This window comes from Hyalella azteca, unplaced genomic scaffold (genome assembly GCF_000764305.2).
Source record: "Hyalella azteca isolate HAZT.00-mixed unplaced genomic scaffold, Hazt_2.0.2 contig12910, whole genome shotgun sequence".
NCBI lineage: Eukaryota > Metazoa > Arthropoda > Malacostraca > Amphipoda > Hyalellidae > Hyalella > Hyalella azteca.
Genome location: NW_025942851.1, coordinates 25,206 through 97,294, shown reverse-complemented (window position 1 = coordinate 97,294; position 72,089 = coordinate 25,206). Strand labels below are relative to the sequence as shown.

At 37.3% G+C, this 72,089-nt stretch overlaps 2 protein-coding genes across 2 annotated transcripts; one reads left to right on the top strand and one right to left on the bottom strand.

The window, feature by feature from the left end:
- Positions 1-2,091: 2,091 nt before the first annotated feature.
- On the bottom strand, positions 2,092-7,744 carry LOC108682919 (CD63 antigen). The gene is made up of 6 exons (XM_018172175.2): positions 7,523-7,744; positions 5,827-6,015; positions 4,760-4,942; positions 3,891-4,046; positions 2,732-2,827; positions 2,092-2,307 (listed from the first exon to the last, which is right to left on the bottom strand). Exons 1-6 carry the CDS (start codon positions 7,571-7,573, stop codon positions 2,194-2,196), a joined length of 789 nt encoding a protein of 262 aa, XP_018027664.1. The 5' UTR covers positions 7,574-7,744; the 3' UTR covers positions 2,092-2,193.
- A 37,400-nt stretch (positions 7,745-45,144) lies between these two features.
- On the top strand, positions 45,145-63,003 carry LOC108682911 (synaptotagmin-10). The gene is made up of 9 exons (XM_018172167.1): positions 45,145-45,154; positions 45,486-45,818; positions 47,557-47,663; positions 49,270-49,424; positions 50,452-50,476; positions 52,174-52,254; positions 60,228-60,351; positions 61,350-61,521; positions 62,805-63,003. The coding sequence occupies exons 1-9, from the start codon at positions 45,145-45,147 to the stop codon at positions 63,001-63,003; spliced, it is 1,206 nt and encodes a 401-aa protein (XP_018027656.1).
- The last annotated feature ends 9,086 nt before the right edge of the window (positions 63,004-72,089 follow it).

The window sequence follows — 72,089 nt, the reverse complement described above, 5'->3', positions numbered from 1 at the left end:
TAGATTTAATTAATATATGCCAATACTCCAGATAATGTAAGTCCCAGCGTATTTTTACTTAGACATCAATAATCAAAGGAACAAATGTTGTCTACAAGACCAGATAGGAGGCTTTGGATAAAAAGCCGGCAATAAATAATTAGCGTTACTGAATAACAAAATAATATTATTAAAAATTTTATACTGACAAAAATTACACTAAGCATTTAGAAACACAATCAGTCGACGTAAATCTGAAAGACGTAACTTTGATACGATGACAATTATTTAACTGAACTAAATTCACAGACAACACTTAATCGCACGATTCGCAAGCAACAATATTTTGAGAATTTAGCTGCATTATTCTAATTAAAAAAGTCCAACAATCAGATCATTCAAACAGGCTCTGAAAAAGGCACCAGTGGCGTTATGAGAACATCATCTGAGAATTGAAGACGTCTAGGTTACACCATGGAACTTCGACAAAATACAAACAGGGTAAAATAGCAACGAAAGCTCGAGATTCCAAGCTCCGGATATTTTGAAAACAATATGTGAAACTGACCTAAAAAGGTTGATCCCTTTTGTATGCAACTTCTTTCGATTCGCACGTAGGTAGTAATGTAGATTACACTCAGTAATGCAAGAAATTTTCAACTTCAATAAGAAATATATTCAATTAAAAAAATATTCTCTTTACATTGGTTTGTAATCTGGGCAGAAGAAGCCAAATTCAGTGTGCAAGAAAAGCCATTTCTTGGGTGGAAAAATAGTACCTATCATATGGACATCACAGACGTCAATATTTAACAAGATAACATTCAAGTTCTTGAAGGCACTTTAGAACGGTCGCTTTTACACCTGCTGTAACCACGCTAAGCGAGGATAAATTTCATTTAATTACAAAGCAAAATAATGACATTGGTGATCCCCACCAAATTACCGGACTAAATCTTCTCACCCAAATTTTCTACATGAATGGTTTATTCTGGTACACAAAAAGGTTTTGATCTTAATCAGTAAAACTATCATTCAAGTATACAGTTAACTATAATTAACAGGTTCACAACTACCGTGGAAAAAGGAGCAGCGACATCCTGGAAGACGAAACTCAAATAATTTCGAACCTTTGATGCGAGTTGACATAATCTCCATCCGTCAACCACGAACCCAAATGAGATCATCTCTAGAAAATTCATTACTTGTCAATTACTACTTCTCAATCGTAATCTCAGAGACTATATAGTAGCACCGAATATGAAGCTCGCAGATAATTGCAACGCAATCATGGGAAAGTTTTATTTTTTTTATTATTTTTTTTTGTCTCGACCAGAAGCGAGCATGCGAGCTAATTATTGAGTTCTTTACTGGCTAATTCGGACTGAGTTGACATTAGACGGCAAGTTGTTTGCACGGATTATCACCTTGATGCAGTATTTATTGGAGGCGTAATTTATGGCTCCTCATTTTCCGGTTGTGCTGACTTCAAACGAAAATGTATAAAGGTTTAAACAGCGTGGTGCATGACGTGCAAGGGTTAAATCGGTTGAAACTTGGGCAGGTTTAGAATCAACAAACTAAGGGATTGTAACACGAAAAGAACACAGACAAAAGCAGTTACTCCTAGCATAATTCAATACCAGCTGAGATTTGATCGTACTTTATTAGGTGTGAACTACAGATTGTATTAACTTAACATTGATGAGATTCGCCAATAGAACAACACACCCCAACAAAAAAAGAGTTGACATCAGATGATAAGATAAGCTGCAATCATTATAGATTATATATGGAAATTCGATAATATATGCTATTTATTTGCCAAGCTCAGATCAGTCGACGTTCCATAAAAAGCTCACTTCAATAATATAAATGAGAAAATTATTCAAACACATTTTTATGCTTTTGATTATATGGAAGCAAGCGAGATTTCACAAGAGAAGCCCTTAAAATGTTTGCATATAGGCAAGTATTGCCAAAAATCTAGCGGATAAATGAATTCTGAGCATAAGATTAAACTTGTCCCATAGTGATTAAACTGGTGCTGAACTGTTTGATTACGATTAAGCTCCTTACATAGCATGGTGCGGCCTTAAATCAAGATCACACCAACCCCTCAGGCCAAGATGACCCCACACCAACCCCTCAGGCCACGATGACCCCACACCAACCCCTGAAGCCAGGAAGGCCTGACCCTAATGCCCAGCAGCCTCATGTCATGAGGCTGTAGTGCTGGGGCTTGCTGGCCGTGGGGTTGCGGATGAGGACAGGCAGATGACCAGCCAGTCTGCCCATGCTGCGTAGCGTCAACACGATCACCGTCACCTGACACAACCGAGAATGAGTTAATTAATTTTCCCAGTTATATCTTTACAACTAATAATAAATCAGTAGCTTATAAAGTTAATTTGGAACATCACGATAATGTTCATTGTTGTGATTGTAAATACAATACTCATTTGCAGAGAAGAAGATGGATGAATATGATGGAGGTTACCCTCGTTTTTGACTGAATAATAGTTAAACATAACCGAGATTGATAAATAATGGATTGAAATGAGTGAAAACAATAGTTTCATGATTTAAAAAAACTTGCATGGAGAATTATTAACAAGCTGACTATTTTGTGTCTGGAATAATAGGAAATTATAACTGTCGACACTTTGTATATATTGTACATTTATTACAGAGATGTCCACAAGAATCATTCCCAATATGTTTTTTGAGACCATCCCTTTGCAGTGCTCACCATGATCACTTGTATGACACAGATGGGCAGGAAGGCTTGGCGGCTGATCATGCGATAAGACTTCGACCAGCCTGATGACAGCACTGGCAGGCAGCCCTGGGAGTGCAAGATATTTACTTGCTTACCCACTGTATTTACATTCAATTATGAACAAGCTTGGTTCGTAAATTTTATGTTATTATAAATCTTTTCAGTAAAAGAAGTATACAAACAAAGGCTTCTGAAAAGCAATAAATTACTAATCCAGCCCTAAGTTATCCACAACCGTATGATGATATCAAGAAATTTTGGGCCAAACTGAACATGTAATGCAAAAATGGTAATGGTAATAATAGAACATTGTTAATAAAAATATAACTCAGTACTCACTGCAATGAGTGATAGAGAGCGCATTTTCTCGTGGACGAAAACGTTAAGTCACGGACGGACGGACCGACGGACGTACGGACAGACGGACATGGCGAGCACAATGGTGCATTTTTTCTACAAATGAGAAAATGCGCTAAAAATGAGACGATTCCAAACCATGATCAGATTGGTCATACATATTTACACTACAGGATAATTCACGGAAACTTCCTGCTTTGTATTTCGTGCCAAGCAGCAAAATATTGTAGAAAAAGGCAGGGAGTATTTTATATGAAAAACGAGGTCATGAAGTTTTGTGTCCGCCTGGTCAGTTGCCACTTGCCACTATGCATTGGACAAGTGAGCAGCTGGCGTTTGCTTTCGAGGCCTACTCTTTATAATGGCCCTCCCATTGTCACCAAATCTCCTTGAGAGGTGACCTTCTTTGGCCAGCCCGATCACCCAATTTGGTTGTCATTTTTTATGGGGCCATCATGCATCAGTTGTTTACAATGACTGTCCAAGGGCCCTACCTCATTAAAGAACAACATACATCAAGCCATTGCCAATATACCCGTCAATATGCTTCAGCAAGTTGAATGGAACTTCAAAAGTCGATCAACTGAATGCATTGACAATGGTGGCTATCATTTTTCCGAAGTCATCTTTAAAACTAGGTGATACAAAAATTCAGGTAATTTCTTTTTCAATAAAATTTATACTGTAATAATATCTTACTAGTTATTTTTTTATTGAGCTTTCAAATCAAGAAGTTTCCGTGAATCACTCTGTAGGAGAGTGAGTACCAAACCTGAGTGCTGATGTAGTCGTCTATGTCACTGTGGCTTCTTATTCCCGCACCACAGCCAGTTGAGGGCAAGAGGCAGCATGAGTCTGGCACACTCATGCCGTCACCAAAGCCACTTGTAAACCAGTCATTGTAGTCCACCACCCCACAGCACTCTACCTGTTGCACGGTAGCATAACATTACTTGACAAACAAATAGGCAGCAGAAATGTAGAACATGGATATAAAAGTACAATATCATTCAATGTTTTATCTAGCCTTTCAGGTTTGCCTAAATTATCCCATGTTTCAATAATACGCCTGATTTAGTTGACCTGTAACTTAAAATCATTAACTTGATAAATATTGACAATATGCATGCATAAAGCTTACAGATATGGTGAAAAACTCCAGTCGTCTCTTAAAAATACTCAGAAGCCTCACTAGAATATGAAAATCCAAAATGTTATGAATAGATAGATACAGTCACCAGAATTTACAATACATGCTTAGGATTTAAGTTAAGAATATGAAAGTGACCAGGGAGGAAGTTGAATTACGAATGGCATACCGGTATGTGACATAATAAAAATGGCACTTTATTTTCAGGCATTGTTTTCTTTTCTACATGTTGGGTTGAGGCTGAGTGGACTGTACCTTCTTCTATTATAAGAAGCTTTTCATGTGGCAACAGCTCAGGTCAAACTGGTATTTGTGAAAGCAGAATTTCATCCCAAATACTAAAGGTACAATATTCTACGCCTACAACAATCCAAAATAAACAATATTTCAACAGAAAATACCCTTGAACATCAGTGTATATCAGAACATTTAAAACATCAATCAAGTTTTTGATGAAAGTTTTTTACATTTTCATCATAACAACTTGGTACCTCATTTTGTATTTCATCCCACATTGCTGCAGCAGAGCTGTTAGTTGAGTACACGTCAAGAGACTCTTGCATGTTCTTTTGAACGCTGTGGTAAAGGTTCAGTGACCACGCAGGCTGCCGTACAGCACTCATGGCTGACGACATAATCTCCAGGGCCAGGAACACAAGCAGTAAAACCAGGCACTGAGAAAAAAGATGCACTCAAAATTTGAATTCAGAATCTCAATACATATCATAAAAAGCACAAGCATTTGCATATAAAGCTTTTTTTCAATTCAGTGAGATTGCATAGTAAATATACCGTACATGGTCATGAGTGTCATCACAGCAATTAATGATGGCTGGAAAATTTTGTAAACAAATACTGTGACTGTTGGCAAGAAGAATATGTTTATCTCAAATACACTTGTCTAAGTTTGTGTGTTTGAAGCCTGGCACTATTTTGGCATGTGTTGATGACACCTATCCTGTTGTGATATTATCTGTACCTGAAATTCTAAGTAATATATGAATTTAGTTCAATATACCATACACAAAATAGTTTTTCTACATACTTTGAAGCAAAACTAAAATGGAAGTCAAATCTTATATGTAAATGTAAGTTTGAATAGATCATTAATTATAATATCATAAGCTTGATTAGTATGAACAGGATTGGATAATGGGAATGACAGTATTTGGGATAACAGGTTTCCAAAAATTGTGGGAATTAGCAAGCCTGGGTAATTCTGGGCTAATTAATCATTTTTTGTGCAGAAAGGTATAATGGACAAATTATATTCCATCATATTATGTATACTGACATCAGTTCTTGAGATTTTTTCTAACCTTTGGCAAACAAAGGCAAGTTACAGAAGATACTAAATAGAATAAAATATTGAGTAGCTAATAGAATTGAATTTGACTATTGTTGGATAATCTATTGTTGAATAACTGAAACTAAAACATAGGATGGATAAGTTAACCCAGAAGACAAAATTTTTTTTGAGAAATTGATTTCAAATCCCAGGAGAAGAAAATTGATTTCAAATTGTACAAATTAAACATCTCTTGTATGATGTGGTTACCTTGTGAGCAGCTTGAGGCTTGGGAGCAACAGTAGCAATGGCACAAGCAGCACTGGAGGCAGCAATAGCAACACCCAAGCCAGTGAAGCCAGCAAGAGTCATCCAAACCCAGGATGGCAGCCAGGGAGAGAGGTAAGCTGCCCAAGACAGTAGACAGGAACCCACTACCATCAACGCCAAGCCTGTTCCCTGTAAGACAAATTAATTAAGTAGTTTTAAAGGGTAACAGAAACAGAAAAAGGCCTTTCTATCAAATAACAGGTTTATATTGTCTAAAAGTAGAGCACACAATAAAGGCAGACAAGATCAGTACTTTCTTCCCTTGAAGGAGACATACAATTATATATACAATGCATCTTCAACATGAAAATAAATTTAGAAAAAAATTGACTGCTAATCAAAGAAATTTACTGCTTCTATAAAAACACAAGCTTAGATTTTTCAAAGATATTATTTATAGGTACCAATACAAGTGTCATATGCACAGCAAGTTAAGAGCAGAGCATGACACACTGGCACACAACCACTGGCAGACCACAAGAGTGACAAGACCACAATTCAGCATTTAGGCCTATATACTTACATGTTTCATTTTAATCATGAAAACTATGATATATGAAAAAAGCATTATTCCTCAGAATAACTTTTGAAATGTAACTTAGCACCAATTTCCAGTTTCCACCAAATATTGAAGCCATCGAGTCAAACTCTGAGCCTCTGAGGCACTCCTGTCAAGCCCTCAAAAATAAATGTAAACTTCTGTCTTCTGTTGCTACTTGCTAGATGTTCGATCTTTGTGATTTCCCAGCTAGAAATAATTCAAAAGTGACCCCTGAATCTGAATGGGACAAAAATAATGATTTTTTTGCAAGTTCACTTGTTTCCTTGGCCCTTGCTCTATTTCATAACTAGAAAATTACAAAAACAGCGTTTTTTAGTTTTTAGCTAGTAATTTGTGAAAAATGCCAGTGAAGTGATAATTTTTACCTAAAATTAATGAAAAAGTAAGCCATTATTCCAGATTGGGGTGATTTGTCCAACACTTTTTCTCTTAGTAGTTAAGTTACTTCAGTACAATAAGATGTTAGATTAGCTACAATCATATTAATGATAAATTAATCTAGGTTGGGCCATTAGATTCAGAGCATAACTTTTCTGTGTACTATCCTGCAGATTGCAGATGAATCCTCCTTTATCTTTGCATATTTTGATATCTTTCATCACAAAAATTCTATAAAAAGACTGCCAGAGCAGCCAGACTAGGCTAGCATACAATTGGACTTAGAGCAACATCCTGTGATAAGTGATTCCTGTCTATGTTTTTGAATTAGCCTACCCAAAACATAATGCATTAGACGTTGGAACCCCTAAATTTCAAACAGACCCAAAAATTGCAAAACCATGTACCTATCATCAATTCATCATCAATCATCATGCATGTTTGTAAAACAAATGCATTATGTTTACTACTCTCTCAAATGACTCAATCAACTTGACAGATATTTTCTATGATTTTTTCTGAACTATGAAATAAAGGGTTATTCAAAATAAACCATACATTATTTCCATTGTTTAAATATAAGTACAAACTCACTGAAACTGCAAAAAATCTGAGTGTATGTAGTAGGTATATTGACGCCTTTCAGTTTTTGACGTAAAAGTTAGGCTACATAAAGTTTTATACTTAAAACCTTACCGTAATAAACATCAGAGCTCCAAACGCCACAAAATCTCCACGTATTTCCATTTTTAATTGATATTGAACTGGAATTAAGACAATAGAATTTTATTTGTCTTGCTACTTGAATGACAATATGACATTGACGGAAGTCGTACGTTGAGCGTCACCTCCCACTCAGCGACATGAACGATGGTGCGGAAGCGAAACTGGCGATGTTGTGACGGTTCGCAATTTCGCATCAATATTATGAGATACGGTAGCTAGTTTCTAGTGATGCGTAATGCGGATAAAATTCATCTAGTACATTTACTTGAAAGTCAGAGCAATGAATTAACTAATAAAAATTATTGAAATCAAAGAGCTGTTTTTCAAAGTTCAACGAAGTGAAATCCTTTTTTTCTTTGTTGTTTTTCATCATTGACAATCCATCATTTACATCCTCATTGCGGAAAAAGCGCTTATTGTGGGTTCGTCGTACTATATCAAATACTATTACATCAGCGTCTTATCTATTCACTGGTATTATTCAAAGAAATAATTCTTCATTTCTGAATTGGTCATGAAATTTGTTACAAAATTACGAGCATTGCCCGCCTGATGTCAATAAAATTCATCCCAATATTTAAATTATTATTGGAAGATCTAAGTTTTATTTTTGTCGGTGAAAAATCTCGATTAGTTTACGATGCGAAATTAATTTGTTTTATAAAATACCAAAACACAAAATATCAAAATTGTTAAATTTTGTTTTCATTTATTTGCTTCTTGGAGAAGTATGATAAAATTTTTCGCGTATAACAATACATTATTCATTAGTCCTCCAGTGATACGATGATCTATTGATAAGAAGATGTGAACAGTGCGTTATTGTGTGGAGAGTTGACATTATAATGTATTTGTGCTACTTTAGAAGCATGGAAATGTTAGATGTTATCTAATTGCAATTTTGTAACTATTTATTCGGATAATTGTTAATATATTTTGCTTTCGGAGTGACAAATGTAGTCGCAGCCTGCGGCCCAACGGCAATTCTTTCCAGTAATTGAAAACTGCAATGGCTGACCTGCTTTGCATTGCACATAATCAAGCGATATAAACAGAAAAAAAATCTTCTGAATCTTCAAAGATTAATTCGTATAACGCGGCTGACTACCGACGACTAGCGGCTGATGAAAGAAATTTAACTGCGATTAGTCATGAATAACGCGTTGTGCGAGTCGGCTTCCGAATTTTAGTCGACTTATAAGTCATGATTTGGCTTTAGTTATGCGGCTTTTTCTGATTATGTTGAAATCCGCCCATACAGTCGACTTGCAGAGGTCAATTATACAAATAAACTTGCAATACTGACAATCATATAAAAAAATTTCGACAAGGTTACTCGGTGTAATGTTCCCGAAGATTTGATAAAAATGACATATGACTCATAAGAAACAAAATGGTTTCGTACTTTTGAACATTCGGATGACTCTGTTTCGCGTCTGATTGAAGATGCGCTCTCTTAACAGCGGTGCGCACTTATAGTAATTGAAACCTCTTACTGACGACAATCTAGAGGGGAAAAAGAGAGAATTTGAGAGAGGAAGGCGAGAGAGAGTGCGGCGACCTCTCGCTCCGGAATATCGACCTGCGGGAAGTCGGTCCACCTTTCAAGGTCTTTGCCAACTGATTGCGAGGCGGGATTCAGCGACTCTCACCCCCCAACGACAGGCCGCGGAGGCCTTTAAAATACATATTTCCTGATTTAAGACAAAGCTTTCGCTACTTATTAGACGATAAAACAAAGCTATTTAATTATGGTGGCTGCAGCTCTATCTTGATCTTAAAGAAATGTGAATCAAATTGGCCAAATAATAATTCAAAAATTGTTAATTTTTTAAGACAAAGTTCTGCGCAACATGCAATTTCTCCGCTGCCTGGCCACATCTCTCGCCTAAGATTTCCAATGAAACTAGTCTTGGATGAAATATTTGAACTAATTCGTAAATAAAATTAATTTATCATTAGCAATTGAGCAGAAACAACGATCGGGATTCTTGGACTGTTACTCGAACGCGCATCGTTTTCCGATAATCGATCTTAACCACTGATTAGAACTTTTACACAGCGGTGGATGAATGCGTGCATCCAATTTTTCTCTCATTATAGATCAACACACAGAATCTAAAACCAAATCAAATAACAACAATATTCATGGTGATGAAAATAAACCTGAGGGCGCTACAGTTGAACAAAAACTAAATGTGAAGAAGAACAGATAGTCACGAGCAACAGATGGGCATCTACCGTTTCCCTGGCACGGACAATTTATTTGCAGGGCGGAGCTCGACAGGTCTCCGTCTGCTGACCCCGAGCTGCTCGCACCTGCCACTGTAGCTCCAGCGACCGTCGTGGTAGGATATGTCGAAGTGTAGCTCTAGAAGCCTGTTGCTTTTGAGCTCGCAGCCTCGCACTGTTGTTCGTATGTGTTGAATGTATTACATAAGGATGCACTCAACTCCGTGTGTTTCTTAGCTGTGAGTCCGAAAAGAAGAGAACTTAGGCACTGCACCGAAAAATTTGACCAGATATTTTGTTACATTTCGCAAAGATCCATCTCATCTGTAAAGTATTCAATCGCGTGAACTGTTAGCCGTTTTTTGAATCTTTAGATAAACTCCCGATATCTATAATGAACTAAAATTTCAATTTGAAAAGGTTTTCTAATTTATAAGTGGCAACTTCGGATCATCAAGTAGTAACTGAATGGGAAATTGTACCTTTAATGCTCAACGATGGCTACTCAATAATAATTTAATAGTCGTTTATTAAGTTCACGATAATAATTTTCTCCTGATGGCCTGCAATGACGTTTAAAGAAAATTTGCTTAAAGAATGTCTTTCAACTAATTTCTTTTAATGCCTCAATCTTAAAGTTTATTCTGCAAGAATTTATCGAAATTTCGTCACTTGCTGCGTCACGTTTTGAAGAAAATATAGGGTAAGATCGTTATTCTTTACCTCAATGCAGTTGGGATGCTGATTGGACAAGGAAGAACAGTTCATTATGCAAATATCCCGCTGGAGACCAGAAGTATTCAATGTTTCTTTTAACAAATCAACAACGAAAAGATTAGCTTGATAGTCTTGTGCTGCCGTCAAACTCTTATTATTTGTGAACTCCGTCTATTCTGACCGCGAAATTAGTAGGTACAACTTAGCCCCTGTTTTCATACATACGTACACGTGCCATTGATGCATACTTTTTTAGATAGATATCATGTTTTTCTCTAGCCTTTTAATCAATTTTTTCACTGTTTATTTAAATTTCTGAACCACGAATTTTTCCAGCAGTTTTTTTTTTGTTTCTATTTTGGTACGCAGTTGCTAATCGCTTTAGTTATTTATCCGTTAGCTTTTCATTCTCACATCGCCTCGAATTTTTCTATCAGTGAAAATAACCGGGAAGTGTTCCCACCGCGAGTTTTCTTTAGCTAAACTCCCTACAAATGTTTTCCTTGCGAGGCTTCCCCGCTACTTATGCCTGGAGCCGGTGATCCTCGGTGGGGTTATGAGGGTCGGTGGGGTTATGAGGGTCGGTGGGGTTATGAGGGTCGGTGGTGACCCGAGCAGCTTTCCCACATCACTCATAAAAATGAATAAGTCATTTTGTTCAAATAGTGACACACTTTCTTTGACCCACATCACGGACAGAGAGCGGCCGTAGCACTGATACTCCTTTTTGCCAGTCTCTCTCGTTTTTTTTTTTTTTTTGAGTGGCAGCTAGATATTGCCTTTTCGGTTACATTAATTTTGATTACTGAGATATAATGTATAACTGGTTGATGACTTAAGCCTGGTTCGTTTTAATTATCATGTGAATTTTTATGTTACAATGAGCGCATATATGCAATATTTTTAGCGAGGCTCATCTATTTTTATATGGCCATTCAAATGATCTGCAATCCATGACCTATGAATTCTTTTCCGTGTCGGTATTGATTTGTCAATTGTAATAAATTATTTGTTATAAAATTCGCTCCCTTTGAAAAAATTATAAATAAATAATATCTTTTTTTAAATAAATTTGTGTAGAACTTTATGGCTACTTTTGGACCTCTGCTATCATACAAATAACCGTAATTGTTTAGAGCGAAAATTCGTCAATGATTTACCTTCAATCGACAGTGTATGTGGCATGAAACTGTTAATTTATTACTGTCGCATTAAATTTTCAAAAGCTGATTGTTGCTAAAAAGTTCGTAAAAAAATTGAAAACAAGTATCGACATAAATTTAAAAACCGATATACAGCTGGACAGTGCAATTAAGAATTCGGGACGACAAGTGCAAAAGAAGCAACAAACAATGCAGAGTTTTTCACCAGTGAAATAATTTCAGCACTAATCTCATGAAAACTAAAAAAATCTCGCCATAGATATTATAAATCATTGTGATAACAGTTTGTGAAAGGAAGATCGTTTGGAATTCACCGTAAAATCTGATGCCATCGTTCGAAGAAACTGTTGCACCAGGCAACAGCAGCCTCAGGAGCAGCCCTCCTGTGGTGCACATGGAGCAGAGAACTGTGATGACATCACACGCACAGCCCTACATCAACCCCAGTGATGGCGGTGAGTGCGTGTTACAGTGTGGCGGTGATGGCGGTGAGTGCGTGTTACAGTGTGGCGGTGATGGCGGTGAGTGCGTGTTACAGTGTGGCGGTGATGGCGGTGAGTGCGTGTTACAGTGTGGCGGTGATGGCGGTGAGTGCGTGTTACAGTGTGGCGGTGATGGCGGTGAGTGCGTGTTACAGTGTGGCGGTGATGGCGGTGAGTGCGTGTTACAGTGTGGCGGTGATGGCGGTGAGTGCGTGTTACAGTGTGGCGGTGATGGCGGTGAGTGCGTGTTACAGTGTGGCGGTGATGGCGGTGAGTGCGTGTTACAGTGTGGCGGTGATGGCGGTGAGTGCGTGTTACAGTGTGGCGGTGATGGCGGTGAGTGCGTGTTACAGTGTGGCGGTGATGGCGGTGAGTGCGTGTTACAGTGTGGCGGTGATGGCGGTGAGTGCGTGTTACAGTGTGGCGGTGATGGCGGTGAGTGCGTGTTACAGTGTGGCGGTGATGGCGGTGAGTGCGTGTTACAGTGTGGCGGTGATGGCGGTGAGTGCGTGTTACAGTGTGGCGGTGATGGCGGTGAGTGCGTGTTACAGTGTGGCGGTGATGGCGGTGNGGCCCAAATGAGGGCAAATAGACGGAACACGTCCAACGTTACATCCGACGACGACTCGGAGGCGGAGGACGACGAAGGCGGCGCATCAGCGTGACCTTGGACTACGACGTCCTAAACTCATCATAAGGTCATAAGGTCATAAGGTGCGTGTTACAGTGTGGTGGTGATGGCGGTGAGTGCGTGGCCACTGCAGGGGCTACAGTGTGGCGGCGATGGCGGTGAGTGGGATGTAAAATTGGGTTTACAGGATGTATGCATTCACCTTACGTTGTTTGATAGTGTGCTATTAACTTGTTCTCCGAGGGCTCAGTTTAACTATTTACAAATTCGTATTTTTCGAAAAATTATTTAGCTTGTTCACTAATTTGGCACAGGACGATTACCAACGCATCATGTACTGTAGGAATGACAAAATTTAATGCAGAAGTGAGTTGTTACTTAATTCGAGTTTACTTAAACTCGTTGCTCGAAGGCTTTCTTAAACTCAATTCAAAATTTGGAATCCAATGCTGCATTTTACTAAATTTATAAACGACTTCTCTGCAAAGATCGCAAATTGTAACTCGGTGCCAAACTTGTCACTCTGCAGCGTTTCGACAGCAGCGCGTTATGACATCATTGCGTTAGACGCACGCTACGTCATCATCTCTTCTAAAATAACTCGGTTCTTTTTTGTTACGAACGCTGGACGGGAATGCTTTAGCTAACCCACGTGTTGCACCTTGGAACTTTAAACAGAATTTATCTGTGGCCAGATATCATCCTGTGTTTATGATCGGAATTATCTACGATGTGCTACAGAACAACACCGAAAATCAAATATATTATTTTTGATTTTTAGCTTTTATTTCTATTAGGCCTGCGTTTCGATTAAGTTTATTACTGACTGCCGAATATCCGAGGTTTTCTTTGATAAGGGTTCTTTCGTAATTAGTTTAGATGAATTACCATTAATTTAATTCAGAATTATTACAGTTCAACGGTTCTCTTAATTAGCCGTCACCCTGAATCCTTCATCGTATATATTCCACAAATAGCATTATACCCAATGCAAGCTATTAAGGTCTGGGATTAAATAGTGAAATTGATGGAAGCTTGCATGAAATTTCGAGAGGACGTAATAAAATCATTAGGACTTGCATTCTAAACAATCTTGCACAAATTTTGAATAGTATTTTAGGCTTTGTAAAATTTAGAAGTGTTTCCTACTTGAAATGAGAGAAATACGAAAAAGTATTACTCAATTTCTTTGACAACTTGGAAACTGTTTTGTTGAAGCGAAAACATCTTCCTGAAACTGAGTTATTAAACTTTCATCTCTATAAAACTCTTAGATGCTTTTCAGGATGTTGTGTTTTTTTTATGTATCAGATATTTTGTGGACTAAAAAATGTCTCTATGTTTCGCTCTCGAGTCTCTTTGTTTTGCTACATTCAGCAGTCGAATTCAAAGGCACGTCGCATTAGCGAGATGAGCGAGTATGGTTATGATCCAAGTCTTTATGATCAATAACTTCTGTGTGACGCAATTCAATATTCAGTGTGCGATAACCCGCCCGCTGTGAGACGCACGTCTTAGTGCGATTACAATTTCTCATTAAATCAGATTACAATTGCTAATCGTTGCGAAAGCTCTGCAGGCCGCCGAATGGTTGTCTTGGGGCGTCATTTGATGTATTCTGCAGATTCTGGATACTTGGCGACCATGCAAACAAAAAAATTTATGCGTGATTATCTTGGAACTCCGGAAGACGTTGGTTATGAAAGATCCGATGGTAACATTAGTCTACTATTTTGATTTAGATCTTACAGACAATATCTTGAGTTAAAATTTCTCATGATATAAAAGACATAAAGGTTCTTGTTTTAGCAAAATTTTGAAGTTATCATCGACGAAAATAACAAATGTTTTTGTAGGAAGCTTTTCGTGGGTATGGAATTTCTATGCTCTTTCCTGAAAGTAAAATCATAGAATCGTTTTTCGTCAACCTTGAAATACTTACTTCTAAGTTCGCATCATATGGTCCACTCGCTGCAAGAATTGAATGTATTTCTTATTGCGATTTGCTTGCCTTGCGTTTTGATTCCTAATATTTAATTAGAGAAATTCTAGTCCATCGTAGGTCCATTACCAATACTAATTAATATTCTTTCACAGAATTAATTTACAACGGAGTAACAGCAATTACCGAGCTTACAGTTCATGTTCAAGTTGTCCACTATACATAGCATGAACTGTATTTAAAGAGAACATGTTCAAGATGATTATGTCTCAAACGCAATTGATCGAAACTTAATTACGTGTTCATCAATCATATTTTTGAGGTTCAACCTCTCCTCCAAAGGCGCGTTAATAGCGTATATAATGTACGAAATAACGCTGGGACAAAAGCTCATCAGCTTCTTCTAGAATTTTGTCCCATTTTTCACCCTGGCAGGCTGGCGCCCACTCCGCAAGATGAGTTTGTGGCCATAAGAGCGGCGCGAATTTTGGTCGAGTGCTTCCCATGCTAGAGAATCAAAAATGCGACGAGATCTTCGTCTTGGCGATCTGTTTACGTTCAACAGGAGAATAGCAGGATACAGTTCCAGTTAATAACATTAGAATAATGTGGATATTTTGCAGCGCTATGACTGTAAAATCTATCTTCATCCTTATCACGAATATCACGACGCTATGAAGCTAACTTAACGCTCTCACACATCATTCATTCAATATTACATATAAGGAGATAAGACTTCGCTCCGAGTAGCTGAATTTGTACGAGTTTGAACGAAAATCAAATACGTGCATGAGCTTAATTTATGAAGACCACAATCTTCGGTTTATAGGTTTTAAATATAATATTTATTTACGCTGAATTTTCCGATTATTTATAGGTGCTTTGTACTGTACAAATTACCCATGCTAATCTGCTACTAATTGTTCATTTAAAACGACTGAGAATTGTTTTCTCATTTCCACACAGCTGAGTGAGACTTTCAGTCCTATATTATTTTCCGTTTGTATATTTACGTTAATTAAAGAAAATACATATGTTTAAATTAATGATCGTTGTCACTGTATTAGATGATTTTCTAGGCATTTATTTATTTATTTTTAGTTATCGATGCATTTATTTTATCTTGTAATTCATTCATCAAAAAAGGTGTGCGGATTGTAGATATCAGCTATGCATTTTAATAATTGGTCATATTTTTATGCATTTCCAACAGCAAGGTCAGTTTTACATTTAATTTTCTTGTCCTGTATTCACTTCAGGTCATTGCCCCGAAATTTCAAAATATGTCCGATAAATCTCGCCCAACTCGTTTGGAAATTATTATGAGAAAAATGTGCGAGAAAGTTGAGCGAGCAAGAAACTTTTCGACTAAGTAAAATATACTTCAGGGCGCGCACGTGGTAGGAAGAATTAAATATTTTTCTAAATATTGTGATTTTGTTAATTTGAATAAATCAGTCGGCTACTACAAACTCTGCATGGTGACGGGGTCAAAATTTGAAATTGAGGCCAAGAATTTATATTTAATCAACCGATTGAGGTAGTTGATTACAAAGTTGATTACAAAAAATTGATTACAGCTTACGTTCGAGTTCACAAGAGTTTGCAGTTCAACCTCCGATGTTCTATAGGTGCGTAAATAGTACGAACTTTAAACGGCGACGAACCTTGTAGAAAATAAGACAAAAGCTCATCAGTTTCTCATCACATTTTGCTACGTTTTTCATGCAGATAAAAATGATATAATTAGAGTAGAGATATTTGATAGAGATATTAGATTAGAGATATTAAAATGCTGTAGTACTTGAGAATTGAGAACCAATAAACTGTTGTACAGAATTTTTTTGTACGAAGATTATTAAAAGTGTAATATGATGAGGATATTCTTTGAAGGGGAAAAATCATTCATTAAATAGTTCCTGTTAGGCGACTAGTATTAAGACTGTTCACAAAATTGTCCAACATTTCATTGACATAATAAGTTACTCTAATCATATGTTTAAATCTTATGGTTCATAAGAAAAATTAACCTCCTAACCTGTAGGAATCTTTTCCATCCATCATCATTAATTTGTGTTGATGTATTTAATGCTTTAATTATTATCAAATTAGGTAAAACAAAGTGTTCTCTTCGCTGAGCTATGTGCTTGTTCACTAACATTTCTCAAAAATTTACCGGCCGTATTAAATTTCATCTGTGAATACATATTTGCACACAAAAAGTCTCAGAACGCACTCGTTGCAATCCCTACCTAAGAGGCTGATATTTTTTGTGTCAAGTGTATCCCGGAAGGCGAGAAACTTGTCCAAGAATTACAGGGAGTGTAAACTCATACCTTACATACATGTATCGAGTTTCTGAGGCTCGCTGCGGATCTTGACGTAAACTTATTTCAGTAGGAAAAGTTAGGGTTGCTTCTCGCAAGCTCGAGGCTTCGGCGGCCAAAATCCTGCGGCCAGAGCACAAAGAAGAAAATTCCTGTCAATAACCGTGAAAAATCGATGAGGCGGGAATTCGGTGCGAAATACTTCCTGTTGACGATAAATTGTGACGGCTTTTAAAAGTAAAACATGGATTTGGTTTCTTACAGCCTCTCTGGTCGACACGTTTGATATGCTTGCCCTAGCTAAAGAGGCTCCTGGTATGAGCCTGAAAAAGGTATTAAATTAAGAATAATTAAAAGACACGGATGTGCTGTAGCCTGTCGAAAAACATATACTCAATATATTTTGTCCATATTTAGGAGCTGACAGTCTTGAGTCAATGTTGGAGTCAACTTACATATGGTGAGACATTTTTATATAACTATTTTCGGACTTATATGATCCTTGATTATGAAAAAAATGAAGTTTGTTTTGTTTGCGATAATTAAGATAAATGTCGATTTACGCTCCTTTTTAGTTCCATAGAAGGAATTTTGAAAGCATCTTATAACCATCCACGCAGATACGTATATTTTCATTAAGTAACATCAAATACGTAAATCGTGTTATATTTTAATCTTACGAGAAACTTCCCTTGCTTTTCTAAAAACATTCATTTAATTTTATTATTATAAAGAATGTAAAAATTCGTGTTAATGGATGTTCTCAAATGATTTCATGTTAAAGCGAAGGCAAATAATGTGTAGAATGTTCAGTTATTATTCTATTTATGATTGTACAGGGCCCATACTATCAAAAAAATTTAGAAGATCGTAAGTTCAACAGCCAATCATTGACGACCTTTCAAGCAAAATTCACCAATCATAGACAAGAAAATAGAGCGTAAGTACTTACGTTCACTTGGCGAATTTTGAAAGTATGGCCCCAGCTGTGTAGGATAGCACGCAATTAGGTTGCGTCTTGAAGTCTTAAGAGGAGGCGTTATACAGCTGTGGCCGACTTCTCGGCTCGCCTTGCTGAGCAATTCAGAACATTTCCTTGTTTTTCTTGCTCTTGTGGCTGTAACTGAAGACTTGCTGACCCAGAAAACATAGCGGAAAAACAAGTCATGAAAAAGCCCACCGCTTACCGCAGCCTTCAATTCTAGCACTATTTTGATCGGCTTACTTTATAATAATTTTGTGCGAGAATTTTTTCTGCTACATAAATTGGCATGTATACAAACGGGAAATTTTATTTTTCAACTCAGTCTAAACATTTGATCGTATCTAATAAATTCTACCTTGCCTGAGGCTAGAATGATTAAAAATGTTTTTTTTTTATCATTTGCAAATTGGCTCATTAGAAGACGATTTGTCTATAGCTCGAATGTTATAAATATGGTCTAACTATTTCTATATTTTATCAGCAAATGTTAACAAAACTTGTGTAAACAGTATTTTAAATCACATTTGTCTCTGAATATTTTTCATTTCGTAAATAACGTCTCTGAAAAAGCTCGTTCAATGACAAATTTGGTAAACACTGCCATGCATTCAATATAATGAACCCAATCTCTGGGCGTTTGAAGTTTAAACATGGGAAGAGCACATGGGTTTGTTGGGAAATTTCATTCGAATATTATTCGTATTCTAATTATTTACCTGAAATAAATGGCGAAAGTTTTTAATTAGCTATCACTACAAAATAATGTTACACACTGCCCAACATTATTTGCCCAACTGCACCGTAATTATCTTTCTATTAACGTTTGTTTCGACGCCTGGTTTCCCCGAATTTAACTAGAAACGGAGGCTATTTTAGAGGCACTTACGCGGCAAAGAGGGCACTCTGAAGTGTCATAATTAATGCACGCACTAAAACATTCCACGCTGCAGCATTTATTCCAAAGCTCGCATTACTCGGCGTAGCGAAAGCATAATAGCTTTGCATTTTTCTTTCGTTTCTGCATAATGAAGAGAAGAAAGAATGTTAACGAAGCCTCATTTTTTCATTCCAGTTTCGAGAATTCATTATCTAGTGCCTATTCAAATCTGCAGAGATTTATTAAGTTTGCGGAAAAGATGCTGAAAAGTGCAAGTTCATGTTGTTCTTAACACAGAAATCTACAAATTACGTATAGTTTGCGGCACACCAGACAAAGTTTCCAGGTTTTTCACATTTGAGTTATGAATTGCAAACGAGGAAGTCGAGGCAAACTCTTGACACGAGGCATGTGAAAGAGTCTTAGAAAAACTGATAACTTATGATTAAAATTTGTGCCCTTAAATTGTTAGTAAAATGAATGTGAAGTACGCAAATCCTTAGGAAGATTCTCTTCTGTTATATGTATAACTTATTGATTAATCACCTATTCTAAATCAGAGATGAAAAATGTACTGCTTTCTCTTCATGAAAAATAGGAAATTTACAGTGCAAAAATATTTAGGCCTGATTATCATTACACAAAAGGCAATCATCATAATATTTTTCAATCTTCGAGCAATTTCTTCTATCTTCTTACTCATGAACTTACGTGTTCATCATAATTTACTTTTAACCTATATGTCCTTAATCAGCCATTCACTTGGCTTACCTAACGTTTAACGGGGCGTTCTCGTCACAGTCATCTTCAATGTTTAAATCAATAATTATGCCAATGATTAGCCTGACGATCTTTACAAAATATCAACATTTATTGTTATTGGATATACATCTGATGCAAGTGACTGACATGTCTCTGGCATATGGCTCTGCTAGTCACATCTCTGGCATCATGGCACTGCCAGCCACATCTCTGGCATCATGGCACTGCTAGTCACATCTCTGGCACCATGGCACTTCCATCCTCGTCTCTGGCACCACGATGCTGTCTGCCTCGTCTCTGACATCACGGCAAATGCCAGCCGAGTCCCTGGCATCATGACACTGCCAGTCACGTCTCTGGCATCATGGCACTGCCAGCCACGTCTCTGGCATCATGGCACTGCCAGCCACGTCTCTGGCATCATGATATTACCATCCTCGTCTCTGGCATCATGGCACTGCCAGCCACGTCTCTGGCATCATGGCACTGCCAGCCACGTCTCTGGCATCATGATATCACCAGCCTCGTCTCTGGCATCATGGCACTGCCAGCCACGTCTCTGGCATCATGGCAGAGGTTCACAATGCGTCTCAGACGTGAGACGCTCAGAGATGTGTTGATACATTCATGCTCTGATGTCAGAGCAAATGGAGCCGTGCTGCTGAGATTGCCTGATCTCCATTTTGGTTGTCATGCTTGGCATAGCATATTTGTTTGGCTAGTGCATGATTATAGGGGTGTCCTATCTTGATCTTATCATTATGATTGTGTATGATTGCAGGAGTATCATATTTTATCGTATCATCATGATTATGCATGACCATATGAGTATTATACTTATATTGTTCCTTTTGTTTCATATTAAGTTAGTACATTTGACATAAAGTTGTTATAAGATTTTTAATGTTCATTTACTTATGGCTTTGCGTGAATTTTTATGACTTTCCATTAAATCTTGTTGAAACTGAAACTAAATTGATAAATAAAGTTTATAATAAAATTAAGTACAATGAGTACAAATGGAGTTTTTTCTCTGAAAAAAAAATCTCTCAATAATCAGACTTGAATGTATTGAGACATTTTGATGAGTAATCATTGTTATTATTCTAATTTTATTGCACTATTTCATCTAAATTTTGCACACAATTGCGTGTCTTACTACCAGGCACTATTTCTTTGTCTTCATATTGAAATGACGAGGACAATGAGATCGTGTAGCAGGGAGCGCCTGGGAAATGCAGAAGCGATGCGTCTAACTTCACATTATTGACTCAATGCTTCCAATGATGTGTCTAACTTCACATTATTGACTCAATGCTTCCAATGAATGCAAAGTAGATGCCTAGATTCCGGCCTTTGAAGATTTGAATTTTTCTACATATACTTATGGCTGGGCAAGTTGCGCCACGTGAAGGAACTTTGATGGGAATTTTATGAGCAATCCGCGAAACAGGCTAACTAGTGCAGTTAATTTGAAGTTAAAATATGTTAAAAAAATATGTTATCTATTGCATCATTGAATTAATTAATTCATTAATTCAGAGTTTGCTCGAGATTCATTTAGAAATTAGACTGTATCTTAAAACCTCTAATAATAATGAATCGTATTTTATGTCTCTTACAACAGACGGTTTTTAATATCAATAATAATGTATATATATATATCACGTAAAGTCTTATGCTAAGATAATGCATGTTCCATGAATTTCCCATGCCCATCATGAGATATCTCATGATGGGCCAGCCAATCTCAGGTTCTGGTCTTTGAGAAGCGACTAAACAGAACGACTGCCGAAATTGATGTACATATATAGAGCATAATTCGAAGTAATGGTGAAAGACTCTTCGCAAGATAAGGGTTTGCTTAATAAAAACGACTGATGATCTATAATCACCAGAGGTAATTAACTGCTTTTTTATCATATGAAAATTTAAATAAGAAATGTCGCTCATCTGGCATGTCGCATTTTCTGAGCAGGCACCAACGGTGCATGCAAGAATCTTTTGAGGCTTCGTCAAACTTGCTACGGACTTCTGCAATATGCCCGCTCCTCTTGTGGAGGATTGCAGAGCAGCATTGTCCGGAATCTTGGCGGTTTAGGAAACCTAGAGGGAATATGGAAATGGTTAGAGGGATTGCCGCTAGATGACCGTGCGGTGCATCTCAAGTGGCTTGCGATCGAGATAGATGAATAGTTTGCCACCTCTTTTGCTTCTTGCAAAAATCTCTTGCAAGATAGACTTATCGCTGCTTCCGGTGTTTGACTCGTTTGCAGCTTCAGAGAATTGAGCGTTATCGTAATATTTACGACTGTCATTTCATAGTGATAATGGGTGTTTACGAAGAGAAATAATTTTGCATGTTTTATTTAAACTATCATTTCATCAGTCGGGTATTAAATCAGAAATTGTGAATAGTGACATAGGTTTTTCACGCTACATTGGAAGTATAGCGACTCAACTAAACATTAATAGATAATTATTTTACTGAAAATTCTTTCCTAACTCCTAGGTATTACTAATTATTATCGGCTACTGAATAAATGCCCCGATAACAGCTTCCAGGAGCTTGTAGAGACCCCGACGTGATACCAATGAGTTCACCAGAAAGCGAACAAATCAACGAACCTTCCAAATTAACAATCTATTCTAACGGATTACAGTGACATTATTGTTTTCTACAATTTGTGCAAGACTGAGTGTATATTTCATTTACAAAACAATTTTGATCAGGAATAATTCTTATTAATTTTTGTTTATTACAAACAATTCTTTATTTTCTATCAATAGAAGCAATGAAACTTTTTTAGTTATTCAGAAGTTATTTTCTCTATAATTATGGTACTCATAGGATGATACTGCATAGCTGTTTGGACAATGATATTGATGAACAGATCTTATGATGTATATAAAATGACCCCTAGTGAAATATGAGAGAATTTCATAGAATCCTATTCGAATAATAATTTTTTTGATATTGATGAACAGATACTCTATCTTATGATGTGTATAAAATAACCGTTAGTTAAATATGGGTGAATTTCATAGAATCCTATTCGAATAATAATTTTTTTGATATTGATGAACAGATACNCTGTCTCTTATACACATCTAGATGTGTATAAGAGACAGGTCCGTCTGTCCGTCCGTCCGTGACTTCACGTTTTCGTCGACGAGAAAATGCGCTCTCTGTCACTCACTGCAGTGAGTACTGAGTTATATTTTTCTCTCTCTCTACAGGTACACGCGTCGCTGGGGGCGTGAGCGAGGTGACCAAGGGCGGGGGCTGGGCGCTGTATGGCGGCGTCGTGCTGCTGGGCACGGTGCTGCTGCTGGCCTTGCTCGCCTTCCTCAAGAGGGCTAAGGCTTCACCGCCGAGTCTTCGCCGGGTCAGTGCCGTACAGGATCCTTTATTTACTGACATTTAATTGTGTAAGTATTTTTTTAATATTGTGTAAAGGAAAGGTATAAAGATTTTCGGACAGATAAAATGTTATTACATGACAATCAAACTGACAATCTCTAAATTCTTCATCGGTTATGTTTACGCGTTTCTTCACGGGTACAAAAATTATTCATTTTTATTAAATCTACCGCACCATGTGCTGATTTTATTGATTTTTTAATTATATGACCTGGGAAAATATCTCGTATTGATCTAATAAGCTTTTCTTGGTGCAAGTTTGTCTCCGAAAAGAATACCAAACATCGCATCGCGCCAGTGAACTTACATGTAACGGTAGGAACATAGTTAAATCTCAGTTTCACAGTCCGTAGACTTTGTCTCTTTCAAGTTCAAGATTCCCCAAAATTGTATTTTTGGCACGATTCATGGAAGGATTACCTAATATAGATAATCTAGATTGTTTGAAAATTATGCAACATACCTGTCTGATACCGGCTTACAAAATTTTGGTTTTATTAATCTATTATTATGCATTCCGATTCTCTGAAATCCGATTCTAACTTCATTTGTAGATTTATTGAATCCAGTCCAATAAATTTATTTGGAGTTTTGTCGGATCACTAGGCTCAATCTTGATAACTTTTAGTTCTAATTTTAGTAGATAACTTGAAGCTGAATTTCATAGATAATATCCTGTACCGGGAACTGCCCAGCAAAAAGAGCGAAAAAGTAAAGTCTGGAAAGTTCGCCTGAGATTCAATCAGATTTTAAAAAATGTGCAATTATTTCTGTGGCTTGGACGCTATTCAGGCCTCAGAATCAAGTTAATTGTACTTAGTCAGCAACTGAATTAACATTTTCTTGAATTATTTATATCGCCTAGCCATGTGGACGGATTACACATATTTCTCGATCATATTCTTAAAATAAAATTTTTAACAAAAATTTCCGACAGTCAACTCCCAAGTGACATCGTAAACTCATAAGTTCAGTATTCTTGACAAACACCACTTATTTCATCATAAAGATAAATTTGAAGCCTCAAATTTGTATTCAAGTTTCGGTTCTCTCTACCAACTGGTAATGAAGTTCCGAAGACACGGAACTCTCGATCGCGTATCAGGTGACGGTATAACGCAGGGAACCAATCAGTTTCAAGTTCGCTCGAGGCCTTGAAGTTTGCACTGTAACAAATTTCTGAACTCAAATGTAACAAATTTCAAGAATTGTCTGTTATAAATTTTAGGACTTGCCTGTAGCAAATTTCAGGACCTGTCTGTAATAAATTGAAGGACTTGCCTGTAATAAATTTCAGGACTTGCCTGTAACGAATTTCAGGACTTGCCTGTAGTAAATTGAAGGACTCGCCTGTAACAAATTTCAGGATTTGCCTTTAATAAATTTCAGGACTTGCCTGTAACAAATTTTAGGACTTGCCTGTAATAAATTTCAGGACTTGCCTGTAACAAATTTCAGGACTTGCCTGTAATAAATTTCAGGACTTACCTGTAACAAATTTCAGGATTTGCCTGTAATAAATTTCAGGACTTGCCTGTAACAAATTTCAGGATTTGCCTGTAATAAATTTCAGGACTTGCCTGTAATTTGCCTGTAATAAATTTCAGGACTTGCCTGTAACAAATTTCAGAACTTGCCTGTAACAAATTTCAGGACTTGCCTGTAACAAATTTTAGGACTTGCCTGTAATAAATTGAAGGACTTGCCTGTAACAAATTTCAGGACTCGCCTGTAACAAATTTCAGGACTTGCCTGTAATAAATTTCAGGACTTGCCTGTAGCAAATTTCAGGACTTGCCTGTAACAAACTTCAGGACTTGCCTGTAATAAATTGAAGGACTTGCCTGTAACAAATTTCAGGACTTGCCTGTAATAAATTGAAGGATTTGCTTGACATGACAAGTCTGGGGAATTTATGGCCTTGCATAGCAGCCTTGACACACGATGGCGCGGCAATTAAGGCTACTGCGTCCAATTTAGGTTTGCGCCTCCAAAACAAGCTTTACGTCGCGTAAATATTGGCTTTTACGCATTATTACGAACTTTGGACAACTTTTAGTTTATAAACTTGACCCGGAAGCAAAGCACGCAAAGAAACGAATTTTAACTTTTGATTTATCTTATTATGAAGATCCTGCTCCGTGCGTAACAATAATTAAAGAGTTGAAAATATGTAATTTTTACGTATAAATATTTCGATAATTAAAGAGTTGAACTCTAGGTAGAGTTAAATTTCTAATACAATAATAATAAAATAATTAAAAAATAGAAAATTCCTGAAAATTCATATTATCAACAATGGAATATGCGATGGAATATCTTGTCCATTGAATCGAGAATTACCCATTTTGCGTGCGTAAGCTACCAGTCCATAGAGCGAGATCACAAGCGACATCNGTCCAACACTTCATAGTAACGATGACTCGGAGTCGAGTGCAGGTACGGTAAATAGAGCGGAGAAATCGTCCAACACTTCATAGTAACGATGACTCGGAGTCGAGTACAGGTACGGTAGGTCATTAAGTCTTTACGAGTGAAGGATGGGTAGTCATTAAATGAGTTCAGCGGCCTGCCCTCGAGATGCGTCCTAAGCTCAGACGTCAAGCTCACGCTTTTAAAAGATCATTGCATGAGCCTCGCTCCTACTTTGGGCTCTTGGAACTCTTGAAATTTGCTTGCGGTTCTCTGTTATGGCTTTTACATGGACTTTAGTTTAGTTTTTCCGCTTAAAATGCCTGTATATGAGCTCTAACCTAGGCCGGAACTGTTAAAAGGCCCTAAATTAAATCTATGTTTTCTTTAGAGGAGTTCAAAATAAATAGAAAATAATTTTACGTATTTGCAATCACTCTAGAATGCACTTTTGTTTAAGTTGAGGTAGCAACTGGAATCTTTTTGAGGTAACTGATACTTGAATTAATCTCACGATTTTTGTCCAATCTTCTACTGCATTCGAGTGAAGAAATTTTCGAAACAAAAATTAATGCTATATTATATTCATATAATATAATTGAACAGTCAGATAAACTAAAATGATCCATTATTCAAAGTTCCGCACTATTTCATTGGTATGTTCATTGCTTATTATTGAGTTATAAATTATTGATCATAAAGTTCCACCATTCAAGTTCAATATCTGAAGTTCCATCATTCAAGTTTGATTGAAGGCAAGTCATCGTTCAATCAAAACGTTCAAGTCGTCGAAAAAAGTGAACAATAAAATTCTTGAAAAAAAACCTTCTCAGGTCTTTAATCAAACTTTCGTCAAGAAGAAATATAAGCACAACTACACTATTATGATTTGAAATTTTAAATGAACTTAAATAAATAATTTTGATGTTTTTACCTTCAGGGCGACGCGGAGGGCGGAGGGCTGCTGCCGTGGCGCCGGAAGCGGACACGTTCATCTCAGGACACCGGCACCCCTGGCCTCATGATCTCCCACTCCCTGCCCGACCTGTCGCGCTCTGTGTCCAAGGAGCACCTGCTGCAGGTGCAGGAGAGCAGGAAGGTCAGTACCTGCACTGTTGGTCCCTGTCGCGCTCTGTGTCCAAGGAGCACCTGCTGCAGGTGCAGGAGAACAGTTGCAGGTGCAGGAAAAGTTTAACTTTGGTTGTAAACCGATGCACACAGATACTCTAATAGATGAAGAGATTTGTGTCCAAAACCGATTGATCTGATCTTCGTTACATTGTGTTACTTTTCATTCGCAACATCTATTTGCACACGTAATCACCACCACCACCACCACTGTAAAGAAACATCATCATTATCCTTATCATCAACCTCAACTCCGAGATAAGATACTAAGTAAAGAATGGAAAACTTCCTGTTCTAAGATAACCACTTCATCTTCTTGCCGCAAAGTTTACCACTTCACGCCACGCGTCAGGCAAGTAAACATCTTGTGCCTATTGCGCTCTCGGCAGCCACGGGAAGAACCAAAGTCTTTCTCTAAGACTTGAATCCGCGTCTGGCTCTTTGATCTCGGCTGAGGCTTATTTCTTATACCTCGAGCCGGTAAAGCACGTATTTTGCTCAGACGTATTTTTCTTTACGTTGTATTTTTAATCTAAGGACCTATTTTCTCATAAGGAAACCTTTTTGCCTACCAAACATATTTCATTCCACAATTCTTCAAATTAATAAATAAACACTCCTACATCATTCCAAAGCGAAAAAGAAACCTGAATATTTTCATTTTAAAACTAGAACTCTAATCTGTCCCCTCCTCTAAAAGCACTTCCATGATAGCAGAACGTATTGCTGTCACCCCTCACAAGGCTACAGATTTGATGTGTCCTGATAGCGCCTCTGTGCTACTGCAGATGCGTAATCTTTTGATGTGAGACTGCAAGCGCGAAGGAATTATTCTAAATTTTAGTCCTCTCATTCGATGTGGTTAATTATATTTACAAAATTTTATGCATCAAAGTATGGACGTCATCTATGACTTATCAATATCTGCGAATTTTCTTAGCTTCTAAGTTAAATGACGGTATTATGTATATCAGTTATTTGCATGCTAAAGACCAGACTACCATAATCAAGTATCTGAAATTGCTCCAAATGAAGTTCAAAATTTGATTTAAGCCTATCTTCCCATTAATTTTTGAGATAACTGGCAGTTACTTGGTATCATATTTCTTAAACATCAATAACTTTTGCCATGATAAGACGAAGAAAACCTTTTCATTCTCTGTTGATGACACCGAAAAACCGATGTTTTTCTCGAGTGGGTCGCGAGCTGCGTGACTCAAGTGGATTCAAGTGGGGTTCACATTGATTCACGTAGGGTTCACGTGGGTGGCACACGTAGGGTTCACATGGGTGGCACACGTAAGGTTCACGTGGGTGGCACACGTAGGGTTCACGTGGGTGGCACACGTCGGGTTCACGTGGGGCACACGTAGAGTTCACGTGGGGCACACGTAGGGTTCACGTGGGTGGCACACGTAGGGTTCACGTGGGTCCAAATTTCCCGTAGGGATTGCCTTGCTTCTTTCCCGCCTGCCAATCTCCATTCCAAACTGAATTACTAATTTGCTCGAGGAGCGCCTAATTCCTACCCTTCAGTCTGGACCGAGGCACTCAATCGCTTCCGTCGCTGAGTGGAAAAAGCTAAACACGGCTATTTTCAGCGCAAAAAACTCGGTTTTAGTAAATTTTTATTTTAATTCTTCTCATTTTTACTACATGGAATTTTCCTGCATTTTCCTCCAAATAGCTCAAGAATTTTTTATAAAGCGAAATTCACACAAAATCATCCAGAAAAAAATTGCGATAAGATCAAATTTTGAAAAAAATCAAATTTTGAAAAATATAAATCTTCGTTAGATATATGCACCACAAGCCATTTTCTATACATGACATTTTTTGTACTCATTATTGAACAGTTGACGTTCATCTGTTCAGAAAAAAATGTATTACATAACTTTTTCGGTAAAAAATAGGGTTTTTACTGTAAGATTTGATATCCCAAGCTGCCTAACATTCGGCATCACCATTTAAAATTTAACGCTGCTCCACAGTCGAGATTAAAAGCGCTGTTCAATGAGATAATGATAAATGCTACCCAATTGATTTATGCATATTTAATTTGTCGAAACAAGTAGAGACACTGCTACGCACTCAGTCAAATTATTTCTTTTCAGCCATTTTTTAATATTGTGTTTTGAAAATCATTTATGTAAACCATGCAGTATAACACCCACGATTTATTGTTACTTTGATACATTGCGAGTGCCATTACTTACTTTGTCAACCAAACAACAGGGAGTAAATTCTTCGAACAGAACATTGCAATTTAAACATTTTAATTGAAGGCAATTGAGTACAATGGATGTGGGCATTATGTATGCACAAGTTCATTTCACAGTAATGTTCTACTCGTAACCCAACCCTACTGGGCGAGGAAGACGACAGGCAAATCAATTTTTCACGCAAAACTCACCAGTTATTTGAATATAATGTTCGAATCTAATTAATTTTTTTCAATGTCATGTAAGGTATGATGTTTAATATCATGTATGCACAGTTTCTCATCATAATGCTGCACTTGTGAGTTGTGACATTACAAACCAGGTGGCGCAGCAGACGACAGCCACTCAATTCTTCGCGCAAAAATCATTATTTATTTGAATATATTGCTTGGACCTAATTCATTTTATTCGATGTCATGTAAAGTACGATGTTTACTATGATGTATGCACAGTTTCTCATCATAAACCTGTACTTGTGACCCTACACACCAGGTGGCGCGGCAGACGACAGCCACTCAATTCTTCACTCAAAACTCAATATATTGTTTGGACCTAATTTATTTATTCGATATCAGGTAAGGTACGATGTTTAGTATAAGGTATGCACCTTTTTCATCATAAACCTGTACTTGTGACCCAACACACCAGGTGGCGCGGCAGACGACGCTACCGACTGTGCCACAGCGCCATGAGAACTTCCAGCGCCAGCTGTCACACACGCTCCACCTCGACTCCTCCTTGGGCTTCTCCATGCGCTCCTTGGAGACCAAGAATAACCTCGGACAACTCAAGGTAAGTTTCATGTGTGTCGCTGGAGTGGGGAGAATTACTGAACTGTGTGTCTCGGAATACTTATGTTATGTTACCGTTAAAGATAATTATTATATTATTTATTAGGGGATTATCATTTTATATTATTAATATTTCACCGTTAACGGGAAATTACTTACATGGCGTGCTGAAAATGCTTTGAGGGTTTATACTTAACGGTTAATTTTTTATTTAAAATGGATTCCCACTTAATGTCTAGAAAATATTCATCTTCCACCAACAAATCTTTCTGTTTGCTCGAAAAATATTTCTTTGATTATAGAAAAAGAAAAAATATAACTCAATACTCACTGCAGTGAGTGACAGAGAGCGCATTTTCTCGTCGACGAAAACATGGTCACGGACAGACGGACGGACGGATAGACAGACGGACAGACAGACGGACGGATATGACGAGCACAATAGCACATTTTTTCCATAAATGAGAAAATGCACTAAAAATTGTGCTATAGGCAATTTTCATTTTTGCCCTAGAACCAATGTGGTTTTGACCAGCTTGAACTTTCTGCTAACTTAGTGTACTCAAGCATCAAAAGGTTGGATTCCCTGCAGAAAAAGTTGACCTTATTGGAAACCTAATAAGTGTTTATTATAAATTCGTCGGTCGTTCTTCCCACCACAACTGAATGCAACTGTTCTGTCTTCAGTGCCAATATATTCACTTCCGGCAACTATATTTAGACCTAAAAACACCTGACCTCATCATCCAGACAACCACTTTACAGCTCACCGACCAAAGCCATACCGCACCACGGATTTATGCCAGCTAAACAAGTAGAGACACTGCTACGCACTCAGTCAAATTATTTCTCTTCTAGCCATTGTTAATATTGTTTTTTGAAAATCATTTATGTTATCTATGCAGTATAATACCCACGATTTATTGTTATTTTAATACATTGCGAGTGCCATTACTTACTTTGTCAACCAAACAACAGGGAGTAAATTCTTCGAACAGAACATTGCAATTTAAACATTTTAATTGAAGGCAATTGAGTACAATGGATGTGGGCATTATGTATGCACAAGTTCATTTCACAGTAATGTTCTACTNGCACTTAATATCTACAGGATGTCCCAAAAAAACATACTCAACTTTGAATGGCTGTAACTCGAAAAGTAATAGAGTTAAAATTTTTTGGAAGGTCAGGATTTGTTCCCTATGTTTTTCTGCATCTCTCTACCAAAAATCAGACAGATCGATGTAGCCACAAGCGTTTGATGGAACTTTCAGTGACATGTGCTAAAATCGTGCTTGCGCAAAGTTTTAGTAAGATCAGTTTGCATAATCATTATGTTGTCTTGACATGTTTCCTTTTCGCTGTTTTATTTTTTGTATCTTTGGTGAGACAAAAACATGGCAATCTTGGTGAGCGACATATAAGGCTGTCTCTTATACACATCTAGATGTGTATAAGAGACAGCCCCCTATATAAAACAGGGTGAGGCAGAAAAACTTTCTTTTTTGAAAATATATTAAAACAAAAGTATTGAATTTATGCAAATAAATTCTGTAATATCATAATCAATTACAAGTAAATTTTACAACTTGCCAGTTTTAATGATAATATCCCGCAAATGACGCCCATCATTTTTAATACATTGTGTCAGTCGTGTCCGGAAATTGGTGTCGACTCTTTCCAGCATCTCAATAGGAATGTTGGCGACGGCTAGCTTCACGAATGTTATTCTTGAGATGGTTCAGGTTGTTGGGTTGGGGATAGAACTTCAATTCCTCATGAAGGATCCGTCTAACAGAACGAGCTGATAACCCAAGAGTTGAGGCATGCTTGAGAACAGATCGTCTAGGAGACCTCACGATGGATTGCCGTACCGCATCGATGTTCTGCTGCGATCTTGCAGTCCTATAGAGACCAGGCTTCTTCTTCTCCACATCTCCAGATTCCCTGAAGTTCTTCACCAACAAAAAAAAATTGACTGTCGTCCTAGAACACGGCCTCGAGGTGCAACATGGATGTGCCGACGAAATGCACGCTGTGTGGCGACCATTGATTTACCACAAGAAAAATATGTCTCAACCGCGAAAGCACGTTAAACGTTCGTCCATTTCATGTCTACTGCAAAGAAAAAAATAAAATAAATTAATGCGGCTCATCATATAAACAAAATTTTACAGCAAGCTCTCTTGATTAATCTCCTCCTTAAAGTTATCGTAGCAAATCACACATTAGGAAGGCTAATTAAAGAATAAAGAAAGAATAATGAAGAAAAAAGAATAATTATTCAAATAAGCGAGTTCCTCTGCCTCACCCTGGATTTCTTCGTAGACTGTAAATGTTTACCGTCAACTATGTCTATTATTCATCGGAATTTCATGCGGTTTTAAGAGTTGTTTATTTAGTTGAATCCTGCGTAGCTTTCATGAAAATAATGGTCATAAATAATAGCTCTGCCAAAGATCAGATATCGTTGAAATTTTTTACGAGGGGTTGCCTTTAGAATTGTTTCTATAGCAACATTCATCATACCACTATATCTCGGTGCATTATAAAACAGCGTTCGAATATAAAATAATAATTTATACGAAATTATCGTTCTCTTTAATATCGTCCTGTTACCTTGTCTCCACGGGTCACCACACCCGCCCGGAGGTAAAAGGCACGCTCTTCATAATATTTAAAATTTCGTGGCATTTTAAAACTTTTTTATATTATTTTTTCACTTCGCATAAAGTTTAATCATTTTGCGCTGCTCTGAACAACGTGAACAGTTCAGCTCTTTGCTCGCTACTTGAAGTTTGACGTCAGCGTTGCTGCTGCGCTTCCGCGTTGCTCTTTACTCCGCTGCATTTACAAACTGCTTTAATACCCGTATTTTTAAAACGATAATAGCCTTATGTTCGTTTATGTTTTGTGCTAAGCTTCAGCAATTCTAACTCACTGTACATAATGACATTAGTGCATTTGCCTTCATTATTAATTTGTAATACCTTCTTCAGTCTAATGAAGCCTTCCTCTTGAGAATAGTCGCTGTGCAGTCTGACGTATGATGATCGTATAACGTACTCTTGTACGTTATACGTACTCTACTCTCTATCGTACTCTACGTACGTACTATACGTACGTACTATACGTACGTACTATACGTATGTACTCTACGTACTTTATACGTACTCTACTTCTCTATCGTACGTATAACCTACTCTTGTACATTATACGATTCAATTATATTCCATCACTTTCGCTGCACTGACTGACATGAGGCCGTTGTTAGTGTTGGCTCAAAGTTGTAACTGGGTAATACATACTAGAATGCGTTTTGAGTATGAGAATGAATGTAATTCATCTCCATATGTTTCACAGTTTTAAGTTGTGGACGATATATTGTGATCATGATGGAGTGTGAGCGACATAACTTGATTTTATAANGCAACTTTATGAATAAATCCTACATTCAATTTTAATTTAAATGAATTTTGCTGCGAAACTTTTGATATATTATAATGTATTTTTCGGTCTTATATTCCAATTAGCGAATGCGAATCCAGATTCATGGAGACGCTCATTTAAATTACAGCAAATTGAATTAATTTTATTAGAGCAACTCCCATCCATGCTAGAGTGGTGTTCCCACAAACATTCTTATATATTTCACACAATGTGAGCTTATAAGTTGTTGGTCTGAAAGCTCGTATTAATTTGTGTTATAGATAACAGCGATTTGAGTTATCTGCTTGACGCACTTAATATCTACAGGATGTCCCCAAAAAAACCATACTCAACTTTGAATGGCTGTAACACGAAAAGTATTAGAGTTAAAAAATTTTGGAAGGTCAGAATTTGTTCCCTATGTTTTTCCCCATCTGTCCATCAAAAATCAGACAGATCGATGTAGCCATAAGCGTTTGATAGAACTTTCAGTGACATGCGCTAAAATCGTGCTTGCGCAAAGTTTTAGTAAGATCATGTAACATAAAGTAACATATTAAGTATTATTATTATTAAGTACATAAAGTAACATAAAAATTATGTTACTTTTCGACATAAATTACTTTTACTTACATAAAGTACTTTTACTTACATAAAGTATATGTTACTATTTGGACAACATGAGCCATTTCTTTTTCAAAGTACATCCAACGATTACTCAAATAAATCGGGATGTTCGTTATAAGAACCTTCCTAGCTGTGCAAACTAGCCATATGCTGGCCTAATATCTGCTTGTAATCCCAATAATTCGTTCTCTAGGCATATGCATAACTGAGAGTATTGACAATCTATCTTTGCATGTGAGCAGTCAAGCTTTGTGTTGAGGCATCGGTGTTCAGGCTAACAACCTATAGGTGCAAACTAGCCATATGCTGGCCTAATCTGCTTGTAATCCCAATAATTCGTTCTCTAGGCATATGCATAACTGAAAGTATTGACAAACTATCTTTGCATGTGAGCAGTCAAGCATCGGTGTTCAGCTTCGGTGTTCAGGCTAACAACCTATATGTGCAAACTAGCCATATGCTGGCCTAATCTGCTTGTAATCACAATAATTCGTTCTCTTTGCATATGCATAACTGAAAGTATTGACAAACTATCTTTGCATGTGAGCAGTCAAGCTTTGTGTTCAGGCATCGGTGAAGCTTTGTGAGGCTTTGTTAGCGTCTCAGGCATTAATTGCTCTTAAGCTACTTCAATAGGTCGTTAGTCAAAGACTTCAGCTAGAGTTCCAGTTTTTGAATTAATTAGAAAATGAGGAGAGAATCACTGTGCCTACATTCATATCAGTATAGGATGACAGAACTTTTTTTGCAATCCAAATTTGATTTAGGACGAGAGAATGAAGTTTATTGCTAATTTTCTCGTTTGTTTTTCCTATTAGTCGAAACAGAATATTGTCAATAAAGCTCCTTTTCTACTCTTATCATTCATATTACAACACAGAAGAGAACTTTATTAGATTCCATTTTTCTTAAGAATAGCTTAGTATTTGATAAAGGAAACGGCTGGCGGGAAACCGATGCATCACGCCTTAATTATTTGACAACACTATAATTACTTTTTTTAACCTGCCAAAATCGATACCATTATTTCACAAAGGCGATCACAAAGCAATCTAGGCCACGGTCATTTAACATCGCAGCCTTGACAATAAGGATGATTCTTATTTATAAAAAATATAACTCAGTACTCACTGCAGGGAGTGACAGAGAGCGCATTTTCTCGTCGACGAAAACTTGAGGTCACGGACAGACAGACGGACAGACAGACAGACGGACGGACGGACATGGCGAGCAAAATAGTGCATTTTTTCCATAAATGAGGAAATGCGCTGAAAATAAATGTCATACCGCCGTACTGTTAAATTTCTCTCTGCAGAAATGTAATTTCGTATTCAACCGTAGCGTGAAAAAAGTTCTTTCAGAATAAAAGTCTAGAAAGTTCTTATATTTTATCATTATTATATTGTTAATATTAAGTTGGAAAAGTAATATTCCTTAACAGAACACTGAACGATTCTTGATGATCGTAAGAAGTGATCACAACTGCGATGAACGAAGCTTATTAGGAAGCTGGATCTATTAGACTCTGTATCAGGCGTAGATAAATGATTATTACACATAATTTTAATCACGACCGTACTGACATTTTTTCAATAATCCTTCTTTAATGGATCTATGATTACATTGTTTATAAAATATCGTGGAAAATAAAAAAAAGATAAAAATGTCTCTAGCTTATAAGACGTTAAATCTTATCTTTTTAGCGCATTTCTCATTTATGAAAAAAGGCGCCTTTATGCTCGTCATGTCTGTCTGTCCGTCTGTCTGTCCATGACTTCGCGGATGGACGGACGGACGAGAAAATGCGCTCTCTGTCACTCACTGCTCTGTCACTCACTTTTAGTACCTTTTTTCAATAAATGAGAAAATGCGCTAAAAAGAGATGAAATTTCTCTAGCTTATAAGACGTTAAATCTTATGTTTTTCACTTTGGTTCGTTGGATGAGACTCATTTGACCTTAGGCCTGGAGGAGAATGGTACGGATCGTCGCGTAAGAATTTTTTTAGTTATTCATGTTGATTAATTCAGGTTGATTTGACAGTTTACCTGTGGAGCTTCTGGACGGTCTCTAATTTGTAACCAAATGGATTTATTTTGGGGATTGCTGACTTCTTTCAAGCATTTGGTGTTGATACGTCTTTGAATCATGATTTTGAATCAGTTTTATTTTGATGCAGTCAATAAAATAACTTGAAAAGAGACCTCATTTACAGAGCATAAACATCACAGATCTGGAAAAAGATTCAGCGTCTGAACCACGGATCGTCCCGGAATAGCCGCCTGCGCTGCTGACGAAGGACGTTGAAAATTGTGATGAAATGCATTGCCTTGCAACACATTATCATTCCAACGAACGTTTTTATTTTTAAAAAGAAAAATTTAACCGGGGCGTTCTTTCACAATATCGTGTTATGCCTCAACTTTGGATTCACTAGGAACGATTTTCACACTCTCGTCGAAACTAAGTGAGGTCTTCGAGTTCGAGTCTAAGTGAGGTTTGTCGAGTAGTTTTTACATGAACTACTTCCTATGTTACCAGTGATTTATGATTCTCTCTCGCAACTGAAAACAAACTTTAAAATAAGAGATTATATTTTTATGTTTTGAAAATTTTTGAAAAATTGTTTCACGTTTTTTTGTTGCTGAATTTGAAATTTTTCTCGGTGTCGAGGACAAGGATTTCTGGCATCGCCGTTCTTAACAGACTTGCCAGTTGACTGTATCGGCGTTAATATAAAAATCGTTGAATCAATTGAAATTGTACAGACAATTTTTCAAAAATTTATGTTATATGAAAAGTATCTACTCATTTTGGCTTTCAGTACAGAAAATCAGAACTCATGATTAATATTTGCAATAAACAACTACTAATAACTAAAAGCGGCTCAATGATTTCGCAACAGGTCTTTGATTTTGCAACAGTTTAATGATTTTGCAACAGTTTAATGATTTTGCAACAGTTTAATGATTTTGCAACAGTTTAATTAATAACAATGCAATGATTTTGCAATGAAACAGTTGAAATGATTTTGCAACAGTTTAATTAATTATCAAGATCGGTGTTCAACAAGTTCTTTGTGACTGATCGATAATTAATTTGAAGTCTTTGCAGGGGCCTCGTGCTCTCTCACTCGTCGGAAAATCTTCGTATTTTACCTGACTGTATTTAGAGACGCATAGCTGCAAACGATGGCCTGATGTTATTTCGGTCCTAGGTCACATTTGTAATATAGTTTTCCGTTGTTTATGACCCCTGCAAAAACTATTTTGATTGAATAGACAAATTTAATACGTCAATGTTTGATCTCAGAAATTGTAAACCAAACAAAGCTGGCTGATGGTACATGGAAGCAGTGCAAATAAAATTTTACGGTATCGTGTCATATATTGAAAACGGTAGAAGCAGTTGCTAATAACAATTTTGTACCTACTTAATTTAAAAAGCTTCATTTTCTGTGTGGATGTGTGGGTGCTGCGGGTAAGTTCTAAACTGTATTGAAGAGGATTAAGGCTCCTGATGAGGCCACGTGCTTCATTTATTCTGTTTAGCGGCGACATTGATATATGAATAAATGAATGTATGTATAGACATGCAAGCTATATAATCTCTGCTGAAGGATGACAAGGCCAAATTGTTCTGTTTCGTCTTATCTGACGTTCTGTTATCTTATCTGCAGCCTGGCTTTCCATGATGAAATTCCACATGAAAGAATCTGCATAAAATCACGCCATGAAATTTATTTGAATTTTTTTCATGAAATTAACAAATTTAATTATTTATAGTTATGATAATCCGCGTGAAAATGTCGACTTTAATTATTTTGCTTGAGGAATTTGTTAATTGTAAGGTTGAATTTTTATTTAATGAATCGAACAGTTTAAATATTTGTGTACACTTAAATTTAAGGTTACGGATCGCTGTTTACTTATCAACAACTCGTACTTGAAGCAGGTTAATCTTCGCTGTTTGCATCCCTAAGTTTTCTCAGTGATCCCCATCATCACTAACGCTGGTTTGATGTAACGTGGCGCTTAGGTCGTTAGGTTAGGAAGCTAAATTGAACCTCACTCAATTCTCATCAAGAGCATTTGGCTGACTTGTTCCTCTTATCGACATCCCCTCTCGAGGGCTTCTGCTCGAGAGATTTCCTCAGTTTTGCCGGTATATCAAGGCAATCGCACTTGGTGAGGTTCTGCGCAACAGAACGCCTACGATTTCCTTACTTGATCGAGACCGTCGATTGTTGTCGGGAACGCGTGGCCCTGCGTTCTTGGGCCATTCAGACATTGCACGTTCCGCAAAAAATCGTGGCTGCACTTCAACGGAATGACTCGTGAAATATCGAGTTTGGCCCCAAAAAATATCGATTTCCTTACTTGATCGAGACCGTCGATCGTTGTCGGGAACGCGTGGCTCTGCGTTCCTGGGCCATTCAGACGTTGCACGGGTCGCAAAAACATCGTGTCTGCACTTCAACGGAATGACTCGTGATATGTCGAGTTTGGTCCATAAAATATTTACATAATGCATAAAATATTTACTTATTGAATACATCTATTGTGAGAAAAATGTGTTGAATGTAGTTTAATTAAGCCTATGACTTCAAATCTGTAAAATAAACTGTGTATAATTTAAATTAATTTGAGTCCGAAGTTACGCAGTTCGACATTCTATCTACAGGATGAATTTCATGAGCGACTTCATCCCATTTTAAAATTAAATCGAAATCTTGAGTCATTTTCAAATCAATTTGAAAGCAAGATAGAACATGCGGCATTAAGGGAAATATAGTGTTCGGTCAACCGAGGGAAATATTGTGTCCAGTCAATCTTTACAGCTTGTCGACATCAGCGCACCGAGTGCTTGTGGCGATGCTTAGTGAAAGTAGACAATAAACAACACTTTTAAGTAACTTTCAAGCTGCGATTAAAGTTCTAAGAGGTTGAAAGCTTCATGGGCGTTTGGCGCACTTTTAGTCTGTGCTGGGTCTTTTAATGAGGCAGCACACGTGCCGGGAATATAACGAGCCTCAAAACCATGAATGCAAAGAAAATGGCTCAAAACTTTCCCATAAAATTTTAAAGTCAATCATTATCGATCATGATAAGACCTATGATTTAAACTATACCTAAACTTCCAACCGACCTCCAAGCTTGCCAGCTTAAAACATATTCGAACGAACATCAACAATTAATGTATCAGTGAAGCAACACTTCTCGAATGCATAGAAAAAAAATTATTTGTACATGCGCTTAATTTTTACTATAGGCATCACTATACTCACCACTATACTCAACACTATACTCATCACCATAGGCATAAGTTCTGTGACATGTCACATATCGTCAAATTCTATGCCACGTCCAATTCTGTTTCACTGCCATCAGCCTTGGAAGCGGGCATGCTGATGACTCATAAATAAGCTGGTCAATATAGTTTTTTTAATGTTCTAAGGAAACTAAAACTATTAATGATTTAATTAGTACTTGAGCAAAAATCCTTCATTCTGCATGCCGGAAGGCTTTGGCTTAATTGCATCGAAAAGATCACTAAAATCCGCCTTTAAAACTTTCAAACCATCAAGCAGATACTCTTTAATTCGTAGTCATCCTGATTTATGACTGCCGAAACTATGAAAACATACCACTGTTACGACGATAAATGGTAAACTTGATTTGTTTGGTAATTGTAGAAAATTGTGTTCCATGATTCGATTTCATAAGCAAACTTCCACTGTTTAGCGTAAAAAACTTTTCTTCCAGAGCAACAGCACACTTGGAAAAAATGGCGTTAGTGTTTAGATTATAAGTGATATATTTTTCCGACGATTTTTTGGTGCCCTTATATATCGCTGTCCTAACGCTATAAAAAAGTAAATTAATTTTGTATCCTTGCAATTTCGCTAGTGTGGATTATAAACAATCAAGTTATATTTTCTGTAAGCTATAGTTACCTGTAGTGTTTTAAACTTTAAATTCAAAGTTATTGTAGAATGTAGATCATAAACTTGTTCTCCATTCTGAAAAATTTTTCATCCAAGAAATTTGTTTTACTCCATTATACCTTCTTAGCCTAGTACCCTATATTAACAACTTGTATGTATAGAGTTCGTTAGCAGCAGTGAATTCATTTTGATTAAATCTCTCATTTTAAGTGGCAGTATGGATGAGAGATTCTCTCTATAGAACCTTCAGAGCCCTCGCGAAGAACCCGATTGAAATTTTTAGCTGTAAGATAATGTAGACATAGTTTTAACGCTTCTTGCATTATGATTGCTTCATACCCGAAGTCTTAAAATCAATCATAAAAAAATTATGATTGAGCTGGGTTTTGTCCACATTTAGCCTAATAGCAAGCAAATTTTTTGGGATTGAAAGGTCTCGAATATTCGCCATGCATGGTGAGATGCTCTACACCGTCATGCTAATAAAGATTGAATGCATTTCAAAAAGTTGTTAAAAAAAGTTCTGCACCGTCGTTCTTTTCGCTATGAAAATAATTCAGGATATGTACTAATATTCGAAAGTTCAGCGTATGATTTTAATACACTGGTTTATCATTAAGTTTTTTACATTAAATACATATGTTCAATTAAGAGCGAATTACTGTGTCATTGATCCACGTTTTGAATTTTATTGAAATATCCTGCCTTCCTTCTACTTAGTTGTCAAGTGAGCCTTCTTCTGCACTCATTTATTTATTTTTGCCAGCTCATCACTTTCTATTATTGTGACACGCTCAATTGGTTGCCTTAATTGCTGGTCTCCTGTCATTAGATCTCTAGCCTCAAGTGCTGGCCAAAGTGTCTGGAATAAAATTCTAGATTTTGAGCAGATCGAGTAAATTATATATAGAGAGTATCTACGAGTAATACTTGCAAACAGCTTTATTTCGCATCAGAGTTCACCTCCGTGTGTTAGCATCGAAATACGTATAACCTCTGCCACATTTATTATTTATAATCCAAAAATAAGTAATCTCATCAAAAGTTACTGCGTATTTTTTTCTTTATTTTCCAGCAGCTAGCAAACAATGCACTAACATAATGCTCAGTAAAATTAAGCGACATTGTTGCGATAAAAAAATATGTTGCGTCAAAACTGACAGAATGAAATTTATTTCAACTTTCTTTCAACTTGACCTGGTTGGATGCTGGACGAAAATATTTTGCAATGCATTAATTATCTCGAAGCCTACGGTGCTTTCAGGTTCCAAATATCAACTACTAAATTTGAGCATGTTCAAGCTAGTAGACTCCATCATTATTTCTTTGGCTTGCTCTGTGTTGGGTCTCAATTAAACAATAAAGTTTTGCACAGTAAATATAGATTTTTTCAAGCTCAAGGCTGTTCTATTCAAGTGCTTTTCCTGGAACAATTCAGGATTTCTATTGACGGGCTACAGTACAGACGCGCTACAACGAAACTTCAAAGGCCACCACTCGCTTCAAAGACTTCATGACTCGCTTCGAGCGATCAGTTCATCCATGTGTTCTATAAATTCAATGTGTTGCAAAGCCGTAAATGTTTTTCAAACTTATTTTTCTTGATGAACTTCCTTTAGAGATGTGCTTTCATTTTTTACTTGCTGGAAACGGTACCTAGCATCATTTTGTTTTTATTATCAGACAATTAAAAAATAGACCATATTATAATAAAAATAAAAAGATAATCTTAAAAGATAATAATAACATCTGATAAAATAGACCTGAACTTTAGTGCGTTCAAGTCTTCTTTGTATGCGAAGAATTAGATTCACGGTTCTGCCTGCTGCTTGTCGATTCTTAAAATATCATTTATGGTGGCGACCAAACTACAATTGTAGATTTCTTTTAAAAAGAGGTAACATATTTTGCTATTTTTGTGTTCCGTCGTCCTGTATGAATGTGAGTGCCTTTAATGTGTCACATGCAGCGTCAGTTTCAATTCAAGACGCCGTCGAAAGGCTAAATGCAATGTTTATGTTGAAGTAATTGGTTCGACAATACTGTTTACTGGCATTGGATATTCACATTATCATATTCCTGTACTTTAAAAGTACGTGGTAAAAATGTTGTTGCAGAGAAATTTTCAGGTTATTAAACTATAATTCAACGAAAGTGAACTTTTCATGAATAAGTTAAGAAACAGCATTTAGCATTTATCTCTACTTGATTACTTTATTTTCAGCATAGAAATGATTTTGGTTCCAAGAAATACTTCTCATTCCCTTCACTCATGTTACAGACTCTCGGCTCGCTGTTTTTCGCTAAACTCTTTTCAAGGTCTCCTGTATTGCGGAATCCCTTTCAATATTTGATTGCTGCTCTGCGCCAATTGCCCCAACATTATAAGGTTTCATTGAGGCATCTCCATACGATACGTCTTCAGTACAGCTCCCTGCTGTCTCGCAGCTTCATCTCACTCAGATCATCATTGAACTGCAAGGACTTTAAATTGGGAGAAGTTCGAGTTTCACAAACGGACGGAGTAAAACTTTTCAATTGTGTTTCATGAAACGGAGTTGAATGTTTCATTGACGTTTCATGGAATGGAGTAATGAGACGTTGCATTCACGTTTAATGAAACGTAGTGCAACGTTTCAATGGCGTTTCATGGAGCAGAGTGGAACGTTTCATTGACGCTTCATAGAACAGAGTTTCTCCGTAAATAAAATTGCATTATAAGGAAAAAGGGAGATTTGATAGGGCAGTTTATGAGGGCATCGGTTTAGCCAGCCCCATGGGAGCGCGGCTATATTTAGCCCTAAAGAAGCAGGAACGGGTTGAGGGTCGCGCCATGCAACCGCGCTGGGAACACAGCGCCCGGAAACTGCTTACTCTTCTGCGTTGCCATGACGACGCCGCAGCGCATGCTGCTGCTGCTGCTCTGCATCTCTGGTCGATGTTTAAAGATAAAAACAAGTATAAACGCGCGTGTCTATTTGCGGTTATACGGTTAATAATATTCACATTGTTGTTTGGAAATAGACTGTTGCTATACGTGGATACGTAGACGTTTTATATTTAGTTATGCCATGATAAACATGCGTGTTCATAGCATCAGCGGCGTATTAGATTGGATTATTGGGATTTAATAGCTCATCTATACGGCGATGCAACTACAGCAAATGTGTCGATTTGGTGTAATTCATAACTATTTTTAATGTTTATTAATTTATTTCTGCCTGATGACTAAATAACTTTTTCTAAAATTACAGAGCTGCAATAAATATGAATCCATCTTTAATTATATACTATCATTAGAGAAACTGCAAATATTGTTATTTTCAGAACCTTCGGTCGTATTCGAGTCCGAGTTGTTCTAGAGCGAGAAGCCGTACGCGTGTGTGCACTCATTGTTGACTTAGCCTCTCCTGTCACCTCCATCGCCATGTCAACATGTTTACCACGACACGTGTCGAACACTGACATGTCAACATGTTTACCACGACACGTGTCGAACACTGACATGTCAACATGTTTACCACGACACGTGTCGAACACTGCCATGTCAACATGTTTACCACGACACGTGTCGAACACTGCCATGTCGACATGTTTTCCACGACACGTGTCGAATACTGCTATGTCAACATGTTTTCCACGACACGTTTCGAACACTGCCATGTCGACATGTTTACCACGACACGTGTCGAACACTGCCATGTCGACATTTTTACCACGACACGTGTCGAACACTGCCATGTCAACATGTTTACCACGACACGCATCGAACACTGCCATGTCAACATCATTACCGCGAGTGTTGACAACTGTCCTGTCAACATCATTACCACGAGTGTTGGCAACTGCCATGTCAACATGTTTACCACGACACGCATCGAACACTGCCATGTCAACATCATTACCACGAGTGTTGACAACTGTCATTTCAACATTATCACCATGAGTGTTGGCAACTGCCATGTCAACATCGTTACCATGAGTGTTGGCAACTGCCATGTCAACATTATCACCACGAGTGTTGGCAACTGCCATGTCAACATTATCACCACGAGTGTTGACAACTGCCATGTCAACATCATTACCACGAGTGTTGACAACTGCCATGTCAACATTATCACCACGAGTGTTGACAACTGCCATGTCAACATCATTACCACGAGTGTTGACAACTGCCATGTCAACATCATTACCACGAGTGTTGACAACTGTCATGTCAACATTATCACCATGAGTGTTGGCAACTACCATGTCAACATCATAACCACGAGTGTTGACAACTGTCATGTCAACATCATTACCACGAGTGTTGGCAACTGCCATGTCAACATCGTTACCACGTGTGTTGACAACTGCCATGTCAACATCATTACCACGAGTGTTGACAACTGCCATGTCAACATCATTACCACGAGTGTTGTGTGACATGCGCTAAAATCGTGCTTGCGCAAAGTTTTAGTAAGATCATTTTGCATAATCATTACGTTGTCTTGACATGTTTTCTTTTCGCTGTTTTATTTTTTTTGTCTTTGGTGAGAAAAAAACATGACAATCTTTGGTTAGAAACAATCATGACAATCTTTGTGAGAGACAATCATGACAATCTTTGGTGAGCGACATATAATGTTTATAATATAAATGTATAAATATATGTATAAATATGTATATATGACATATATCTATAAATAATAACATAAAGTCTCCAACACTCAGAGAAATGAGTGGGGCTTTGTCCAAATAGCGATGCTCTCTTTGCCAGTGTATGTGTCATCCTGACCTAGTTTTGACTGCTAAAATAGCGTATTAGGCTACATCCGTTCTCTGCTCGTGCTGTTAGTCAGAAAGTTATGACACGTGGCGACATACATCTTGCCAAATAATCCTCGCGGTTCACGTCAACAACCTGGCAACTGTTGAGCAGCTTCACCGCTGCAACGATAGCTGTTAGCTGCTCAATGTTGGTACAATAATGTAGTTAATTAATAAAATGATAATGTAGATAATGGCTATAAAACTTGAATTTAATAATAGAATTCTAATAAATGATAGATTCTTAAACTATGGCTTTGTTCATTCAAATTTCAGCTCAATTCCCTACTTCAATAATAGTTCTGTATTTGGTAAACTCTAAATTGTTAAAAGATTTTATTTCAATTAATCTTCAGATCTTTTGTACCGGCTGCCCCGTAGTGAACACAAGCTGTAAATAAATTCTCGGATTGTAAAGAAAATAGCGTGCAGGCAGCCATTTTAATTGTATGAATTTCCAAAAAATTTTGTTTATTATGGGAGCAAATTTATTGCGTATGTTATTTGTACCTTTAAATATATTGTTCTTATTTGTACTGCTGTTCTTGTGACCTCCAATTATCCGTTCGTACGGTAAAGACAAACACACGAAATTGTTAAGAGAAAAAATTTTTATTGAATGGCATCATAGGCATGATACCTTCTTGTACAGTGCATTATTCTAGATATTTTTCGAGTTAGACAATATGACCAGCAGTAAAAATATGTAAACAGGGTAGTAAGATAATCGTACATTAATCATATTTGCTTTCGTGGAGAAAACTGTTCACGTCAGCAATGGATTATTAAACGGGAAAAATGCACTGGCTTCACGCAACATTTTAGCCTGGCTTATAATTTGAGCTATCGTACATTAACCAATAAACAAAGCACTAGATGCGAAGGAGTCTCAGTTCACTAATATCACAATATGCGGCACGGATATTCACTTCACTTAAAACACTGAAACATGGCTTCACACTTCATCACATATGGCTTTACACAATTACGTTAAACACGAAAGTCACGGCACCATTTGCTGCTCCAGTTACTGCCAGACTTGCTGCTCCTGTTACTGCCAGACTTGCTGCTCCTGTTACTGCTGCCCTTGCTGCTCCTGTTACTGCCACACTTACTGCTCCTGTTACTGCCACTCATGCTGCTCCAGTTACTGCCAGACTTACTGCTCCTGTTACTGCCACACTTGCTGCTCCAGTTACTGCCAGACTTGCTGCTCCTGTTACTGCCAGACTTGTTGCTCCAGTTACTGCCACCCCTGCTGCTCCTGTTACTGCCTCACTTGCTGCTCCTGTTACTGCTTTTAACTTCTTTACTGTAATCAAATTTAATCAGCCGCTCCCAGCGGCACCGGCGTTGTTTAGTCAGTGAGCGCTCGATCTCTAAACCAAATAAATTTCCACTCTTCACTCATTGGATGATCATAATAAACAATAAACATCATTTAAATATGTTAAATTCGATTCATGTTCTCATTTACAAAATTCTGGCTATTATTTTAGCTTGTTTCCGAGAGCTCAGTTGTTTTTTATGGTATACTAAACGCAGTTCGCTGTCTTACTAGATAAAAATATATAGCATCGAAGCCAAAGAAAACTTTACCTGGCTATTCATAAGACATCGAAGATTCGAATCCTATAGAAATGGCCACTTCTGAAAAAAATTCCTTGCGATATTTCTGCGCCGCGTATTTATTGGATTTCTTTATTGTTATTTATTGGTGTTTCTTATTGAATGGTCTTACGAAGGCCACAAGAATGCCCCCACACTTCGCCTTTGTTCAATTCTTGCACCGATCGTGAAAGGCATCACGTGAAATTGAAGTCAACGTATGAAGCTGCAGGGGCTTTTTGTTTAAGTGCCTTGAGTGAAGACAACTTTCGAAAATATAGATTCTGGAAAATTGATATTTTTCTTTGTTGTGAAATTTTAATGCCAATCAAGATATATGTAATAGGTACATCAACAACAGTTTTATTCAGAATGCAACATGGGATGGACAGAATTACACTGAATAATCGATGGCGCTTGTGATGCAGTTGAAGGCAAAATATTCATATACATATATTTGGTATTTATATATTAAGCCCCATTTCTACGAAATATAAATAATTGGCCTTCGCTATTTCACAGAACGAACGAGATTTCGTAAATTTTCCAGATCACGTTTCAAGAATTTAGGTTTGATTGCATCATACATGACCTTGGGGCTGAAAGATAAATTTTGTTTCATGGACATCCAGTAACTTTTTTGGTAACCGAGAACTAAATAATTATGAAGTCTCTGTGAACTTTTGATTAAGTTTCCTCCTAACAATGCAACCGTGAATTTCAAATCCCCCCCTCAAATAAAAACAAAATTATTTCGTGTATGAATCTGAGGTGCGGCTTGTGTTTTTTCCACTTTTATTCTTCACTAAATGTTTTTTTCCACTTTTATTCTTCACTAAAGCTTGTCGGAAATTCAAATGGGGAAAAATCTACGGGAATAAAGGCTCCAATTTAGAACTGGTCACCTGATGCCTGCCTGACAGCTGCGCAGGATCCATTGAAGGTTCAGATATGCGGCCGGGGAAATATATTGCTGACAATGATTGCACTATATATTTAAGACCTGTTTCCATGTTATTTGTTAATATTAGGATATGTCGTTTAATGTTCTGTTTTCTTTAATTTTAATTTATAGCTTTTATGGATCTTGTTTGTTGTTATGTTCTTTTACTACATTTACACGCAGTCCATCATCGATGGATCTGTGGTTGAGAGTAATTCCTTTCTGACCAATAATACGATAAAAACCTTTTTAAAATCACACCATATATGAAAAAATTATAAACGCAATGCAGTTCTTAAGAAAGCATTACGCTTAAATTAATGATCGAGCATCGTGCCTGATGATAGCATTCTTCCATATCAATAATATTTCTGTGCCCATACATTTACACATTTCTATAGAATTGCGAGTGACTCCTTTGTTCATATACGACGCGTATTTCTAATAAATTCTGTAGTTTCTACTAAATTATATTTCTTCACACGACCATTTTTTCATCCAATTAATCGTCCGCTCCGTGATGTGCGGAGTTTCGATTTTTTTTCAGAACGTCGCTTTAGTTTTTCCCGCCTTAACAGTTTAACCTTGCATTCATGTTTCTTTCTCACCTTCTCCCTCACTTACGACCCTGAACTCGAGGGACTTCTTGTTAAGGTTACACTCTAATTATTATTATCGTTCAAAGCAACAAGGTTAGACCGTTATTATTGCTGTCATTCCATGCAACAAGGTTAGACCGTTATTATTGCTGTCATTCCATGCAACGAGGTTAGACCGTACTTATTGCTATCGTTCAATGCAACAAGGTTAGACCGTATTTATTGTTATCGTTCAATGCAACAAGGTTAGACCGTTATTATTGTAATCATTCCATGTAACAAGGTTAGACCTTAACCATTGTTATCATTCCATGCAACAAGGTTAGACCGTTATTATTGCTGTCATTCCATGCAACAAGGTTAGACCGTTATTATTGCTATCATTCCATGCAACAAGGTTAGACCGTTATTATTGCTATCATTCCAAGCAACAAGGTTAGACCGTGATTATTGTTATCATTCCAAGCAACAAGGTTAGACCGTGATTATTGTTATCATTCCATGCAACAATGTTAGACCGTAGTTATTGTTATCATTCCAAGCAACAAGGTTAGACCGTAATTATTGCTATCATTCCATGCAACAAGGTTAGACCGTATTTATTGCTATCATTCCATGCAACAAGGTTAGACCGTAATTATTGCTATCATTCCATGCAACAAGGTTTGACCGTACTTATTGTTATCATTCCATTGTATCGTAGTATTGCGTAGTAACCATTGTATTGCCATTCAACAAGGTTCCATTTATTGAAGAGAATATGCCAAGTTTAAAGAATATAGCATTGTTTTTCTCATGTTGTCTATAATCAAATTTATAATTGCCTTCATGGGCAATTAAAACCAGCGTTAAACGCATTCACTTGCCTGTATGTTAACAATTTATAGTACTGTTTTCAATAGCCTACAATTTGTCTTCAATTCTCGACTAGCTTCGTGCTGTTTAAAAATTTGTTTTCTCGATCCATATTCAACTGTCTTGAATCATGTGTTCAGTTTGCTTCACATTCCTACACAATTGGTGCTAGGCGAGAGCGCAATTGTCTTCTATCCTTCACACAATAGTTATTTGTCCATTACACTATAATTTGTCACAAATTGTGGTAAGATGCATCTAGCTTAAGTGCGTTTACAATAGATTCGCGGTGTATAGCACAAGGCTTTTCCCAGTATCCATTTTAAACAATTTTATCATTTGCACGCGTGTTTCCGGTCCTTCACATAACTATCTTGTCACACTCGCACAGTTGGTTGGCTCGTTGCACGGAAACCGGATCCCTTGTTACGCATCGGTAATTGAGTGATACTTATTTGCCTTACCAAAAAATGCAGTCCATATTCCATGTTAAAAGGAAAAAAAATTCAATAGGATCAGTTTCATTTGGTGAATAGATAGAACTAAAAAATTTTCACTGATTCAAAAAAATGCAAATGATAAAATGGCAATATATTCTTTCGGTGAAGAATAGAAGAATACGAGTAAAATAAAATGAAAATTTGTATCATTATTCACTTGAAGTCGATGCATTACTACAATCAAATCACTTCTGTAACGGTGCGAAATGACATCTTTCGTTAAATAATATCCGTGCATACGCATACCATGTACTAACATTTTACACATATAATACGTGTCTAATTCATGCTGCGATACCATGACAGTTGGTGCAAGCAAACAACCTGCCTGTAAAGGACGTGTTGGGCTCGTCCGACCCCTACGTCAAAGTTTGTCTCTTGCCAGATCGCAAGAAGAAGTTCCATACCAAAGTTCATCGGAGGAACTTGAACCCTGTCTTTAATGAGACTTTCATCTTCAGGTTGGTTATTTTGCGCAAGTTTTTACAATCTTCAACTGTAGTGCGCTCCTGGTCATCAAAAATTTCCAGTATTTGAGGGAAACAAAATGAAAATAAACATGTGTTTGGAAATCGAAAGGGCATACCGCAGATTCTTCTCACATTTATCAGGAACTAATTCTTATTAGAGCAGATATCTCAATATTGCATATTTTTATAGTGATTCTTTCTTTAATTTACATTTCAGTATTTCCGGAATTCCCGTAGCTCAAAATTATAGAGGCAAATTATTTCAATACATATTAAATCCATTCATACAATCATTTTCCTCGTGACTTGAATTGACGCGAAAAGCTAATGCAAGAGTCACAGCTCCATTACAGCTTACATGTCGCGCCTGGCATCGCATGACTGCCCTGAGCAGATCAAACCTGAGACTATACTTTCAAAACTCGCTAAGTGAACGTAAGTACTTACGCTCTATTTTCTTGTCTATGATTGGTAGATTTTGCTTGAAAAGCCGTCAATGATTGGCTGATGAACTTACGATCTCTTAACTTTTTTTGAAAGTATAGGACCTGAGAGCTTATCTTGCAGTGCCTCACTGATGGCAGACTCAAGGAAATATAAGGCCTAAGAGCTGTGTAAAAATTCACGTGTAATTCTAAAGGAGAGTTTAATGCGGATAGGCTGAGCCCAGGCTCGCTCAAATGAAGCTGCGCTCTCCGTTGCCGCTTCTTTGTACAAAAGATTTCCTTTCACTTAGCGCTCGTGTATTGCGAGAACACTTTAAAGGTTATTGGTAAGTTTTTTTTTCAAATAACTCAATAAGTAATAAGTAATTTGAGAAGATTCTTTAAAGATACTATGAATTTTTGTGGAGTTTTCTTTGCTATTAAGTTTTTAGTGAATTTGCGATTCAATGAATTTTTGTGGAGTTTTCTTTGCTATTAAGTTTTTAGTGAATTTGCGATTCAAGCAAACGAGTGATATTATTACGTAATTTGAGAATAAATACGCGGTCAGGAATTGTTGTTAATCATAATAGCGATCGCAACGACATCATAGGCCAGGTGAGGCCACGTTATCATAGGCCAGGTGAGGCCACATTATCATAGGCCAGGTGAGGCCACGTTATCGTAGGCCGGGTGAGGCCACATTATCATAGGCCAGGTTAGGCCACGTTATCAGAGGCCAGGTGAGGCCACGTTATCATAGGCCAGGTGAGGCCACGTTATCATAGGCCAGGTGAGGCCACATTATCATAGGCCAGGTGAGGCCACGTTATGACTGACCACAGCCTTTTTATCACCAGCTTGATAGAGTGTTTTCTCACATTCAGGCTATAATTATAGGCAGATTTTTAGATTTTCCCTTTTAGATTTCGTGGATTAAATAGATGAGCAAAATTCTTTTGCCGCACTTTAGGTCATCAGAATTCGCCTTCATTGTGAAAATTGCATGCATTATCGTGAGCGAACAAACAGAATGTACAGTAGTCGAACATTTATGATCCGCAACAGAACTTTTCGTTGAATGCACTTGGAGACCCAAACCTACTTGAATTTTTTTAAGCTGTTGTGGAAAAGCTACGCAAAAGCTTTCAGGGATTGTTCTTGTAATTGTTTGTACTCTCGGAGAGTCTATTTCTTTGTATGTAGGGAACTCGAGCGTCAGATATCGAAATAATTTTATCTCTATGGAAATTTTTGCTGACATTGATTATTTTTAAAGATTGAATGACACTTTAATATACTGTTATAGACATGTATGTATTGGCCATTACCATCACGATTTACGAGAATATATCGTCATCCGTGTGACGATAAAATAAATACAACAATAATGTATATTAAAAACAAGAACCTTGTGACCTCGAACGCGGCTCTATAGAGTGAACAAACCTCCACTTTAAACCCATTTTAAAAAAATACACACGTGCTGCGAGCGTTTGGGACCTCCAGGTCACCATAAGCCGCTGAAATCTGCAGCGCTGCGGCCAATGAATCATTTGAGCCAGACAAGAAATCGCGCGCTAGGAAGAAATTGACTAGTTGATACACGAAATAGTTTACTTCCGGACTTTATATTCTAAATAAAAATGTTTAAGTTAAAAGAAATAACTGCCTGGAAAGAAATTAGTTGGTTTAAACGGAAGTGCTATGAAGGAAGTCAACAGTTGATACACAAACTCGCATTTCTCGAGAAAAATTATTCACTTTTTCAGAAGTTCGTCTGGATATAAAATGTGTATCACTTGAAGCCGAACACCTATTTGATGTGAATTAAGTTATCAGGTCATATCGAAAGTTTTCTAAGATGAGAGAAAGTCATCAGTTGATAGAACAAATTATTTGGCTGAAAAGAAAGACGTTCTGCATCGAAGTAAGCCTTGCAGCAATAAAGGAAATCTTTCGGTCGGAAAACTGTGTCTGGAACTGTTTGGTTTGGCCTGGCTTGCATTTTTTGACGCTGATTCTCCTGTGTTGGTCGGGAAAAGGATATAAAGAATGGGGAAAAATATTGTGCCACTGAATGTTGCCTTCAAAGCCGGATGCTGCCTTTCTAATGTCTGTTGAAATTTTTTTAGAAAATATCTAGAATTCACAAGAAAATGTAAACGCATTAAGTAACATTTCAAGGTATGAAGTGGATCTTTTCAACCTATTTATTTTTCGTTTCATTCAATGTAAATTCACGTTTATAGACTATGTTGTAGGAATTATTCTGTACTCCATTGTATTAATTTAAACATTGATGTGTGGTGCAGGTTGTGATGCGCAACGTGCAGTACCACTGCCAGCAGAGTGTGGAGCTCACCTACACCATGGACATACTCACCACCAAGCAGGTCTGGGTCTTATTTTATCACATGTTATGCCTATAGTCTAAGGTGGGCAGTAGCGCGCTACATTTTCAGTCGCGGTAGCGGTAGCGGCGCTACATTTAGAGTATGTAGCGGTAGCGTTAGCGCCCGCTACATTTAAGCAATTGTAGCGGTAGCGTTAGCGCCCGCTACATTTAGAGCATGTAGCTGTAGCGGAGCGGCCGCTGCATTTCAAAGTGTTCATCACTATAGGCCCAGCTCTGCCTATAGTGATGACCACTCAATGATTTATCTTATCAAACTGATCTGTAGCATTCAATTCTCAGCAGAACGATATAAAATTATTGTATTATCGACTTAATTACTAACTTGTTGACTTTTTAATTTTTTACTTGATAAAATACGTGGTCGTTATACTGTTCACTGCTTGAGTATTGTATACAAAAAAAAATTTTCACACAGACATCACATTAAAAAAAATGCCGCATCAGCGGTGAAACAGCGATCTCGTTATAACGAAAGATCGACGGCGCTATGAGGTTCGTTATAGCGTGACAAGGCTGCACATCAGCGCGCGGTGCTACGTCGTCCTTACGTCGGAGTGCAAACAATGCGCGGTTAAAGCTGCGCTTCATATCGCAGGCTGCGCTTCATATCGCAGGCTGCGCTTCATATCGCAGGCTGCGCTTCATGGCGCGGTATCGCAGGCTGCGCTTCATGGCGCGGTATCGCAGACTGCGCTTCATGGCGCAGTATCGCAGGCCGCGCTTCATGGCGCGGTATCGCAAGCCTCGCAGTATCGTCTCGTCAAAATTCCTTCGCTGTTCTCGATGCTCTTCGATGACTGGCGAAGCCATGGAGAAAAAGTGTGAATTCGATTTTTGGAGTTAATAAAAAAATGAGTACGTTTTTATGGGTCGTTTGAGATGTGATGATGCGTGTGAGGTTATGATGGTGCGTGCGGGATTGTGAGAATGTGTGTAAGGTTTTACGTTGCTTCTAATGCTAGATGGTTACCAGATTGCAAATATTCCTTCGAGCCTGTTATTATTTTCAAGCAACTTCAACGACGTCTTCAGGTTGGTTCGTAAGGATTGTCATGTCATGTAGTCATATACTTGTTGTGATGCCCCAAAAATTAAATATGATTTTTACGATATTATTTTTAGTGGGCGATTGTCATATTGATCATCTTGAGTGATGATGATATCTCCCGAAGATGGTACTATTAACGCGTATCGCTCCGATGTCTGCTGGATTGTTTAGTTGAGTATAAGATTGTTTTGAATTGATCGTACGAAAGTTTTGTTCGAAATTTAGTTCCTGTATCCAAATCTATGATCTGACAAAGGAATTATTTCCCTGTTCTTCCATCTAAGTTTTCAACGACTTTTCCAGAGTTAGTCTCTTCAGTAAGCTATATCGTTTAGGTTTTAAAGAACTTTTTATGACCGAATCCTAAATATCGACCCACTTACAGAAATAAATTCGTTTCACTGGATTACTGCTTCAGTTCTCACATAAGATCAATCAATTTAAAAACTGACCTAATTTTTAATCTATCTAACAGATGAAATAAACTTTTTTTCACATCTTCAGAGCAAATCCTGTGCCATGACAGCATGTACACGTATACTAATTCGAGTTATATAACCTCCTTGTACTTGGGCGTGAGTATATGTGCATTTGCAAATTCAAACCAAAAGTTACTACTATTAATCATTTAGTGCATTTTTTGTAGACCTCTTTGGTGTCTATTTTTGCCACTTGAACTGGAAGCCAACGAGGGAAATATCGAGCTTTGGTGTTGAGGGGAGATCCGCTCGGCGAGCTCTCGACTCGGCACTCCAGATCTCAACGGAGGTCGACAACCGCCAACTGGATCACCGAGATCGATGTGTTGCGCCGCGCATTGCAATTCAATAGCAGCTCCTATATGATTTAATGAAGCATCTTATCAACGGAAGAATGGCTTCTCGTCGGTGCAACTCGTTTTTTATGGCCCGTGGCCCGTTAGATCCATCACATGTATGTGGGGCAAACCGGGAACTGGGTTAACGACAGATTATCACGATTGATTCAAATATTGAAAGGACGATATGAATGATACATTGAAGCTAGGAATTTTGCTTCAAATACGTTAAGGGACTTTCGTTTGAAGTTTTAGTAAGAAGCTTCATTTGTTCGATGGAGCGATGAAACAGCTCAATTAGCCATCCAACAAATTCTGCGCAAGGCACGCGCGATTCTAGTACAGTTTATCAAAATAAATTTTTACTGGAACATAACTGCTGAGGGCTCTGTTGTAAAGGAATCAGAGATGACCAATAGACGTTTTTCACCCGACAAGTGCCACTACATTACCTCGACGTCAGGCACACGCCCGTCTGTTTGCCGAGTTCATGTCACGTTGAGCACGAAGCGATTTTTGCCGTGTGCCTGAGTGGCGAACCCTGTATATTTCGCTGGCAAATAAGCCACAGCAATATTTGCTTTCTATTGGAGACAATGCACCAGACGCATCCTGTAATCGGAGCGCACTCTTCCGAACAATGAATTGAGACAAATGAAATGACACTTAAACTGAGCAATGTGTTTCATTTTCTGCGTGTCTCGGATCCGTGCACAAGCGATATCGATCACAGGGGTTTAGTGTTATTCGAATTTTATCGTAATTGATAAGCGAAAATCTATTTTCACCGACAAATATTTTCTCTATCGCAAGTTTTCCCCTAATAATTATTGTTCTCTATAGAAGCATTGGTACCAAATAAGTACACTTCAAAAATTGTCCTGAAAAAGTCAATACATTTTTCAGGATTTAAAAAATTAGAATAAATTGGGAGACAATTTGATAGCAGATCAATCACCCATAACCTCACTTTCAGATAACCACTGTAGACTACTTCTGGGCGCTAAATTTCTTCTCATCTTTCTCGCTTCCCTGCCAGAGATTGCTCCATATAACCGACCACTTTTGAGCAGTGAGCTGCATGAGGTTTGCTAGCCCCGAGACCAGAAGACATTACTGGTCTGCCTTACTGCCCTAGAGTTCTCTCGTAACCTCGTTAGTTGCAGTGGCTTCCTTGCAACCTAATCTCGAATAACGGACCAGTCTCACGGCCTCCGTATGTAACACGGTCATAAATTGCAACTCTGATTTAGAAGCTTCGTTGAGGCCGCAACAACTGAATTAGAAGCAAATCTTTCATGGCCAAGAAACGCAATTAAACTTTCAGGATTTTTAAAACGTGTCCGATGCTAAAGCACAGAGGCCTGATTTTTTTAATTAAAGCACCGCATGCTTTAGCACGAGCAGCGATCATGGATAATAACATGATGGGATACAGATACAGAATATAGATACATAATCGCAAATTTGAAGTGCAGTTCCACTTGCATATTCTTATTGATAACAGCATAGTAAAATTGCATATTTTTCTCTGAAATCAAGCATGGGTTATTGTTCTATAACACAATTGCTGCCTGTTGAGCCGATTTTGCAAGGAGAAATTCCCTATGCTCAAGTTTCCAAAAGTTTTTTTATGGTCAAAGTTTCTGAGTAGTTTAGTTCAAGGTCTTACCAGGAGTAGATGATGTTAATGATTAAGTTCAAGACGTTACCATGACTAGATTATATTAATGATGAACATACAATATGCCGTAGCATGAACCGAACTCACTAAAATATTTCACTCCGGAGTTATGTCTGAACTTATAAGTAAGGAAATGAACGACGAAATAAGCTTCGTCACCATGGAAACGGACTGCTGAAGGTCTGAAAATATAAATTACTTATAGCGTCCATGTGAAATTGTGCTTTCGCTTTCCTTCTTAAATTAAATGGAAGGATACTCTCATATATAGCGTACGGATGCACACAGACTTAAAAACTCACAGGAACTTAAATGAGTTTTCTTTGATTTTCATAACTAGAACTAAAATAAAAATAATTACAAGACATCAGCATGATGTGAGAGTGATGCTGCAGTGAAAGAAAACACATTATTATTATTATTATTTTTGAATTATGGAACTTCGAAACTCGCTCTTTTCAAAGCTTGAAGAGACTGCGCACCTTCAATCGTGAAAACAGTTCGTTTTTATATTCAAATTCTGGTCTTTTGCTTCCTATTTATAATTGAGTTTGGTAAATAGTGAGCATAGTTTCAGCTGGAAGCTTCATATTTTTTATTAACTTGTTAAAGCACATGACGAAAAATCTGACGAAACTTCGTTAATAAATAAAGGCACCTTGTGAGTGCTAATTGAAACAAATTAGCTTCGTCGACGATGAAATAAACAATAAAATTCTGATGAAAATAGCTGTATAATGAGACGGCAGATGACGACAGAAAACAGCAAGTCATTTTTAAGTACACGTATCGTATGAAAGAAATATGAGACACAACTGCTAACAGTAACGCAGAACATTAATAACATACGCAGAACATTAATAATAAACCAACGCTCATTGAAATTGTTGACTCAAAACAATATTTAATTTTAACATAAAACTAACAGCAGCATATTCAATATAAAATTAACATTGAGCAAAATTTAAATCAAGGAAATTTTGTTTGGGTCCATTTTAGCGTAATTGATTTTTTCAAATTCGCAAGTTACTCGTAGAATATATTACATTTTTATAAACCGGGAATGTATTAATTCTCTGTTCCTAAGCGAAGCAATTAAAAGCAGATTGAAGGGTACGTCTAAAGATCGTAACATCGACTGAAAATTTTTAAAAATTCAAATTGGAAATTTTTTTAAATTATTGTCACGAACGAGGCTCGATCCATTAATTTTTACGAGTCGACTTTTCATTAAGTTCCAAGTTTCAGGCAGCCTGCACAATTCTATCTGTTCGTCAAAAAATAATATTGTTAATATAATAATTAGCACAAACAATAGAACGCAATTAATTATTAAATAACGTGAAGAACGCGTTCTTTGTATTTAATGGCACACCTTCTCAGATTAAGATATTTGTTGATTATTTAAGAAAAACAAATCGTTGCCAAATTACCAATTAATGAAAAGGTACACTAACGCATTGCATGCGACAATCCGAGAAGTTTACTCAACCCTTGGCTGTCGTGATTTACGTTATTGATAAAATTAAAATTGTGCTTGCCGTCGAAAATCAAGCCAAGATATGATTTTAATCATCTACGGAATCCAAAATTTCTCCAGTAAATGTGATGTCTCCTAAAATGGGAACTGGTCTGGCAGTAAAAAACATAACTCAGTACTCACTGCAGTGAGTGACAGAGAGCGCATTTCTCGTCGACGAAAACGTGAAGTCACGGACGGACAGACAGACGGACGGGCTGACATGGCGAGCACAATAGCGCCTTTTTTCCATAAATGAGAAACTGCGCTAAAACATCACTTAGTTTTGTATGCGGGAGCCCTCAATTTGTTCGCTGAAAACTATCTTGTTCACAAATCCACCGACACTCTGTAAACGATCGCAGAATTCATAAAAAGCAATAATAAGATTTAAAGATATAATCATTTATTTATATTTTCTGATTTATTGCAAGATTTTTTTATTGTTTGTTCAACAAGAAATCTAGAGTTCAAAAATTTATTCTACACGATAGTCGGAACGTTGTGCATTAATATTTCAAAGCCATAAAATGACAAACATTAGCAATAAAAATTTTTGTAAGAATCTTTCTAGACGGTTTCTAAAGTCCAGCAAGCTAGAGAATATAATTGTTCTCAATTGTCCATGCGGCGTGTTAGAATATATTTCAACTTGCCACCTAGCATTATTTATCTGCTATCTTTTTGTTGATGGCATATTAATTAATATTCTCCACGAAACACAAAATCGTTTTCAAACTAATCGCGATCGTGGCATCGCGTTGTGGCTGATGTAGCACATCACTCTGTCTATAAAATTGCGATTCTCAATAACGTCTACACAAAACTTTTCACAGCCTTCATATAAGGCATAGCCAAGAAACTGTTCGCGCTTGTATTATAAGTTAGAATTTAACACTCTTTACTGATTGTGTTTATGCTGATTTGTGTGAAGGAATATGCTCATTGGGGCTGCATCAGAGTAAACACGATATGATCGTAGCCAAAATTACAATGATGACATGTTTGAAATATAAGCTGAATAGGAAAATTATCGGCATACGGCAACTTTTTCTCCTGTGCACGAGAATTTTTATTAGAATGTATCGAATCCAAAAAGTTCATCTCTGCCCAGGTTGAAGGTAGTTTACTGTATCCGGCGAACGGACTTTGCACGTCATTTCGTGATTGGTTTCGCTGAGTATTGTTATGGGAGCTTTTGTTCGACTAATGATCTTTCACGGTCCTATTGTCCCAGAAATGCAATTGACTGAACTGAGGGGAGCGCTCGGTTGCTTCACAAGCTGTCGTCGTCCCGTGACTGCCAATACTTCGTGTTCAGGCCAAACGAGTTGCCGCGTGTATAAAAAGAACCTATGTTTATCATAGGGTAGTTATTTGGAGACATTCGTCGCTTGTTGTATACTTGCATACGCTACATTCGACTTGCATACGAGACACTTGGGAACTACAGGAAGTACGCCATTGGATTTTTACCCTTTCCATGCATAAAGGAGTTTAGAAAAGATATTTTAATCAATTCGTATTATATCTACTTGAAAGTTGTCGCAGTATACAAGCTCTTCTTTTGTGCCATTCTTTTGAGCAAAATTTTAATCTGAAGCTTGCGGGTAATTTCATATACCTGCCAACCAAACTTCAATTCGTCATTGAATCCCTTTCAGAATTTAACTATCGTTGAATAACATGGAGGCTAAAGCAGCGTCCATTTGTAACACCCAAATGCTTTCGGTGACATTTCATTGTGTTATTCCCACATAAATTACGAAAGTCTATTAGTAGGCGGAGGCGCCACATTCACAGCCACAGCCTGCAGAACGAAGGGTCCCGTGGGAAATGTACCTGAGAGCCGCACGCAGCCTCGCGTTGGTTCCACCCCTCGGTTCATACAGGAGGACATTGAACCTATAATTGCGAGCGTGGGTCGAGAGACGGAAAAAATAAAGCGAAATTTGCATTCTTGAGCGCGTGGTCCCAGAAGTATTCTCTTAAAGGCTATAGAATTTTCTCTGGCAAACGTAAATCAAGGGTTCGGAATAAATTAGGTCGATGAAAGTCTTGAAGTTTTGCAAATTATTTTCACCGTTGGGAATTCCTCGGAACATATATTTTACGTGTCATGTAAATGAGGTTTGGCTGCATCGTTAGATACCATAATGCTGCTCTTTCGAAGAATTTGTGTCATGACAGTATTCAGCACTCTTGTCATGACATGAAAGTGACATTATTTAACCCTCCTAGTTGGAACTATCCTTGTTCTTTCACTGCTAATGTTCCCTCGTATTATTACACCGTTTGCTTAATAATGTTGAAACTAATATAATAATAATGCAAATTTATTGCTCCTATTCATGTTTTTTTGGGGTTCTTCTTACTTATTTTTGTAAATCGGCATAAGCTCTATTGTGACACCAAAGACTGGTACACTTGTGGGAAGGTAAGAATATGGCACTACCTTGAATCTATGTAACACGCGTGATTTCAACCTATCTATCAATTTTTTTATTAATCAATTATCACGTGAATTCTCTCAATGAGTTCAATTACCTGGAGCAATACTATCACTACTCGCCTATAATTAAGTACACTTAGCGGTCGTTTTCTCGTTTATGATTGGTGGGTTTAACTTGAAAATCCATCAGTGACTGGCTGATAGAGTTACGAACTCATAACTATTTTTGATAGTATACTACCCTGGGCCATACTTTCAAAAAAGTCATGAGATCGTAAGTTCATTAGCCAATCATTGACGGTCTTTCAAGCAAAATCCACCAATCATAGACAAGAAAATAGATCGTAAGTACTAACGTTCACTTAGCGAGTTTTGAAAGTATGGCCCCTGACCAGTAACAATAAATTGTATGTGACACGCACGCGTGCAGCAAGACGTGCGTGACCTGGGCGAGCTGATGCTGAGTCTGTGTTACCTGCCAACGGCTGGTCGTCTCACCGTCACCGTCATCAAGATGAGACGTCTGCGAGCCTTAGACATCACCGGCTCCTCTGGTGAGTCTCGACATCACCGGCTCCTCTGGTGAGTCTCACCATCACCGGCTCCTCTGGTGAGTCTCGCCATCACCGGCTCCTCTGGTGAGTCTCGCCATCACCGGCTCCTCTGGTGAGTCTCGCCATCACCGGCTCCTCTGGTGAGTCTCACCATCACCGGCTCCTCTGGTGAGTCTTGACATCACCGGCTCCTCTGTGGTGTTAACTGCGCTCTAATGAAGAAACGACCTCCTAACATTAATTATTAACTAATTATGCACTACCAGGAGTAAATGCACCCTTTGGCGAGCTGAGTGCACGCCTCAAAGATTTCGACGTGTAAAAATAACTTATTTGCTCTTTTATTTGATTAAAACAAAAGCTAATTAACTATACACGATGTTGGTGTTTAATCAATCTCCCTGCTGGCTGAGCTGTCATCGTTCGTGACGTGCGTTGAACCTATTTCAGAATTTCGATTCCCGAAGCGAAAATTAGATGTCAAATGGGAGTTTTCCGATCAAAATTTTTGCTCAATTTCGAGCGCTGGCCACTCGAATATTTTGTAAAACTTATGCTCCAAATTATTGGACTTTCATCCGCACTTTAAGTTTGCGAATGAGAAAAGAAAAACAAATCAGGAATGCCGATGGAAATTTAGCTTGATGTCAGCTCTCATTTTTCAAAATCATTTCTCGACAGTTCTCGTTCTTGATTTCAGTCTCTTTTTTTTCGGCTCGCGCTCTCTTTAGTTGTATTGAAGAGCCTTCCAAGATGCGATGAATATTGTAATGAAAATATATTGTGGATGGCTTCAGTTTTATGAGCAACTCGAATAGCCGAATGAATATTGATAGTGAGGTTTTCTCACATAATTTTCTAGCCAGTTTTTGGATAGTCGATGCATTTTCAGCATCAAGTGTTTTCCAGTTCTAAGAAACGACATTGGAAAATGACCATATTTGTGTCCGGAAGCGCCGGTGCTTCAATAAGATCCAGGAATTTATATTCGTCAACAGATCCGTACGTGAAGGTGATCGTCATGTGTCAAGGCAGGCGCATCAAGAAAAAGAAGACGAGCGTCAAGAAGGCCACGCTAGACCCCGTCTACAACGAGTCCCTCGTCTTCGACGTGCCAAACGAGAACGTCGACGATGTCACTCTACTCGTTAAGGTCATCGATTACGACAGGTGAGTATCATTTAATGATGGCATCAACAAAAGTGATATGATGGATGACAATCCTCGATGTTAATCATTGAGCCACGAGTTTTTAATTCAATTTTATTGTGCGATAATTTGATTTAATATTTTCATTTCTCACGCTGAAACAAGATCAGTATTTCAGTAATTAGTTTGAATCAATAGGTATTACTTGAAATCAAATTATAAGGTAAACCTGCTGAACTACAAAAAATTTAATTGAATAAATATTACGTTAGGCACTGAATTAGTATTGTGGAGGAAATTGGCGAATTTCAAAACTAGTAGAATGAAACATTTAGATTTTAGATTTATTGTCCGTTTGTTGCAGTTAAGATTTGGCGAAATTCCCAATCACACGTCCTGGCTTTCCAGAGCTGTTCTTTATTGGTTAAATTAATGACAACTCCATGTGAAACTCCCCCATAGTCTATCCATTATATACCTCCCCCTGAAGAGTCTATCCATTATATAATATACGGTCGGTATTTCTCCCTTGCCCTGAAGTCCATGAAGCCGATTTACAAGTTACTAAGTGAGTTTTCCAGCAAGAAATAATGTCGTTTGTAATTAAAGTGGATGCTTTATTCATAATTTCCTCGCTCGTTCCTTACATCTCATGATGTAATGTTGTTAAACTCGAGCAACTCGTTATAATGAGTGCAACGGCTCTAATGGCATTTTTTTAATCGAAAATGTTCCGTAATTTTAGATAGCATTCTCTACGCAGACTCTAATTAAAGGCCACTCTTGGCATAATTCTGCGTCGCTCGCGTCTTCGATATTGGCTACGGAATTCGAGAGCGCAGGTCTCGCTAAAATGATGAGTAATTCGGCTCCTTCCACAATGATTTTAAAATTTTCGTGCTTTAGCAATGTGCATAAAAATTCTTAACGTTCCAGCTCGCGGTTCAATCGAGGTGCTCGTTTGGAACATGCCTTGTATTTCTTTGAATAAGTTGAAAGCAATGTGCATGTTTAAGTAATTGCCTCAAAATTTTAAGCAGAATTTTTACAATGCAGTCCACTACACTGAATTCTAGGGAGAGCTTATGTTTAATTTAGATTCTTTTATATAATCAAGCTTAAGAGGCATATCTTGCAGGCTTGGAGGAACGAATTTCACATCTAAATACCTTATCTGTAAATAATGGTAACATCGAGTTATCTTTAATAAAAATATTGAATAAAGCAAACTATTTCAGGCAATAAACAAAAATATTGAGTATTTTACGCCAAAATAATATTAAAAATATTATTTATTTCGGAAGGCTGGGAGCGAACGAGTTGCTGGGAGCTGTTGTGATCGGGTCCGCGGCGCTGGGGCTGGGCAGGGAGCACTGGCAGGAGATGCTGGAGTGCCCACGACGCCCCGTGGCCCAGTGGTACCCTTTGCTGGACAGCGTGCCCGACAACCTGCCTACCTCCCCACTCAGGGGCAAGCTGTCCTCCTGCAGCAGCAACAATTAGAAATTAACTTGTGGAGGTAAGTAAGTCATTGTCTTACAGATGCAAAACTTACGAGTTACTAGACGAATTTTAGATGGTTAATTTTGAGATACAGACAAATTTACGCTGGTCATTGTTATGGATGTAGGAGTGCTTTTCTAACCAAAATTTTATTTTCAATTGATAACTCGCAGGTTTGCCCGGTGTTGCGCAGGATAGATTATCCCAGCAATTTGAGAATAGCGTTATCCCAATCCCATCATCCGAATCCATTTAATAATATTGAAATAAAAATACGGCAATTTAAAAAAAGTCGTGTTCAAACTCACAGTCGGCCCAGAACATGCATTCATGTCCAGTCTAGGAATTTGAGTGGTACTTGAACTTTTTATTTTATTGATAAAACTACAACTTCCAGAATAAAAATATTGTTTCTATTCGTCAATCTTCCCTGTCTCATGATTTCATCATTAAAAGTAAAATTTATCACCATGTAATATCAAGACAGGTAATATCGTATCAAGTAATACCGTGGATGCGCACCCGCAGTTTCTGTACATTTCTTATGCAAGGCTTTAAAAAAATAATAAATTAAGTCATTAACTTATCGTCAAAGTTTTCGCTTAACCATGAGGCAAGAATTAGTATTGGTTTTGGATATGTGCGAATACAGTATCATACCTACCGTATGTGTATTCTTAGTTATTTAATTGCTATAATTTTCTTTCCGTCTTGCGTGTTGTTGTGTGGGTCAACGTATTATGCTAGATCAAACTGATGGATCTAAAATATCCTGAAACTACCATCTGATCAACTTGTGTATCGTAATCAATTTGCCAAGATAAAAATCTGCCAAAATTAACCCCTTCGATACATCAGTTTAAAATTTCCACGATGAGCCTTAGTGAGATTCCTAGCCTGTACAAAGTTTTCGCTTAAATACAAGACGTTTTTCGAAAGTTTGATCCTCAATCCCCAGGAGTTTGGTTGCTTTAGTATCTAAAGGTAGAGAGTGTGTGTCTACTGACAGGCTTAATCGGCCTTATTTGCTTCCTAGTGTTGCTCACTCTCACCTACGCAGCGTGGTTCATAGACAGAGACAACCCTTACTTCACGAGCCGTGAACGAAAAAAGCTGTTAAAACAGCAACGCAAGGAATTACTAAATGAATAGAAACTTCGAGTCCATGAAGAGGAAAGACGATTAAGAGAATTGTAGGATCCAGGAAGCGATGAGCTACTTCTAGCTTGGATGCGCGGTGAAGCCGCAAAGCCTGTCGCTGGAATGGCAGTTGGGACGGTAAAGGGCGATTAGGCTGATGATGGAGATTCTTGTTCCCCCGGGAATTTGTGGCAAAGTAATATCCTAAAGTAATTAAATTCGAGATAAATGATTGCTAGTTCACAATCAAATACCAATGATGGTAACTGTCCATTAGGTTTGGCTGCTAAAAGTATCCTGTCTGAGTAAAATGCATAACCAAGAATTGATTACTTGGATGATGAATCGTTCTCTGACGACTCGGGCTCATTTGGAAGTGACGAGGCCCTTCTGAGTGACGACAGCTCGGACGGTAGCGTAGACATTTCAACTGATGAAGAAGATGAAACTCTGAGATCTTGTCTTGTGCTTGGCTTTTTTTGAAGAGTTTGTAAATACTTCGTAGACGAGTGAGTTTTTGGTCTACGAATTATTTTCATTAAAAAATGTCTTCATCACCTACAAATATTGATGCGTATATTCTTCCAGCATACAGGAAATTAAATCTTCAAGTAATATCGTAAGCAATGTCACTATACTAATTTTAATTTATAAGCTTTGCATCTAAATAATCGTAGTCTACACTCGCTCTACTGTGTATCTTGAATGACGGATATCAAATCAAAAGCACAACTGATACGATGAACAACAATTTTCATGCGTATACGGTGTCCATTGTTACGAGCATCAAACATTCCAGCTTCAAACAAGTTTCTGTACAAGTCTCATCCAAAGGCTAACGCTTTTCCGACTTTCAGGTCGGAAAATCTGCGTATTTTTTAGTTTTTATTTTCATGGCCTTACATACAATCGTAAAAATGCGAGATTTTGAAAAGAAATATACATTTTTTGTTCTGCTTTGTTTTTTGAATATTTGGAACATGAAAGATGGAACATGAAATAGATCGGCAATTTATTAATCAACTACAATTATTCAGGTTGGTGGATATATTGACTCAATTTTAGTCAATAAAAATTGAGATATAGTGAGGAAAGATTCTTGCATAAAACTCGATGAAATTCTTTTGAAATTGGGTAATTTTTAAGCGTGCCGTTAGTTTCGCATGAGTTGACATGGTTTCATTTCATTTTATGGTTAATTTTAGTAAAAAGTTCAACCTCGAATATTTTAAAATTTTTATTCCGATATTGAACCGCACATTTCCATTCGCTTCAACGTTATTGCACCCAATATCTTCTTAAATTATGCGCGTTTTCCAATGCTTATTTTGATTTTCAACAATATATTTTCTTCTCAACAAATTATTCACTGAAGCCTGCTGGTCGTCTACCGAAACTTCATCACAGCAGCGATTTATTTTGACGACTCTTAGATGCCTGTACTTATGTACGTCACTCTGGTGCTGCGCGCTAAAAACACAGTCTTGTTTATGGCAGGACTTTAATTAACATATATACGAGTATAAGATGAGTTTTTTACCAACGCCTGTGCGACTTATAACAGTTATACGTGATGCGCTACTTGAATTCTCGATCAATGTAAAGAGTAGCATGTTTGAGAAGTGTCCAAGAACATATGAAGATATTTTGTTGATTGGTGATTTTAATAATTGCAAACCAATTTATATCAACGTATTCACTTCTTTATTAATAATAAAATTGTTGTTTCGAGAATTCTAAAATAAGTAGAATGTTTAATTTTTTTGATAGAAAACTTATTGCATTTAATCAACTGCATTGCGTCTCTCCACTGAATAACAAACATAATGGAAATCACTAATATCATGTCAACTTTATTGTCATTAAATCATCTGCGTTTGCAATTAGCTATTTAGTGTAGAAATCAATTATACTTCAGAGGCCGCAAACGAGCTCATCATTTCCCCCCACACATAATATGAGTAGGCAGCGTGTAGGTAGCTATAGTCCCATGGACGGAAGATATGTGCTAAAATAATAACATTAACTTTAGTTGTAACTCTAATTAGTAGGAATTTTATTGATGATGGAGAACGAAACTATTACAAGTAATATAACGAAGGAATCTTTTCGTCTGTGGAGTTGAAAGTCGAGAGCTCAGGAAACGTTGTTATGCACTTTTTGTTAACATTAATTAAGCAAAACATTTCTATTATTTAGCAGGTAAGTTAATGATAACGTTTTATTTTTATCGCTTGTTTGATCTGATGACATGCCTTGTTTGCAGGCAGGCAGGTAGCTGCGTGATGCCGCATCTGAGCAGGCGCCATCAACAGGCGCCACGGTCATGAGCGCTGTTTTTTACAATCTTTTAAAAATTTTCCATCAATGTGGCGCAAAATAAATTAAAGATTTTGAATTTCATTACAGCCAATGTCAAAATTATTAAAATAGATTGAAAAAAGAGAACTTGACTCAGGGATATTATTTCAACTTTATTGTCATTAAATCATCTGCGTTTGCAATTAGCTATTTAGTGTAGAAATCAATTATACTTCAGAGGCCGCAAACGAGCTCATCATTTCCCCCCACACATAATATGAGTAGGCAGCGTGTAGGTAGCTATAGTCCCATGGACGGAAGATATGTGCTAAAATAATAACATTAACTTTAGTTGTAACTCTAATTAGTAGGAATTTTATTGATGATGGAGAACGAAACTATTACAAGTAATATAACGAAGGAATCTTTTCGTCTGTGGAGTTGAAAGTCGAGAGCTCAGGAAACGTTGTTATGCACTTTTTGTTAACATTAATTAAGCAAAACATTTCTATTATTTAGCAGGTAAGTTAATGATAACGTTTTATTTTTATCGCTTGTTTGATCTTATGACATACCTTGTTCGCAGGCAGGCAGGTAGCTGCGTGATGCCGCATCTGAGCAGGCGCCATCAACAGGCGCCACGGTCATGAGCGCTGTTTTTTACAATCTTTTAAAAATTTTCCATCAATGTGGCGCAAAATAAATTAAAGATTTTGAATTTCATTACAGCCAATGTCAAAATTATTAAAATATATTGAAAAAAGAGAACTTGACTCAGGGATATTATCCGAGCAAAATATACTGAGCATTTCGAAGATTTTTGCAAGCATTGCCGATCAGGACACGACGACAGTGTCCCGTTGGATCATTTTGATCTACATTTACTCAATACTTTTGGAGACACGTTGATCGACCCCATTTCGAATTTTGATATGACGAGGCTCGAGAGAAGCCTAAATACTTTGTGCTGACGAACATGAACTTTTAAATAAGGAGCTGTGAACGAACAAATGATAAATTTCGCCGCGTTGATGTACCCTTATGAAGCTTTGCTTGTGATCCTGAAACCACTATGTGTATAATATGAAGCCAATCCTATCTAGTGAACCTGTCTAGTGTCTAGTCATAGAGCTTTTGTCGTGCTCAGTGGGTTCTGGCCTAGCAACTGTTTCTAGTGAACCTGTCTAGTCCTGACTGAAGCTGAGGTGCTCAATTGGTTCTGACCTGCCTATAGTAGATTTTCATTATTATTATTTTCATTATTCCATTGTTTTCAACATAATTCTTTGTATCTGCTTTAAAATTATAATCCCGCGTATGAATATTTATACTTGGGGGAATTCGTAAACGCCAGAGCCTATACCCCTTCATAAAGCCCCAATCAATGGAACGTATTTGTTTTAAATAATTGTACGTTTTTTAGGTTAGAAACGGAAAATATATTTTTGTGCTGTAGTTTATAGAAACAACCATCGATTATGTATTACGTCGGGTAAAATTATAGAAGCTATTTTTAGTGGAGATCAAAGTGCTGTTGCTTTGAGGAGGCTTGCAAAGCACTGAATGTTTGCTTAAACGGACTCGGAAATAGCAGCGCTACAAGCAAAATTTTTTTATCCAATGCCATAAATTTTTAATGAAGAGGAATTCGAATGCATTTATTCAATGATCAATATCAAAAGACTTTTCAGAAAGCTATTCCCCTTTAAATGAAATGAAATAAATTTTATGAATAAGAAACTTATGAGATATGATGGCTCTAGGTCATCTAGGTAAGCACCTAGATTTGCTCATAGTATAATCCCTGCCCCACATTTGTAGGTATTACCTGTCGTGAAGACCGGTGTGTCGAGGGCACTTGGCACGAAGGGCTGTAGGAATCACCTTCGATCTAATTTTACAACCGTTAAATTAGTCATATGTGATTAAAAAATTATTTATGAATACTTAGTTCATTCGTGTGTATGTCAGAATTATGTCCTTTTTGAGTAATTTTGGTATCGTTGTTGGAAATATTTGAATTTTTTTATTTTAATTTCCCGCGATCTATCTCTTTGTGGTTGGAACCTAGAGCCTCTCGTCCGTTTAAAGTCATTAACTGTTTGCGTGAGATAAGTTACATTATGAATATTATTGATGAACCAAACTCAAAATAATGATACAAAGTGATAATTATTAACATATAAACAATTGATTTGTATTTATGAGTTAATTAATTTTTCAAGATAAATGTAGTGTTCCAAAATAATGTAAGAAAACAATATTATCTGAAATACCATAATTCTAAAATGAGTGTATCGCTATAAAACTGAGCTCTGGAGGAGTGTGGCTTGTGTACAACACAAAAGAGGACATCGCGTTGGAGTGTTTATGTTGTGTTGGTGTTAGGTGTTCAGTGTAATGTATGGTAGCCGTACAAATATACAGTATATATAATCTCACCACCAAATATCGCGTGGTGCTCTCATACGCCCTTATAACGCACCGAGCACTGCATAGTTTGTTGTGGAACCAATGTTAAAAAGACTTAGAATAGAATAGAAGTGTCGGCATTGAAGAAATAGGCCCATGGCCTGTTGCCGATTCTTGAACTTTTCGTGACTTGATTCACAAGGGATCCGGCCTTTGGAACCCGATCTTTCCATAGCTGACGATTGATTGAGATAGCTGCTGGACTTATTGCCTGGTCCGTAATTTGCTAGGCATTTTAAGACTGAACATATGCTCCTGAGACTTGCGCCAACTTGAACTTGCACAAGATTGCGCACGTGTATCTCAGCTTTTCAATAGAATTTACTTCAATTAAATGTATGATGGATATTCATTCAATTGAAGGTTTAGAGAAAAAATATAAATAAATTCGGACGCTAAGACTACAAGTACGACTACGAGGTTAACATATTTTATAACTTTTCATGGAAGTTTTCATGAGTGAAATTTGCATCTGAATGCATGCAGCCGCTGTGCGTCCTGACCAGACAACCATGCGAGAAAATATTCAATATCTAATTATGATTTATTGATAAACATGTTGTGATGTGACGATATTTGACACAGCAGGCGCTGGCCACCACAAAACATTCGGCAGATATGTTCAGGAAATTTGTTCTATGATTTGTAGTTTTGTTACGGCGTCGGCGGCGTAACATACACTTGTGTTATTAGTTATTACAACAACAATAATAATAATTGTTAGTTTTGGTTAGTTCCATTGATATATATTCTGAAAATGTTATTTATAATGGAATAATTTATTAGGGTATATGTAGAACGAATGCATTACAGTTAAAATTTGCAAATGAAGAAACAATGATCTTTTATTCATTGAATAAATGACTATCTACGCGTAAAATGAAGATGTGGTAGGAGATTAATCTATCTTTGGTTTGTGGAAATAGTTGCGCAGAAATGTGGGCTCCTTGACCTGCGGAAGCTGCTGCGAATTTTACTTCTATTTATTATGGATTGCGATTACAGAAATCTTTGCAAAAAAAGTTATATATACCTTGAAGCAAATTCAAATTCATTCAATTATTGGTTCCCAATTCGCACTTTAATTGATCGAGGGCACTCGTTTGTTAAGAAATTTTCTTGAAAGACATAAAATAATTAAAGAAAAATCCCAATGACATGACATGCTCACAGATTAATTGAAGAACAACAATGTCGCGGCCGGGCCAGAATTAGCGATAACGAAAATGATTATGCGAATTTTAACCCTTATTCATGGCTCAAAATTCGGTGGACGGCGGAAAAATTTTCAACTTAACGATTATGAATTGGACAAAACTTTACTGTACATCAATGCATCAAATGACATCAGAATTACCCTTTGTTACTTTCATTCAATTCGATATTTTTACGTAAAACCACTGCAAGGCGTTCGGTAAGAGGGACCAAACTTAAATTAATCTTGATCATTGCTCACTTGTCTCCAAATAGGTTGTATGATTTATTGATGGATAAACTCACGACTTATGTCGGTTAAAAAACTGCCAAAATTCAATGCGCATACTCTATTGGCACGCAATATGCGTGAGTATACTTTTGGATAATAACTATTGATTTATTTAAACACCTTTAATGAAGGGTTGAATTTATATAGTTATGGAAAGACCTCTGTAATGACGACATTTATAGCAGTTGTAGAGGTAATTCATAGTTCCACTCCTCTGTGAACCATTTGTACATCGTGTGCGAGCAGCGTTATAGGTTTTATCCATCGTAAAATGTCGTTCAAGTGAGTTACGGAATGAAAAAAATTACTTAAATTAATGTGCTGGGGCAATTGGCTCATCATCCAGCGATGATAATTAACTGCTTTTCGTGATGGTTTCTGTGTTATTTTATACATGGCGGCTTTTTTGTATATCGTAAGCGTTTTGATGTTTATAATATGAAGGATGTCGTATAATAAGCTATAATAATGGACTCCCTGCCGACTGTCTTTCTCAGCATCTGTAAAAAGATTTGTACCACCCTGCATACCGGTATGGAAATACTGGTGTATAACAGTATACTAGTCACTTATAATCATTATCTTTTAAAATCACGAACTGAAATGTAACCCTCGTAACTTCAAACATATAATATGTTCGATCCCTCCTGTTAGTTCTCTAGTGGTAATAAGACTATCCTTGCATCGCGATCAGTTCTTTTGAAATGAACATTCGTTAATTTCCTATATTACCTATAGGTCAAGATTTAGAAAAAAAATCTGTAGATGGCTCCTCGTTGGTACAGTATTTGCAAACTATTTGTTAATAATGAATCGATAACCATCAGGGACAGAGTTTTTCGGATTTAGAATGATGTAAATTGGAGTAACAAATACTTATTTATAATTCAAATGACCCAAGTTTTTCGACTGTCATGGAGTGTATCGTTGAAATTATTGATCCCATGAAATATTATGGTGATTTTAAGTGAAGTTTCGGCCATTAAGCTTGTTGTTGTTTCCATAATCTAAACGTTTCACCGCCTCAAGTCATTGAAGAGGCCCTGGCTAAGGTAAAGTCATGAATGCAAGAATGCATTCATTGAATACAGTCAAGGCAATAACCTTGATTGAATTATTTCATAAAAGGTTCGTGTGCTTAGGCTGAGATTTTCCTGACTTCGCATTGTTCAGCACGTAGAATGATCGATGTCGAATAGTTGAAAGTAATGTTAGTTACCTAAGATAAAACAAATATGTGTGTGTACTGCCTCGTGACATAGGTTGGCTGACAAAATATCTCATTGTCAATGCATTAGGCCAGCAACGGCAAAAAAAGTACGCGTTTATATCTATTGCATTTGTCATGAGAAGTATAATTGATGACAATCCTGAATTGATAGTATCCTTCACTTCAACGTCGTGTTGGATTTTTAGTTTGATAGAAATATCATGTGTTTCGTGTGTTAATTTCTTTATTAGTGTCATTGATCACTGTTATAGTTGTTATCGTAAGCTAAACCAACACATTTGGAGATCCGCAAGGGCAATTTGATCATCATTTCTCAGCAATTTAAAGCGGTGTTAATCTTCCATTGAATTTGCGGTTGCTTTGCTGTCCTTATGTTTAAACTGTCGATTTTGGGCACATGTGCGTGAGTTGCGTTTTATAAGCAGCTTTTTTGTTATGTAATCGAATACCTGATTT

Coding starts and splice junctions, on each gene's coding strand:
- LOC108682919 (XM_018172175.2), bottom strand. CDS start 7,573: ATGGAAATACGTGGAGATTTTGTGGCGTTTGGAGCTCTGATGTTTATT. Junction 2,828..3,890: donor ACGACTACATCAGCACTCAG/GTTTGGTACTCA, acceptor TTGCACTCCCAG/GGCTGCCTGCCAGTGCTGTC. Junction 2,308..2,731: donor GTGTCATACAAGTGATCATG/GTGAGCACTGCA, acceptor CGGTTGTGTCAG/GTGACGGTGATCGTGTTGAC.
- LOC108682911 (XM_018172167.1), top strand. Junction 49,425..50,451: donor AATGAGACTTTCATCTTCAG/GTTGGTTATTTT, acceptor TAATCATAATAG/CGATCGCAACGACATCATAG. Junction 61,522..62,804: donor AAGGTCATCGATTACGACAG/GTGAGTATCATT, acceptor TTATTTCGGAAG/GCTGGGAGCGAACGAGTTGC.